The sequence below is a fragment of the Zingiber officinale genome, chromosome 3B (assembly GCF_018446385.1).
Source record: "Zingiber officinale cultivar Zhangliang chromosome 3B, Zo_v1.1, whole genome shotgun sequence".
In the NCBI taxonomy this organism is placed as follows: domain Eukaryota; kingdom Viridiplantae; phylum Streptophyta; class Magnoliopsida; order Zingiberales; family Zingiberaceae; genus Zingiber; species Zingiber officinale.
This window is the reverse complement of record NC_055991.1, coordinates 103,636,203-103,708,291: the sequence shown is the minus strand read 5'-3', so window position 1 is coordinate 103,708,291 and position 72,089 is coordinate 103,636,203. Positions and strand designations below refer to the sequence as shown.

General features: G+C 37.6%; 2 protein-coding genes, 1 long non-coding RNA gene and 1 pseudogene across 3 annotated transcripts; 1 reads left to right on the top strand and 3 right to left on the bottom strand.

The window, feature by feature from the left end:
• Nucleotides 1-15,406: 15,406 nt before the first annotated feature.
• On the bottom strand, nt 15,407-16,486 carry LOC121968482. The gene is made up of 4 exons (XR_006108173.1): nt 16,146-16,486; nt 15,952-16,043; nt 15,762-15,854; nt 15,407-15,468 (listed from the first exon to the last, which is right to left on the bottom strand). It is a non-coding gene; the product is annotated as an uncharacterized LOC121968482 (long non-coding RNA).
• Nucleotides 16,487-31,809: 15,323 nt separating this feature from the next.
• Nucleotides 31,810-32,310, top strand: LOC122055082 (pentatricopeptide repeat-containing protein At5g56310-like). Its single transcript, XM_042616474.1, has one exon. The coding sequence runs from the start codon at nt 31,810-31,812 to the stop codon at nt 32,308-32,310; it is 501 nt and encodes a 166-aa protein (XP_042472408.1).
• A 2,059-nt stretch (nt 32,311-34,369) lies between these two features.
• Nucleotides 34,370-46,325, bottom strand: LOC122055080 (annotated as a pseudogene).
• Nucleotides 46,326-48,403: 2,078 nt separating this feature from the next.
• On the bottom strand, nt 48,404-56,765 carry LOC122055079 (1-acyl-sn-glycerol-3-phosphate acyltransferase-like). Its single transcript, XM_042616473.1, has 5 exons — nt 56,457-56,765; nt 49,230-49,379; nt 49,069-49,167; nt 48,890-48,982; nt 48,404-48,697 (listed from the first exon to the last, which is right to left on the bottom strand). Exons 1-5 carry the CDS (start codon nt 56,763-56,765, stop codon nt 48,461-48,463), a joined length of 888 nt encoding a protein of 295 aa, XP_042472407.1. The 3' UTR covers nt 48,404-48,460.
• Nucleotides 56,766-72,089: the final 15,324 nt, after the last annotated feature.

Genomic DNA, 72,089 nt, shown 5'->3' with positions numbered 1-72,089 from the left:
GAAAAGTCATGGCAAGCCGATCAAGGCTAAGTGAAAAGTCCACACAAGATCTGGAGGATCAATGTTTGGTAGGTAGGTTGAGGTAAACAACTGGAGGAGCGACAGAGAGGTCGAGTTCCTGAAGGGAACAACTTAAGGTCGTTGATCCAATTGAAGAAATCGGGAAGGTTTCCAAGTTAAGATCAAGACAGGTTCTACTGTCTAATATTACTCATGCATTATATATTATTGTGTTAACCTTTGTATTGTAGGGATACTTTGTCTAACACTATTTTGCAGGTTATGGCATGATCGATCCACCGAACATAGGGATCGGTCGATTGAACTAGGGTGACTCAGCACAGTTCAATTCAATTAGCAACGATCAGAAGCAGAAGGAAACTACATTGTTCGGTTAACCGAACCAGAGGATCGATCGACCGAACGATCAATCATTAAAGGCACAATAAATGTGAATCTCGGCAAATCTCGACGAACAGGGAAGGAGCCTATTCGGTTGACCAAATAGAGGGATCGGTTGACCGAACCCTTAATGTTCATTAATTGCAGAAGATCGAATCAGCATCGAATCTCAGCCAGGAAAGAAGGGAGATGGTTCGGTGGACCGAACCCAGGGATTGGTTAACCGAACATCAATGATTCTTATAAAAGAGAGTTCGAGATCTGAGGCTATGGAAGGTTTTGGTTCGAAATTAATCAATGTGCAAGCTTCTGCTGATCGTGCTACTGCTCTACAACTCACAAGTTGCTCCATCCAGAAGTACCGACCAAGCTTCATCTTTTATTATTGTCGGTACATTTATTTATACTTGCATTGTCCTTAAACTCTTACAAGATAGTAGGGTGTTACTGTCTTACATATTGTACGCACTACTTCTTTCCAAGATTTTTGGAAAGAAGAGTATTAGTGGATTGCCCATCGGTGCGGTCAAGGATCGCGAGCCTTGGAGTAGAAGTCAACCTAGGTTTCAAACCAAATAATCGAACTGTTCTTTATTTTTCCACTACACGACTTTATTTTTAAAGAGTAAAAGAAAAGTTTTAAAAGCGCGATATTCACCCGCCCTACCCTATCGCACCCCTTTGATCTAACAGTGTACGCCCGAGATGATTGGGTATAAGTTGAAGTGATCGAAGATATTTGGATACCCCACAAAGGATTCACCGCTCCTTGCGAGGAGACATATATCCTATAACCACTAGTTATAATTATTACTCAAAATCTTTAGCTAAAGCATCACATGTTAAGTGTCACGCCCTGAGGATAAGGTTGTCCGATGAAAATCGGATAGCACCTTCTTGTTGGTCCCCATGGTTATTTTGATGTGATCAACCAAGTTAGGTTAGGTCCTGTTTGATTTTGATCTCTGTGTCTAAGTGTGCAAGAGCTTAGGAGCACAGAAAGTCGAGCGGAAGATGCAACTAGCGAGAAGGACGACACGAGAAGGGAGCCGACGGGCTCGGTGCGTTTGAAGGATGAAAGAGTTGCGGAAGAGTACACCGGTGGATGAGAAGAACGTGCACGACGTTCGAGGGACGAGAAGCCGGGGCGGAAGCTTGCTTGAGGAGAAGACCGGAAATTGGGTTCATGTGAGCTCTATTTCAGTTGGCCGCAATCACCCAAGCTCTCGGGACTTCGGAAGAAGAAAAGAAGTCAAAAGGAGCTAGAAAAGCAAGTTGAAGGAAGTGTTGGAGTCTCCTCGGCTGCCCATTGGCATGAGGGTGCCCTCATTGCCTTGAGGGCGCCCTCCACATTGTCCAGGGCACCCTCGACCCAGTCTACTTGACTGTTTCGTAGTTGGATAAAGTTTTATTCGATGCCTCGGCTGGAGGCACCCTCAAGACTCGAGATAGGATTTACAGGAGCTATATAAAAGCCCCTGGAACTAGGAAATTATGAATTCAACTCAATATTCAATTCCTAGTAACTCTTAGAGCTTTCTTAGTGTGTAAAATGCTTGTCCTCCTAAAGTGAAGGAGACATTTTTAGTGGAGCTTTTCAACTGCCTTGGATTAACAACCACCTAGGTTGTAACTAAGTTAAATTTATTGTCTCTTATTTTCTGTTATTTTATTTTATTATTGTTACTATTTTAGAGTTGAAAAAATGAGGAGGGTAGTTTCTTTTTGTAGGCAATTCACCCCTCCCCTCATGCCAGTCTCGCTGCACCAACAAGTGGTATTAGAGCCAGACCGCCTCAGAAGGACTGACCGCTGACTGAAGCATCAAGATCAAGATGATACCCGGTGCAAGTATTATGTTGGACCGTGATCGCTCGATAGAGGGGGATGAATATCGATTATGAAAATTTGTCGGGTAAACGTAGCAGAAAAGAAAGAATAAGCCAAAGAGAACATAAGGATTTACTTGGTTCGGAGCCTTTGCCGACTCCTACTCCAAGGCTCGCACACAAGGGTGCTTTCGATGGGAAAATACTAATAATTCGAAAAGGGTGTTTACAAATGCAGAACAGGAATTATATATTAAAATAAAAATCGACAATAAACAGAAATGAGATAGTAAAAAAGAACTTGTCGGAGATTGCAGCATCGCAGGAGCACAGGAGAGCAGATCATCAATTTAGAGTCGTTGTATTGAGTTCCGCCTTTGACCCTCCTTATATAGGAGGCTCGGGGCGCCCCGGATCCCTTCCGGGCACCCTGGTGTGACGTGGTAGTCCCAACCAGTGAGCTCCACGTGTCAACGCTGCGTCCTGGATAACATTTGCCTCCAGGCGCCCGGACCACCTTTCTCCAGAAAAAGTCCTCCTGCAAGACAAGGTTAGTCCGAGGCAAATATAATGAATTTCCTACAAAACAAAGTGTTAGCACAGTTTATAAGTTCAACATAAAGAGTATGACTTAGATTCCGTCTTTCCGAGACCGGAATCTAGTCACGATCTCGACTTAGATATTCGAAATGGATCTAAGCCGGATCGACACCTAATGTTCCCTTCCTGGGAACGCGTCCTCACAGTCACTCCCCTCCAGTGACTTACCTTTACTTACCTGCCAGACGTCCGGTCAGCCTTTGAACTGGACTTCTCGCCAGCTATCCGATCAGCCCGTTGACCTAGCTGGACTTCGTGCCAAGCGTCCGGTCAGCCTGTCGACCCACTTGGACTTCGTGCCAAATGTCCGGTCAGCCCGTCGACCCATTTAGACTTCGTGCCAAGCGTCCGGTTAGCCCGTCGACCCGCTTGGACTTCGTGCCAAACATCCGGTCAACCCGTCGACCTGTCTGGACTTCGCCTGCACACTCGGTCAGAGTGTTAGATAACGACAAACCTAACTTAACCCAATTTGTCATTCATCAAAACCTGAGTTAGACTGTTAGTGCTAACCGCACCAATAATCTCCCCCTTTTTGATGGAATGACAACCTGGTTAAGTTAGTGAAAATATATGCAAAAACCAAGCATGATTTTTGAGGTTTAAGTTAGTTTTTAAGTTTGACATTTTGTTTGCTCTAATTTAACTACCTATCCCTCCCCCTTTGGCATTCATCAAATAAGGACATAAGTCAAGTAACCAATACAGAATTCAAACAGAGTAAAAGTTGTAAGAAATGATGTCAAGGTAACTCGGGGGAGTTTAAACTTTTAACACACATTAATTTAGCTTTTCTTAATTTTTGTAAAATAATTAAGTTTTTGAAAAAATAACTAATTTAGCAACATAACTTAGTATTTTAGTATATTTTAAAAGCTAATTTTCAAGTATAAGTTTAGGGAAGTTAAGTTTAGATAGTCTAATTTTCAAACATAAGTGTTTAAGTTCCAAATTTCAAGAAATTAAATTTTCAAAATAAGTTTCAACTTGGAACACTTTACAAACATGAGTTTTCAAAACCAAGGTTTCAAGATCAAGGTGTAAAATTTTTTTAAAATAAGTTTCAACTTTGAGATGCTTTTCAAACCTGAGTTTTCAAAATCAAAATTTCAAAATCAAGGTTTAAATTTTTAAAATAAGTTTCAATTTTGAAACACTTTTCACACATGAGTTTTCAAAATCAGAATTTCAAAACTAAGTTTGAAAAAAATACTTTTCAAAACTAATTAAAACTAAGTAGATTCAATTTTTAAAATCCTAGTTTATAAAATCCAATTTAAAAGCTTAGTTTTATAAAAGCTAGTTTTCAAAAATAGATTTTATTAGATTTCCAAGGATCATATTTAAAAAAGTGTTTAAGAGGAGTCATTACTTTTAAAGCGGAGAAAATAATTTTGGTACTAAGTATGAAAATAGGTTGATTTAATCCTCCCCTAAACCTGACATTTAAATAAATATTTTGAAAATATTTGCTAGGAATATTTAATATAAGATTTTCAGAGTAATTTTTTTAAAAGAAATAAATTGAGGTAGAATTTTCTAAAGATATTTTAAGGAGAAAAAAAATAACACTTGGAGATAAAAAAATAAACTTCCCCCTGAATTTGATACTCCTTTAATTTATTACTCTCCCTTAATTTATTAATCTTCCTTATTTTATTATCCTCTTAATATAATGCTAAGGTTTGAGTGTGTTAAATTTTAAAGCCCTAACACATTTTTTTACCTAAGTGTTCTAGGGGATTTAGTAACACATAATTATCTCTGTATCCTTGGTATAATTGTTTGTTTGAGTTTGATTAATTAATAATTAATTTTAGATTCAGGTGCTTAACTTTAGTTTAAGGTTAAATAAGATAAGATTTTATTAATTCAATAATAGTTAACCATTATCAATAATTTATTGATTAGTTTTTACTTGATTTAATAATTTAATATTTAGTGAAATAATTTAAATTTAGTATTAATTGATTGAGTTGGTCAATGAAAGTGTTAGTTATAATTATTATTATTATTATTTTTTACTTCCTTTTAAGTAGGATTAATTTAGTTTTAAGTTAGCATGAAGTTAAAGTTATTAAACACAGTTAAGTAAGGTTTAATTCAAGTCAATTTTAGTTCTCAACTAAAGTTAGACTTAAACAATTAAGTTATACATAATTAGATTTACAGTTTAAGTTAATGGAATTTAAGTTTTTAAGATAGGTGTTTAAGTTTTAGATGAATTTAAAAGATTTATTATTATTACTATTATTATTATTATTATTTATTATTATTATTATTTATTATTATTTTTTTAAAGAGATTTCTAATGGGATTTCTAAAACAGTATTTAAAAGAAATTTAAATTGATTTTTATAATATGTTTCATGGCAATTAACATATGTTTGATTCAGTTTTGAATTTAGATTTAAATTAATATTAGTGGTTAATTTAAGTGTAAGTTTAATTTTAAGTTTAAGTTAAAATTTTTAATTTTAATTGTAATTTCAATATTAAATTTTAATTTTCAATTAAGTTAAAATAAGTTTAAAAAGAATTTTAAGGTTAAATTATTGTTTAAGATTAAAAATAAGTTTAAAGTCTTAATAATAATTTTTTAAGTGAAAATAATCTAAAATATAATTTATTATTATTATTTTTTTTAAGTTAACAAAATTTTATTAGAGGGAAAAATAATACTAAAAAGAATTTTTCAAAATGATTTAATGTTTTTTTTACATAATTTTTAAAATAGTTTTTAAAACGATTTTTAAAATAGATTTTTTAAAGGATTTTTAAAATAATTTTTGTGAGAATTTAAAATATTTTTTAAAAGGATTTTTTAAAAATAATTTTTAAAATAGTTTTTAAGACGATTTTTAAAATAGTTTTTTTAAAGGATTTTTAAAATAATTTTTAAGAGAATTTAAAATATTTTTTTAAAAGGATTTTTTAAAAGTAATTTTCAAAATGATTTTTAAAAGTTTTTTTACAAATAAATTTTAAAAGAATTTTTAAAATGATTTAAATAATTTTTAAAAGTTAAAAGAATTTTTAAAGAATTTTTAAAATGATTTTTATTTTTTAAAAAAAAAAGAATTTTTAAAAGAATTTTTAAAAGTTTTTTTTAAATAAATTTTAGAAGAACTTTTAAAATGATTTTTTAAAGTTTAAAATAATTTTTAAAAGAATTTTTAAAATGATTTTTAAAAGTTTAAAATAAATTTTTTAAAAAAATTTTTAAATGATTTTTAAAATAAATTTTAAAATAATTTTAAAATAATTTTTAAAACAAATTTTAAAAGAAATTTTAAATATAATTTTTTAAAAGAATTTTTTTAAATGATTTTTAAAACTTTTTAAAATAAATTTTAAAAGAATTTTAAAAATGATTTTTAAAAGTTTAAAAGAATTTTTAAAAGAATATTTAAAATGATTTTTTAAAGTTTTTAAAATAAATTTTAAAAGAATTTTTGAAAGGATTTTTAAAATAATTTTTAAAAGGATTTAAAATATTTTTTTTCAAATTTTTTTTTAAAAAAATTTTAAAAGAATTTTTAAAATTATTTTTATATGTTTTTTTAAAATAAATTTTAAATGAATTTTTAAAATAATTTAAATATTTTAAAATGATTTTTAAAAGTTGAAAGAATTTTTTAAATGATTTTTAATTTTTTTTAAAATAATTTTTAAAAGAACTTTTAAAATGATTAAAAAAAAATTTTAAAAGAATTTTTTTAAAAGTTTTTAAAATAAATTTTAAAAGAATTTTTAAAATGATTTTTTAAAGTTAAAAATAAATTTTAAAAAAAAATTTAAAATGGTTTTTAAAAGTTTTTAAAATATATTTTAAAAGAATTTCTAAAATTATATTGAAAAGTTTTAAATAATTTTTTGAAAGAATTTTTAAAATAATTTTTAAATGTTTTTACAATAAATTTTAAAATAATTTTTAAAATGATTTTTAAAAGGATTTTTAAAATAATTTTTAAAAGGATTTTTAAAATGATTTTTAAAAAAGAATTTTTAAAATAATTTTTTTTAATAATTTTTTAAGTAATTTTTAAAATAATTTTTAAAGAATTTTTAAAATAGTTTTTTGAAGAAATTTTAAAATAATTTTTAAAGAAATTTTTAAAATAATTTTTTAAAGAATTTTTAAAATAATTTTTTAAAGAATATTTAGAATTATTTTTAAGGTAATTTTTGAATGAATTTTTAAAATATTTTTTTTAAAGAATTTTTTAAATAATTTTTAAAGTAATTTTTTAAAGAATTTTTAAAATAGTTTTTGAAGAATTTTTAAAATAGTTTTTAAAGTATTTTTAAAATAGTTTTTAAAGAATTTTTAAAATAGTTTTTTAATGAAGTTTTAGGTTACAAATATTTTTAAGATAATTTTAAGTTAAAATTTTTTTAAAATAATTTTAAGTTAAAAAGATTTGAAAAATAATTTTTAGTTAGAAGGATTTCTAAAATAATTTTGTTAGAAATATTTCTAAAATAATTTTAAGTTATTTTTTTTTAATTTTTATTTAATTTAATTTTTTTTGAAATTAATCAAAAATTTAATTAATTTAATTCAAATTTTAGTTTAATTTAAACGGCAATTTAATTCAATTCATATTTTAATTTAATTTAGTTAATTTAATTTGAAATTTAAATTAATTCTAAATTTAATTTAATTTTTAATTTAATTAATTTTATAAAAAAAATTATTTTATTTCCTTATTCATCTCACCCGATCTAAATTATCAATCAGGGAATCCTATAATTTTGTGAGATGAGATAGATTCAATTATAGGGTTTAGTTTAACTTTGTATTAGATTCAGGTTTAGCTTTAGGTTCAACAAATAGGTATTTTTCGGATAAACTTCTGGGCTATGGTAGGTCACCTTGACATCATTAGAGTAACCAAGCCTTCGAGGTTTTCTGAATAGTTCTATCCACGGAACTTAATACAAAACCTTGGTCTAACTAGTTAGGATCCGTAAGGGGTAGCTTCGGCTAGTTTCACTTTGCCAAATGCACCAGGTCGAAGTCATATCTTCCTTGACATGCATAGACTAGGCTTCCCTAACGTACTATCATCCAAAACTTCACCAGTATCATAGGTCAAATTAAACCTTGTCCTTTTACTCTAGTCCTAATTACCCTGCCGGGTAGATTGGTTTCGGTTACCCTATCGGGTAAATTATTTTTGGAGGTGCTAGCTATTCTGGAGCCTCCCCTAAATTATTGATTTTTCTTTTACGATTTTTTTATACAATTTAGTCTTAATGTTTAATTTATAATTTAGATTTAAGTTTTTAATTTTGAATTAATTAAATTGGTTAAATTATCCTTCTTTAAGAGAGTGTATTTAATATTTGAATTTTCTTTCAATTTTAATTTTATTAAGTTAATTGAATTGTCTTTATTTAATAGATTATCATTAATAATTGAGTTTTTATTGATTTTAGAGTTTGAATTAATCAAATTGTTTAAATTATATTTCTTTAAAGGTTTATCGTTTAACCTTTTATTAACTATTAATTTTGAATTTTCTAAATTATCTTTGTTTAATATGTTATCTTTATCATTTAATTTTAAGTTTGTTAAATTTATTTTTGATTTTATCAGAGTGTTTGATTTTATCCTTATATTTTCTTTACCTTTTAAGTTGATATAATTAGTGGAATTTATTAAATAAGTCTTATATTTAAAATTTAATTTTTTGTTAATTAAATTATCTTGGGTTTGGATAGGATTTTCCAGATTGATATTGTCTAGATTATTAAACAATGTATTAATTATGTCTAGATTAATATTGACTTTATCATCATTATTATTTGAACTTTCAGATTTGTTTAGGTTTAAATTTGAATTTTTAGGGTTATTAATTATTTTCAGATTTTTTGAATTTTCTAAATTAATTAGATTTATTTTATCAGAAAATATCCTAGAGGTATTTTTGCAAGTATTGCCAGCTACATTATTTTCATAGATATTTTCAGAAATATCCAAATTAACATGTATATTCTTTAAACTACTATTAGTAGGGGTATTTAGGTAAATATTACTCACCTTAACCGCATCCCCTAATTCAGTAGGCTTTTTGATTGGATCTAACCCGAGTTCGGATTCGATTTTTACTTGATCCTCGAGCTCCATCAGCTCCTCGTGGAGTTTGATCAACTGGGTCCAAAGCTCATGTGCATCTTTGTACTTTTCTAGTATGTATAAAACATTGTTAGGAAAAACATTACAAATAATTTTACTTACATTTGTATTTAGTTCTTAGTTCTGAGTTCTGAGAAGGTTTTCTCAATATCAGCCAATAATCAAAGTTTAGACTTCCTAAAAACATTTCATTCTTCATCTCCAGTAGTTGAAATCTTGATCGTACAGTCGTGGTTCGTTGGGGTTCCATCCTTCTTGAAGAGGCATTGGTCTTGCACACATGGAAACAGAGAAAAAGTCCCAAGACTTGGTCTTGGATTAGCAGTGTTGGAAAAAAAAATATAATTTTTCACTATTTTTTTTTAAATAATAAAATATTATTAAAATATTAATAAAAAAAATATTATCTCAAATTTTTGAAAATGTAATATTTTGTCGATACTAAATAATGGTGAAAAGATGACGATGTATTTTTCAAAAGTAGTTTTGGAGGGAAAAAACGAAAGGCGTAAACGGAAAAGAAAGAATAAGGGTTGGACCGTGATCGTTCGATAAAGGGGGGGTGAATATCGATTACGAAAATTCGTCGAGTAAACGCAGCGGAAAAGAAAGAATAAGCCAAAGAGAACACAAGGATTTACTTGGTTCGGAGCCTTTGGCGACTCCTACTCCAAGGTCCGCACACAAGGGTGCTTTCAATGGGCAAATACTAATAATTCGAAAAGGGTGTTTACAAATGCAGTACAGGAATTATATAGTAAAATAAAAATCGACAATAAACATAAATGAGACAGTAAAAAAGAACTTGTCGGAGATCGTAGCGTCGTAGGAGCACAGGAGAGCAGATCGTCAATTCAGAGTCGTTGTATTGAGCTCCACCTTTGACCCTCCTTATATAGGAGGCTCTGGGCGCCCCGGATCCCTTCCGGGCGCTCAGGTGTGACGTGGTAGTCCCAACCAGCGAGCTCCACGTGTCGACGCCGCGTCTTGGATAACATTTGCCTCCGGGCGCCCGGACCACCTTTCTCCAGAAAAAGTCCTTCTCCTGCAAGACAAGGTTAGTCTGAGGCAAATATAATGAATTTCCTGCAAAACAAAGTGTTAGTACAGTTTATAAGTTCAACATAAAGAGTATGACTTAGATTCCGTCTTTCCGAGACAGGAATCTAGTCACGATCTCGACTTAGATATTTGAAATGGATCTAAGCCGGATCGACGCCTAATGTTCCCTTCCCGGGAACACGTCCTCACAGTCACTCCCCTCCAGTGACTTACCTTTACTTACCTGCCAGATGTCTGGTGAGCCCTTCGACCCGTCTGGACTTCTCGCTAGCTATCCGGTCAGACCGTCGACCTAACTGGACTTCGTGCCAAGCGTCCGGTCAGCTCGTCGACCCGCTTGGACTTTGTGCCAAATGTCTAGTCAGCCTGTCGACCCATTTGGACTTCGTGCCAAGCGTCCGGTCAGCCCATCGACTTGCTTGGACTTCGTGCCAGACATTCGGTCAGCCCGTCGACCTGTTTGGACTTCGCCTGCACACTCGGTTAGAGTGTTATATAATGACAAAGCTAACTTAACCCAATTTGTCATTCATCAAAACCTGAGTTAAACCGTTAGTGCTAACCGCACTAACATATTTATCCCTCGAAATTCGACAGAGACTTCACTACACGGAAACGTCGAATGGAGGTATTCTTCAAAACAGAATTTGATATTCTTTTAGTTATGAAATATGGTTTTGTAGTCCCTAAAGACAAGGAAGAATACAACTGGACGAAAAAGGAACAAGCTGATTTCGTTTCCAACGGAAAGGTAGAGTTCCATCTGCTCAACATTCTGCTGCCCCAGGAGGTAAGTCGGATCGGAAGCTACGACTTCGCCAAAGACCTCTTGGAAAAATTCCTAGACCTCCACAAAGGCACCTCAGAAGCGAAGTTAGCAAGCCGCGACATCCTCCTGACTCAGCTCCGGATAAACAATGGCGAGAAGGTAGCGCAACTCTAAGCAAGAATAAAGGAGCTAATAACTCAACTGAACAACCTCGGAGAATCGGTAACAAACCGAGACTCGATCCGGTATGCGCTGAACGCCTTCCCAAGAACTCTAGAATGAGCATCCTTAGTAGATGCATACTACAACTCTAAGGACTTTGAGGTAAGTACGTTAGAAAATTTATTCTCTACCTTCAAACTTCACGAATCTCGAATTGCAGAACCTAAACAAATAGAGAAGTCAAATCTCAATGTTGCCCTATAAGACGAGATGGACGATCCCAACTCTGAAGCATCAATCGACGAAACTGAAGCGGTGCTATTGGTAAGAAAGTAAAATAAGTTTATTAAGACTAATAAATTTAGATCGCAGTCGAGAAAGCATCAACGTAACAGAAGGACGGTCCGATGCTACAACTGTAATGAGGAAGGGCACATCAAGGATGACTGCCCAAAATTAAAGAAAAGGGACAAGGAGAAGTCTCAAAGACCAATGCCTTCTAAACGCAAGAGTCTGAAGGTGTAACGACCCGACCCATTTGGCGGCCTATTTGGCGACCCTCGGGTCGTCGACCGTCGGCCGTGCCGTTACTCACTAGGACTTTCCACCCCTAGCAGTGGATTTTTGATCTCACTTGGTTACCAGGATTCATAAACTCTAATACTTAAGCCTGGAGGTTTAGAGTTCGAATCCTGGGGGAGGCAAAAATCCACTACCAAGGGTGGAAAGTCCTAGTGAGTAACGGCACGGCCGACGGTCGACGGTCGACGACCCGAGGGTCGCCAAATGGGCCACCAAATGGGTTGGGTCATTACAATAAAAAGGCTCATCTCACTTGGTTACCAGGATTCATAAACTCTAATACTTAAGCCTGGAGGTTTAGAGTTCGAATCCTAGGGGAGGCAAAAATCCACTGGCCAGGGGTGGGAAGACCTAGTGAGTAACGACACGGCCAAGGGTCGTCGGTCGACGACATGAGAGGTCATCAAATGGGCCGACGATATAAGGGCCGCCACAAGGGTCGCCCAAGAGGCCAAAAGGGACGGGTCATTACAGAAGGCTATATGGGATGAATCATCATCCTCCAAATTAGAAGTCGAAGCCTTCTCAGGAGTAGAATTGATGGTCAACCATCAAATTAAAGAAGAAACCAGCTCAGAGATGAGCATAGATGAAGGGGGAGGATCATCAGAAGAAGAAAGCTGCGATGAAGGAGGAGCATCAGAAATTGAGGTAAGTAAGGTATGTGCTCTAACTCCCAAGCAGTCCTTTCAGTTCATTAAAGTGCTTACTAAAGATTTAGTTAAATTAGAAAAGGAAAATGATAAGTTAAAATTAAACTTAGCAAAGACATGCCCTCTAGAAATGTACGATAATCTAAAATTAGAGAATGAAAAATTAAAAATTAAAATTGAAAAATTGAAAAATGATCATGAATACTTAAATAAATTTCAAAAATCAAAACTTAGAGTTTATGGAAAGTTAAACTGGTACATTAGAAAACATCAGGAACAACTTAGAAAAGTTTCCAAAAGTTATGTACCTCCTAAATACTTGATTAATCCATTAGGAAGGAACCTATACTGGGTTCCAAAATCTTTTCTAGATTAAATTTTTGTAAATTAGCGCTTTCAGCAAGAAAAATTAAACAGTTAATTTCTTTATGAGGCTTTGTCTAAGAAAGTGATTGTTGCTCCAATAACCAAGAAGGTCTAGTGCCTCACCACTGCCTGGAAGTCGCTTTCTTTAACAAGTTTTTTTAAAATATTTTTTTGAAAATTTTCAAAAATATTTTGTTTAAATTACCTAAAGGTTAGAGTTCTTTGTTAACTTAAAATTGATTTTGAAAAATTCCTATCTCATTTTTACTGTGATCAAAGGGGGAGAGATAGGAACAAATATAGGGGGAGTTAATATTTTTTAAAAATTGGTACTTAAAAAAATTTTTGGATAGGAACAAGTTAATATTTTTTTACTTAGAAAATTACAAATTCTATTATTGTAATTTTTATGCTTAAAATGTTAGTTTAGAAATTTTTTAAATTACTTCTTGTCTATTTTTTCCCTAACTTGAACTTGGGTTGATGCACATCAAAAAGGGAGAGATTGTTGGTCCCCGTGGTTGTTTTGATGTGATCAACCAAGTTAGGTTAGGTCCTGTTTGGTTCTGATCCCTGTGTCTAAGTGTGCAAGAGCTTAGGAGCGCAGGAAGTCGAGCGGAAAACACAGCTAGCGAGAAGGACATCATGGGAAGGGAGTCGACGGGCTCGATGCGTCCGAAGGACGAAAGAGCTGCGGAAGAGTACACCGATGGATGAGAAGAACGTGCACGACATTAGAGGGACGAGAAGCCGGGGCGGAAACCTACTCGAGGAGAAAGCCGGAAATTGGGTTCGGGTGAGCCCTATTTTGATTGGCCGCAATCACCCAAGCTAAATGGACTTCGGAAGAAGAAAAGAAGTCACAAGGAGCTGGAAAAACAAGATGAAGACACCCTCAACAAAGTGTTGGAGGCGCCTCGGCTGCCCACAGGCATGAGGGCGCCCTCATTGCCTTGAGGGCACCCTCCACATTGTCCAGGGTACCCTCAAGGCCATTGAGGGCACCCTCGACCCAGTTTACTTGACTGTTTCGTAGTTGGATAAAGTTTTATCCGATGCCTCGGCTGGAGGCGCCCTCAACCTCTTGGGAGGTACCCTCAAGACTCGAGATTAGATTTCCAAGAGCTATATAAAAGCCCCTGGAGCTAGGAAATTATGAATTCAACTCAGTATTCAATTCCTAGCAACTCTTAGAGCTTTCTTAGTGTGTAAAAAGGCTTCTCCACCTACAGTGAAGGAGACATTTCTAGTGGAACTTTTCAACTACCTTTGATTAACCACCTAGGTTGTAACCAAGTTAAATTTCTTGTCTCTTCTTTTCTGTTATTTTATTTTATTATTGTTGCTGTTTTAGAGTTGAAAGAACTAGGAGGGTATTTTCTTTTTGCAGGCAATTCACCCCTCCCCTCTTGCCGACTCCGCTGCACCAACACTTCCCTGTAGCAGGGATAAATGAAACCAGTATACATAGCCAACAACTACTCATATGTAATTCACAGCCAACATGGCTAGATCTACACACATCCACACAGTTTATAATGCATCCCACATGGCTAGAATAAAGCATAATCACGCAGATAATATGCAGCCCACACGGCTGAAATAAAACATAGCAGAAAACCAAATATCAAGCACAACACATCAAAAACTACTCACCGCGGACTGGGCCGGCTTGACTCTACGACAATAAAAACCAAGTATAAGACACCGCAAGCCAAAACATCAAGTTCACAAGGAATTATTACAATACCAAGTTCACAAGTTCAAAATACCACCAAAATGGAAAAAAAAAAAAAAAAACTAGAAACCTATCCTCGTATGCGCCGTGGGACCGGCAGTCAGGATCCACCTCCAAGTGTACTGGTATCAACTATCTGTTACCTGGCGAAAGAAAACTAGTTTATGGGTGGTGGGTGCTAAGACTCAGCAGATAATAGATAGATAGTGCATGAGTATAGTAATGAACCAAGGATACAAAAGTATACAGTCTCAGAGAGATAAATAGCAGATACTACTGTGAAATCATAGTACATGATCATACCTGAAACCATATCCTAAGCTAATAATATAAGGTCAGTGGTAGCACAAATCTACTACAATGCTGCTCATAACTACAAGGATCACATGTAAGGTAACAAGAGCACATCGTAAGTAAACAAACAGCGGCATAAGTAAATATAATGGTAACAGTGTATGCACGGATTGTCACTCCCACCCACCTCTCTACACCATGACCCTTGTATGGTTGAGAGGTCGGGTCAGTGATAGACTGTACATCACTCCGGCTGCCACTACTCTCAAGTGGTCGAGGGGACAGTTGCATAGTAGCTAACTAGCTATGTCTGCGACGGGGGTCCCTGCTACTCGCAACTCCAGCTATCACTACCCATGAGTGAGTGAGTGGAAGCACGACAGGACAAGCGGCACACTCCAGCTACCACTGCCCATGAGTGGCCGAGTGTGCGGCCCTGGCCAACGACCCTCTCAACCACAAGGGAGATATGGTCGAGGGCATGCATGCAATGACATGATGTGTAAAATGCAACAGTATCATATATATATAAACAGAAATCAGGTATGCTACATGAAGTTGCATGCTCAATAAGATACGTGAATAAACAGTAATCAAACAATTAAGCATGGAGTCTAGTATCTGCTAATTATCAGGGATAACAATGTGAGACTGTATAGATATAAATTTGAACATCTCGAAGGTTGAGTGGATAAAGTATCAAGCACAAGAAAATAATACGAGTGGAGTCAAGGTAAACTCTACTTAATATGCAAATAACTCATGCACTAAGGGCAATAGCTAAAGAAACAAAGTAAGATGTACTTGCCTGTAAAGTAGTCTGAATCCGATGTCACCTTCATCAGACACCAGCCTTGATCAAAGTCCTACGTCAACGTATCAATTTTAACCAAATTCCTATGAATTTAAATAGCTAAACCAATATATGAAACATGTAACATATCTGAGCTCATTCATTACCTTCTACTAATCCTCATTACTAATCTAAACAAATCCAAACCCCCTAATTTACACTCTCAATTCCCACAATTCCAACAACACACTACGACAATTAGGATTACCAAATCATGAATTTGTTCCCTAAATACAAATAACACTGATATAAATTTAACAACACTAGGTATTCAAAACCCAACGCTTTACCCTACAATAACCTCACCTCAGTTAACCCACTGCCAGGAGGTGTTATTGCCGGCACAAGCACAGTGGTGATGCATGCTGCCACAGATCCACAATCGGAGCTTCTACAAAGCTACAAACAAATGTAATCACTCTATTCAACACCTGATCCACACTGGAACCCATACCTAGTTCTACATATCTACTTTCCAATGCGGTAGCTTCCTTACCTAGTGGTTCACGACTGGAGAATAGTTGCTCAGACTGCCCACTGGCGAAATTTGCTGCTGGAATTTGTGGTCTAGTCCTTTACGGTGAGCCACTGCCAAAAACAACTCTCAGTTAACCTAACCTTCTCTACTGACCTCAAATCTCAGATATCCATAGCTATCGAACCCAAAACAACTACCATACCTCAACCTACCTCGATGATAGAAATCACCACTAGCGGCGCAGGGAAATCCGATGAACATAGCTCGGCTCTAGGGCTCGGGAAGGTGAGGCAGCCGCTTGGAGCACAAGTCTTCAACCAAGATCGAGCACTGGAACAGGCGATTCAACTCCAGCGTCACCGGAGCTCAGATCTCCTCACCTAACCGAAGATCCCTTGCGCGAAGCGGCATTTCGAAGGAGAACACTATAGATGAGACCTCCGATAAGTAGTGGAGAAGATCAGAGACTCGACTCGCGACATGATGCCGACGATCTGGTGCGAGGGTGCGTCAAAGTTGAGACCGTCGGCATAATCGGGAGAAATGGTGAGGGACCAACGATTTTAGGGGTTTAGGGCACTGTAGCTTCTTTATAAGGGTATAAAGGTAGGGTTTGATTAAGTTGTGTTATTATTAACTCCTCAATTAACACTACTCAAATGATGATTTCCATTACCACCTTATACTTAACGATTTATCCCCTTAAATTCTACCATACGACCCCCAAATAATTCCAAAAAAATATCTAAAAATCCCCATAAATTACGATAAGGTTATTCTCCTATAACTCTTTATTATTTATTTCCCATATCTCACATTAAGAGTATGAGACTCTTGTACATATGTATGAGTAATTTGAATTCACAGAACAAGGAAGTATTACTTGGGCTAGTTGTGACGTAGTCAGCCTAATAAAGGCAGATACATAGACTATGTCTTAAATCAAGTGGGTATAATACAAGTGAAAGGAACAAGATACGACTCACTGAAGCTACTGAAGTGTTCATAATTAGTTCTGAGGTCAATTGTGATTTTCTGGTTAATTGGGGATCATGATGTACTACTATGTGTCACTCATGATCGTTCCATAATTAAGTAGTTAATCATGGACATCCAAGATAAACCAAGAACCTATTGGGTCACACACACTATGAGTCTCTAAAAGACAAAAAATAAATTAGAGAATAGAATTCTTGGATCAAGAGATAAATGTGTGGTTGGAACATACATGAGACATATATGAAAATCTTTGTTTGACTGAAAGCGTGGATGGGCCACATCTCTTATGAAAGAGTTGGACCTTATTTGGTTTAGTCATGAACCAATTTGGTTTAGCCATGTGAACCAAACCAAGGTTAATGGGTTAATTTTTTGTTAAGGCATAATGTGTTGGATTTGGGCTTTCTAATCCAACTCATTAAAGAGGACTATATATTGATATGGTTAAGAGAGAATTAACATATAATTTATTATTGTCTTAATTAGGTTTTGGAAACCTAAACCTAATACCTCTCTCCTTCTCCCTCTCTCTTTCCACCGACCCCAACAAGAGGGTCTCCTCTTATTGCCGTGAACCACCCAAAGAAAGAAGGTCTTCCTTTTGCTTCTTCATCCTCTTTGATACTTCTCTTTCGCTTGTGGTTAGTACCTTATGAAGGTGAAGCTTGTTCTCTTAGAGTTCTTGAAGAGCTCGGCGTGGATATTGATAGACGCGAGGTTTAATAACATCACAAAATGTTGATACCCTTCTCGTCATAGATCATACGTAAGGTATACATAGAATAATCGTTATTCAATTTCATTTTATTTTATGATCTTGTCTACGTGATTATATCTTGCATATGTGTGGTGTGTGTGATGTTATAAATGTTAGCTAGAGCCCTAGAGCCAATCATTTGATGATTGTATTATTGACTTATTGTATCATATTCTTATATAAATAAAGACATTTGGTTTTTGGTTATTATACTTACTTGTATTGGTGCCAAATAAACTAAGTATAATAACGTCCTTGAGTAGACGGTTCTCACCTATATCAATCGGTTAGTTGAACCGATAGTGAGATGATATAGGGAACACTACTCTTAATCATTCCTAGTCAAGTATTAACATTCAGGGACAATGTTAATGCAATAAGACTAGCATGTAGGTCAACTCGATGACTTGATCTCACAAGTCATGGATATAGAGACATCAAGTTGACACATGGGTATGCATTAGAGAATGTATACTGAATGACCCACCATGAGAAAGTATCATGGATCGTTATATGAGTGTCATATACTTTCTCATGTGGCTATTAGTATGACTACTAGTCCTTAGACCTGAAGTCACCATGGTTCCCTACATAAGGAGTTATGTACTTTGGTTTCGTCAAACGTCACCCGTAACTAGGTGGATCATAAAGGCGATTACTGGGTATGTAACAAATTATGTGGAGGGATATGAGTGATGTAGATGGGATCTATCCCTCTTATATGACGGGAGAGACATCGGTATTCTTGATAGAGTGAGACCACGAAGTGCATGGCCATGCCCAAATGAGTCAATATAGGATATTGAGCTCATTTGATTGAGTGAGTCTACTTGGAGTTCAAGATTTAGATTGATTAGAGGATGACACGGTCTATGCCTCACATTGATCAATCTAGATGTCTAGGATAGAAGGACACTTGTCATATATTGTGAGGAGTCACAATTAGTAGTCACAAGGTGATGTTGGATCTCAACATTCTTGTAACTTGGGTAGTAATGATGTATTGCTAGATACCGCTCATTACTTATGTTTCTAAATGAGTTTAGGGGCATTGCCAACGTTACAAGAACCTATTGGGTCACACACAAAGAACAAGTGGATGGAGATTAAGTTCATATGATGAACCAAGAGGATTAGATTCATTTGATGAATCAAATTGGATTAAGAGTAATCCTAATTGGGCTAATTGAGTTGGACTCAAGTTGATTCATGTGTTCAATGAGTCTAATTTAGATTATGACTCATTGAATCAATTTAATTAAATGAATTAGATTCATTATATTAAATTGGCTTGAATTAAATGGTTGGATTAGATCAACCATGAGAGAGATTAAGTCAAGTTTGACTTGACTTGAGAGGAAGATGAAGAGTCAAGTTTGACTTGACTTTATGCCACCTCATCGGTGAGTTGGCATTAAGTGGACCAATGATGATGCTCCACATCATCATGGTTACTTAAGTGAAGTGTCACCTCATGGGAGTTACCAAGAGTTGTGACTCTTGGTATCCCATGGAAGTTACAAACCACTTAATTAGATGAAAAAAGAGTTTCATTTTTGCAAGTGTAACTCTCATTCAAGTGATCTTCCTCCTCCTAAGCTCTCTTCTTGCTCCTTCTCTTGTCTTGGTCGTGGGTTTCAAGCAAGGGAGAAGAAAGGAGAGTGAATCTAATCCAAGAAGAAAGGTTAGTGAAAGTCATATAGAGAATTTAGAGGAGTGTGTTCTCTTCTTTTCTTTTCTTCTTCTTCCAATCCTACCCGAGAGCCCTAGAGAGTGCTAGCACACTTGTGGTGCTCTTTTCTCCATCCTTGAGTGTTAGAGAACACTTCTTGTTCGTGTGGATATCACTAGAGAATTGTCTACGTTGACAACTTCGAGATCCGGCGTACCTTGGACTTGCGGGATTGCGACGGGCACACATCGAAGGTATAAAATGTTTTTCCTTTGTAGATCTACTGTAGATCGAAGTTTAAAAATCGTACTCATATTTTGAAATCTATCCTTCGCACGAGATCCAGTGGCATGGGTGATTCGGGGTTTTCACGACTTGAAAAAGCGGTTTTCGCGGTCCGAAAAACCCAACAGTGGTATCAGAGCCACGTGCGAAGCTTGTATGAGTTTAGTTTTTATTTTTATGACAAAAATTCAGTTCTATGATATTCTGTAATTTTATGGTTTTTAGAGTTTTTATGGGTATTTTTCTCGTAGAAGCGAAGCACAAGTGTTTCGGCACTTGTAGACTTCGACTACCGAGAAGAATTTTTCCAAACGGCAACGTTTCGCCCCAAAAAAAAATTTTGGGGATAGCGGGCTAAGGCGCTCTTGGATCGCTTAGGAGCAACTCGCGATGGTTAGATCGCGGGTAGGGGTACTGCCCCTAACCCCGCAAGGGGATTTGCTCCGCGATTACGCCCGAAATCGCTAATCGGGACTGCCGGGAAAAATTTACTCATAAAATCTGTAAAATTATAAAAAAAATTACAGAAAATTATAGAAATATATAATTTTGAATTATATATTAATTTTGTGATAGTCATAGCCAAAACGACCCAAATTGGATTTGGAAATGTGTTGTAATTCATAATACGACCTGCGTGTCGTTATGTGATGTGCGTGCTGTATTTATTTTATTTTCACGGCCTGCGCGTCGTGCCTTTCTCTTATATTCTGGTTTTAAATTAGATTTAGACTTGAATGTAACTCGAGTTTCAAAATTGTAATGTAATTTTGAAGCGGTGGAAGGTCCACACGAGACGAAGTTACGAGGAGGGCGCGAGCAACACAAGGTGGTCAAAGGAAGAAACTTGAGAAGCTGTTGACCTTAGGTTGACCATCCGATCTTCTCATTGGCTTGAGAAGATCGTAGTAGGGCCATGACACAATCACAAAATAATTTAATTAATTGTTTATATGTATGTGATGCATGTTTAATTAAGTAGTTAATTAGTACCTAGCGATTAGATTAGATCTAAATCGTGCACATGATGCACCCTTCGATTAGATTAGATCTATCGAGTATATGATATGCATCATCGTTTAGATTAGATCTAAATCACGTCAACTCGTAATGCCTACCATGCCGTGATACCTACCACTACCTCGATCGCATGTTGTTGTTGAATCTGCCAAAGCAGAGCAACACATACTATCTTGGTAGGGTACGGAGGGACAATCTTGGTCCCGCCTATCAACGCATGGGTGAGTACAACTCAATTAGATTGAGTATTCCTAGTTAACTCGGTTGGATCGAGTATAACTATAGGCATTCTTCCAATGGTTGGAAAGATAGGTCAAAATCACATATATATTAACTCTCGGGTGTATTAGCCAAAGCTAACTCGAGTTTTAATATAAATGCGGATTTTGATCCTATAAACAAGAGTTGCATAGAGATGTAATTGGTAATCGTTACCTACCGATCATACTAAGTCTTGGGCGTATTAGCCAAAGCTAACTCAAGGGTTAGTACGATGTAGATCTTGTCCCACATGAATTATAGAATTCAGTGGGAGCATCATTTAGTTAAAGGCCTAATTAAATGATTAAGAATATGATACTTATTTCTGCATTTATTTCTGTTGTAGAATTTCCATGACGTCGAACACGAACATCTTCTCTCTGCGTTCTGTCCTTAAGAAGGACAAGCTCAACGGAGCAAATTTCCTGGACTGGTACAGGAATCTGAGAATTGTTCTCACTCAGGAACGTAAACTGTACGTTCTGGAGCACCCATTCTGGAGGCTCCTCCTGCCACTGCCACGCGAGCAGACCGTGATGCTTACAAGAAGCATCAAGATGACGCATTAGATGTGTCCTGTCTTATGCTCACGACCATGAACTCTGAGCTTCAGAAGCAACATAAGTTGATGGGCGCTTACGATATGGTTGAACATCTTTGTCACCTATATCAAGGACAAGCAAGGCACTGGAAGAGGAACTCCAAAGAATACCTGGAAGATCTTAAGAAGAAGAGAAATAAGATTTCTACTTCAGGTATACATGTTATAGAAGTCAACCTCTCTATTTCTTCATCGTGGGTATAAGATACCGGATGTGCTTCGCACATTTGTACTAATGTACAAGCGCTGAGGAATAGCAGGGCATTGACGAAGGGTGAGATAGACCTACGAGTAGGCAATGGAGCACGGGTTGCTGCTATTGCTGTAGGAACTTACCATCTATCTCTTCCCTCTGGGCTTGTACTAGAATTAGATGATTGTTGTTATGTGCCTGGCTTGACTAAGAACATAATTTCAGTTTCTTGTTTGGACAAGAAAGGATTTTCGTTTATAATAAAGAACAAATGTTGTTCCGTCTATTTAAACGATATGTTCTATTGTAGTGCACCTCTGATAAACGGACTCTATATTCTAGATCTTGAGAGCCCTATCTATAACATAAATACCAAGAGGATCAAGTCAAATGACATGAACCAAACCTACCTCTGGCACTGTCGCTTAGGTCATATAAATGACAAGCGCTTATCCCAGCTCCATAAGGATGGTTTACTGGACTCATTTGATTTAGAATCATATGAGATATGCGAGTCATGCCTACGAGGCAAGATGACCAAGACTCCCTTCAGTGGGCGACTGATTTGTTAGGACTCATACATAGTGATGTATGTGGCCCTTTCAATGTCGCTGCTAGAGGCAGTTATAGGTACTTCATCATGTTTACTGATGACTTCAGTAGATATGGTTATGTGTACTTGATGACACATAAGTCAGAATCCTTTGAAAAGTTCAAAGAATTCAAGAATGAAGTACAGAACCAGCTTGGCAAGAGTATTAAGATACTTCGATCCGATCGAGGTGGAGAATACCTTAGCCATGAGTTCCGTGACTATCTAGCTGAGTGTGAGATTCTATCCCAACTCACTCCTCCTGGAACACCACAGTGGAATGGTGTATCCGAAAGGAGGAATCGTACCCTATTAGATATGGTACGATCTATGATGAGTCACACAGATCTTCCGACATACCTTTGGGGCTATGCTCTAGACACGGCAGCTTTTATACTCAACCGAGTTCCATCCAAGGTCGTGATAAAGACACCATATAGGATATGGACTGGGAGAGATGCCCAGGTGTCGTTCATGAGAATTTGGGGTTGTGAGGCTTACGTTCGACGTCAAGTCTCAGACAAGTTAGGACCCAAATCCGACAAGTGCTACTTTATTGGATATCCCAAGGAAACTAAGGGATATTACTTCTATATTCCCAGGTAGTTGTGGCAAAGACTGGGGTCTTTCTAGAAAGGGACTTTGTTTCTAGAAAGACTAGTGGGAGCACGTTCGATCTTGAAGAAGTTCAAGTTGCGAACAATAGCACTGATGCCTCGATGGAAATTGAACTGGAACCACAAAGTGTTGTGGATGATGTTGTTCCACAAGGAGTTGAGGAACAACAACCAGTTCAAGTAGACATACCTCTTCGCAGGTCTGATAGGGTACGTCGTCAGCCTGAGAGATACTCATTTCTCTTGTCTGACCATGATGACATTGTTCTCATAGAGGATGAGCCTACCACTTATCAGGAAGCTGTGATAAGACCAGATTCTGAGAAATGGCTAGAGGCCATGAGATCCGAGATGGAATCCATGTACACCAACCAAGTATGGACTTTGGTTGATCCACCTGAAGGGGTAAAACCCATTGGGTGTAAGTGGGTCTTTAAGAGAAAGACTAACATGGATGAACTTATCTATAAGGGTCGCTTGGTACCTAAAGGTTTCAAGCAGATTCATGGTATTGACTATGATGAAACCTTTTCTCCAGTAGCGATGTTTAAGTCCATTCAGATCATGCTTATTATTGCAGCCTACCATGACTATGAGATATGGCAGATGGATGTCAAAATCACGTTTCTGAATGGAAACCTACTCGAGGATGTGTACATGACACAACCTGAGGGTTTTATAGATCCACAGCATACTAGCAGAGTATGCAAGCTGCATAGGTCCATTTATGGACTAAAGCAAGCTTCTCGGAGCTGGAATCTTTGATTTGATGATGCAATCAAATAGTTTGGTTTCATCAAGAATGAAGATGAACCTTGTGTCTACAAGAAGGTTGTAGGGGATATAGTTGTCTTCCTCATATTGTATGTGGATGACATACTACTCATTGGGAAGGACATCCCTATGCTTCAGTCTGTCAAGACATGGCTAGGGAGTTGCTTCTCAATGAAGGACTTAGGTGAGGCATCCCGCATTTTAGGGATACAGATATATAGAGATAGATCTAAGAGATTGCTTGGCATAAGTCGGAGTACATACATTGACAAGGTACTCCTTCGGTTTTCCATGCAGAACTCCAAGAAGGGATTTCTGCCGATGTCACATGGCGTGAGTCTTTCGAAGACTCAAGGTCCCTCTTCTAGAGAGGAGAGAGACCGCATGGATCAGATCCCTTATGCCTCAGCCATAGGATCAATCATGTATGTCATGCTATGTACTCGACCTGATGTCTCGTATGCTTTGAGCATGACGAGCAGATACCAGTCAGATCCAGGTGAAAGTCACTGGATAGTGGTCAAGAATATTCTTAAGTACTTAAGAAGGACTAAACAATATTTCTTGATATATGGAGGCAATGATGAGCTAGCTGTAAAGGGTTACAGTGATGCTAGCTTTCAGACCGACCAGGATGACTATAGATCGCAGTCGGGGTTCGTATTTTGCATTAATGGTGGTGCTGTGAGCTGGAAGAGTTCGAAACAGGACACAGTAGCTAATTCTACGACAGAGGCCGAGTATATTGTTGCATCAGAGGCAGCAAAGGAGGCAGTTTGGATTCGCAAGTTCATCACTGAACTTGGGGTGGTTCCTAGCATTGCTGACCCTATTGAGCTCTATTGTGACAACAATGGAGCTATAGCACAGGCGAAGGAACCTCGCTCACACCAGCGGACCAAACACATAATACGGCGCTTCCATCTCATTCGAGAGATCATCGAGAGAGGAGATGTGAAGATTTGCAGAGTACCTACAGAGGCTAACATCGCAGATCCCTTGACCAAGGCTTTGGCACAGAGGAAGCATGATGGTCACACTAGGTCATTGGGGCTTAGAGCTTACACTGATTGGCACTAGTGCTAGTGGGAGATTGTTAGCTAGAGCCCTAGAGCCAATCATTTGATGATTGTATTATGGACTTATTGTATCATATTCTTATATAAATAAAGACATTTAGTTTTTGGTTATTATACTTACTTTTATTGGTACCAAATAAACTAAATATAATAACGTCCTTGAGTAGACGGTTCTCACCTATATCAATTGGTTAGTTGAACCGATAGTGAGATGATATAGGGAACACTACTCTTAATCATTCCTAGTCGAGTATTAACATTCAAGGACAATGTTAATGCAATAAGACTAGCATGTAGGTCAACTCGATGACTTGATCTCACAAGTCATGGATATAGAGATATCAAGTTGACACATGGGTATGCATTAGAGAATGTATATTGAATGACCCGCCATGAGAAAGTATCATGGATCGTTATATGAGTGTCATATACTTTCTCATGTGGCTATTAGTATGACTACTAGTCCTTAGACCTGAAGTCACAATGGTTCCATACATAAGGAGTTATGTACTTTGGTTTCGTCAAACGTCACCCGTAACTGGGTGGACCATAAAGGCGATTACTGGGTATGTAACAAATTATGTGGAGGGATGTGAGTGATGTAGATGGGATCTATCCCTCCTATATGACGGGAGAGACATCGGTATTCTTGATAGAGTGAGACCACGAAGTGCATGGTGGCCATGCCCAAATGAGTCAATATAGGATATTGAGCTCATTTGATTGAGTGAGTCTACTTGGAGTTCAAGATTTAGATTGATTAGAGGATGACACGGTCTATGCCTCACATTGATCAATCTAGATGTCTAGGATAGAAGGACACTTGTCATATATTGTGAGAAGTCACAATTAGTAGTCACAAGGTGATGTTGGATCTCAACATTCTTGTAACTTGGGTAGTAATGATGTATTGCTAGATACCGCTCATTACTTATGTTTCTAAATGAGTTTAGGGGCATTACCAACGTTACAAGAACCTATTGGGTCACACACAAAGAACAAGTGGATGGAGATTAAGTTCATATGATGAACCAAGAGGATTAGATTCATTTGATGAATCAAATTGGATTAAGAGTAATCCTAATTGGGCTAATTGAGTTGGACTCAAGTTGATTCATGTGTTCAATGAGTCTAATTTAGATTATGACTCATTGAATCAATTTAATTAAATGAATTAGATTCATTATATTAAATTGGCTTGAATTAAATGGTTGGATTAGATCAACCATGAGAGAGATTAAGTCAAGTTTGACTTGACTTGAGAGGAAGATGAAGAGTCAAGTTTGACTTGACTTTATGCCACCTCATCGGTGAGTTGGCATTAAGTGGACCAATGATGATGCTCCACATCATCATGGTTACTTAAGTGAAGTGCCACCTCATGGGAGTTACCAAGAGTTGTGACTCTTGGTATCCCATGGAGGTTACAAACCACTTAATTAGATGAAAAAAGAGTTTCATTTTTGCAAGTGTAACTCTCATTCAAGTGATCTTCCTCCTCCTAAGCTCTCTTCTTGCTCCTTCTCTTGTCTTGGTCGTGGGTTTCAAGCAAGGGAGAAGAAAGGAGAGTGAATCTAATCCAAGAAGAAAGGTTAGTGAAAGTCACATAGAGAATTTAGAGGAGTGTGTTCTCTTCTTTTCTTTTCTTCTTCTTCCAATCCTACCCGAGAGCCCTAGAGAGTGCTAGCACACTTGTGGTGCTCTCTTCTCCATCCTTGAGTGTTAGAGAACACTTCTTGTTCGTGTGGATATCACTAGAGAATTATCTACGTTGACAACTTCGAGATCCGGCATACCTTGGACTTGCGGGATTGCGACGGGCACGCATCGAAGGTATAAAATGTTTTTCCTTTGTAGATCTACTGTAGATCAAAGTTTAAAACTCATACTCGTATTTTGAAATCTATCCTTCGCACGAGATCCAGTGGCATGGGTGATTCGGGGTTTCCGCGACGCGAAAAATGATTTTCGCGGCCCGAAAAACCCAACAATAAATTAGTTTATTTATCATTAAGTCTTCCACTATGCATGTTTATGAAATATATTTTTAGTACACATTGCATCAACCATATCCCAATAGTAAGTACCTCATGTTAGTTTTGATGTGGTCAACCAAATCAAGTTAGGTCTTGTTATGTTTGATCCTTGTGTTGAAGTGTGCAGGAACTTAGGAACACAAGAAGTTGAGTGAAAGATGCAGTTAGCAAAAAAAATGGCACGGGAAGCGAGTTGACGGGCTCAATGAATCCGTAGGATGAGGTGCTGCAGAAGAGTACACTGATGGACGAGAAGGATGTGCATAGTGCTTCCAAGGGTCAAGAAGCTGGAGCAGAAGATTGCTCGAGGAGAGAAGGCCAAAGTTGGGTTCGGGTGAGCTCAACTCTGGATAAGCTAGAAAACCACCCAAGCGATCAGAGACGAAGCAAGGACAAAGTTAAACTCTGAGTTGACCTTGTCCAGGTGCATGGAATAAGTCTAGGTACCTGAATTCTGGGCACTTGGAGAGGGTCCGGGCACCCAAAATGCCTTGGTGTGGAACAGGTACCTCGTCATAGAGTTGTTGCTGCATATCACTTTCAGGTGCAAGTCAACAGTACTCTGGGTGCCTAGACAAGGATGAGTTGTTATCATCGCACCATTGAGTAACAATTGTGAGCAGATAAGGCGCACAACTAGGGGCGCTCGGAGAGGGTCCACACGCCTGGAGATGTTACGTTAGCAAAACGGCTAGTTCGACTAGTAGATTATAAATAGAGCCTCGGTTCTCTTTATTTGAATACAACCCTTACTCTACTTCAGTTTTAATTTTGTCTTCATATTTGTACTTTCAAACGTTGTAGGGGGCTTCTTCGCCTCTAACCTAGCTTAAAGAGGGAGACTTTGTTAGTCCTTACATTGCCTTAGATTAGCAACCTTCCCGATTAAAAACCTAATAAATCTTGGTAGCCTTGAATTTCTATTACACATTTTTATTTTTACTTATTAAGTGTTTGTCTAATTAAAGTTAAAAGAAAGAGAAGGGTAATTTTGTAACTTCAGAGTAATTCACCCCTCTTGCCAAGCGCACTGGGACCTACACTTACACTTTCATATGCAAGTTTAACAACAACCGAAAGAAAATACTTATTTTATTGACATGGATTGTAGTTGAAGATTGAAGTATGATGTCGGTGTCATTCTGACTGTAGCAGTTGATCATAGCAAAGTCGCAGCAAATAGTTGGGTGTAAGTAGTCCAATAAAATTAACTTGAAAGTTGGTATAGAATTAATGAAGAATGTTGTAGCCAAAGCCTCCTTTTCCTAGCTAGGTCGGAGGCGCCTCCAATGACCCAAGACACCTCCATCAACTGAACTCTGATTTAATTCCAAGTATTTGGTGCTTATCCATTTGGGGCCGCCTCCAAGTGGCTGAGGGAACCTTCAATGCTTTGACATTATCATCTCCGAGGCACCTCCAAGTCAGCCGAGACTCCTCTAAGGCTAAAACTTCATCCTCGAAGTTTATCTGTTTGGGGGTACCTCCACTCATCTGAGGCAGCTCCAACACTTTGTTCCACTTGCTCTCCAACACTTGAGGTGCCTCAAGAACTATTTATCAGAGCTTTATTTTATGTTCCAAGCTCCTATAAAATATGTTAGTCTGAATCACAAAATTACCTACAACACAAAGTTAGCACAAATGCATAGATATATTTGTGAATTAGATCTTCTCATACCAAATTTAGGATCTAGACTTGGTCTCAACATTGATTTCCAAGTTAGATATAAGTTGGACTAGCATCTATAGTCCCACTAGAACTCATCTTCACTGAATCTCTCTTCTTCAGTTGCTTACCTCTACTTACCATTTATATACTTGATGTTTGATCTCCTGACCCACCAGATCTTCCTGCCATATATTCCATCTAGACTTCAGCCAATTGTAAGGTCCTGCTAACCCAACTAGACTTCCTACCATATATTAAGTCCTTTCTAACTTATCTAGGCTTCCTGCCAGTTATATAGTTCTCCTGACTTAATTAAACTTCAGTCTAGTGTTTGATCCTCTAAACCCGTTAATTCTTTCAACCTATATACTTAGTCAATACATTAGATCATAATATGACTTAACTTTAAACTTTTGACAACATCAAAATATACATTTGATTATGGTGCTCCCTGCACCATCAGCTGTCTCTTTCTAATTAGGTCTATCAAAAGAGCCTATAGATTCTGAGTAACTTTTGTGATCAATTTCCAACATGAAGTGATAAAATTCATTTTGAATCAATTTTTCCACTTGATCTCTTTTACTTCGTCTAAACTCAACCTCAACTGGTTCATCATTTTCTTCTTATTCTTGTTCTTCTTATGGTTTAAATGTTCATTTTGAAGAACTTCCTTCTTCTCGGGTCTTTTAAGAAAACACATGTCAAAGAATGAAGCATTTCTTGATTCAATAATAAAGTTCTTGTGTATTTCCAGTATTTGAGACTAATACACAAGGAACCGGTAAGCACCACTGTTATGTGTATATCTAATAAATATGTAATCAATATTTTTTAGTCCTATTTTAATCCTTTCTAATTAGGCACCATAACTTTTTGCAAGACACCCCACACTCACAAGTATTTCTATGATAGTTGTTTTTCATTCCACAACTTATAAGGGTTTTTGTCTATTTTTATTCGAAATACTTTATTTAAAAGGTAATTAATTGTTAATACATCTTGCCTTTATATGTACTTTAGCAATCCATAGCTCAATAGGCATTTCCTTCAGAGTGTGACTCTTTCACTCAACAACACCATTTTACTGAGGAGTATAGGGTGTTGTTGTTTTGTGTTTTATCCAACACACAACTCAGCGAATAGTGATACAAATTCACCGCTTCGGTCATCTCACACCACCTTAATTTTTTTATTAAATTAGTTTTCAACCTCATTGTTATAGAGAATAAATTTTTCTATAGCTTCATCCTTACCCTTGAGAAGATACACATAATAATATCTTGTGTTATCATCAGCAAAAGTGATGAAGTATTATTCCCACCATGTGTAGGTATCCCTTTTAGATCACATACTTTTGGATAAAACAACTCTATCTAACTTCAAAACAATGTGAAAGCCAACTTGCTTAATAGTGATCTGGATATCAAATTCTTTCGAAGCTCTGGAACATATAACACATTGTTCACAGTAAGCTCCTTGCCCACGGTTATTTTTAGCACCACATTTCCTTGGCTCTTGATGTTCGAGGTCGTTGAGTTTGCTATCACTACAACAAAAACCCTCATAGACATCGGTTTTCCACCGGTGTCTATTACATTTTCGACCGATGTCTATGAAGCTGATGTAAAAGGTCTGTCATTTTAGACATCGGGTTAAAACCGGTGTAGTATCACTTATCGACACCGGTGTTCGAATCTGTTATTAACCGGTGTCATATCACTTAACGACACTGTTTCATCAACGGTGTAAAACCGATGTAATATTATATGTTAATAACACTAATTTTGGCAGCGATATACAACCAATGTAATATTAGTTAATAACACCGGTTTTGCAGCGGTGGAAAACCGATGTAATTTCATTATTTTTTAACAGCATAAATTCAATTTCTGAAATAGTGAAAAAATGATAAAATGCACCAATATTATTCTTACAACAGTATCCATAAAATACACAAATATTCACAAATTACACATATTCTTCTTCCATCAGTATCCATAAAATACACAAATATTCATAAATTACATAAATATTCTTCTTACAACAGTATCCATAAAATGCACAAATTCTTTTCACAACATCAAAAGGTAATAAATATTGTACACATCAAGATAATATCCGCAATTTACATTCCATGCAAATGCATGCATCATCCAAAGTTTTCAAAAATCAAATACATTTCCTACTCAAATGTAATCTAGCATGCATTCAGCCCACTCGAACCGCACTTCATCAATTTCAACTTTGGAGTGCTTGAGAATTGTAAACTGTAAAAACACATAAATAATATATTAGTAAACCAAGACCAAAAATCATAATTGAAAAAGTAGTAAGAGCACCATGTAACAAGATGACTAATTGGAATGCTTAAAAAGAAAAACATTCATCAATTATCTCAACCATATCATATAGTGATAGATCTATCATTCCTGGGAACTTAATATAATCCAAACTAAAAATTTTAATCTAACTACATAAACAGCAATTTAATCTTTCAAATTCAATTCATTAGTAGTCGACCCAAATGGCATAACTGTTTACCACTAAGAGTACATGGAAAGTAAATAAATTCACTTTTAGTTTGCAAACAATAAATTCACTTTTATCACTAAGAGTACATGGAAAGTAAATAAATTCCTCAGCAACAATAAAGATGAGTAACATCAATTCATTTATATGATTTCCAATGAGATATATATGCACCTTAGATGATAATTTATGTTTCAGAAGTGAAGCAACAGAGCATAAAGCAACAATAGTCAATAACCACACCTCATCGCCAATGTCATTCATGTAAAGATTCAGCCATAGCAAGGACTTAGTTTTCTTAACATACTCAGTGATGCTAAAGGCGCCTTTGGGACCAATCTCATTGTTGCCAATATCTAGAAGTGTTATTTTTCCTAAACAAGAAGAAATATAGTTTTACATAATTGCTGAGAAGTAGTACAATCAATAAATACTGGAAAGTCAACAAATCTGATGAAGAAATTAAATCTGCAAGAAAGAACTGCATGGATAGAAAATCTAAGTGTGTGTAAGTCTTATTAGCTTGAGATGTATAGATCGAATTACCTTATTCTCAACTAGTGCTCCAACAAGACTTGCAAAACCCTATAAAATTTCACATGGAAATAAGGTGTAAGTAGTAAGGACACCAGAAACAAAGTGTAAAAGATCTAGGAATTTCATAAAAAAACATGAAAGATTGCCCAAGAATAAGGTCATACAGAATACAATTGTGTGTAAGTCTTAAGTCTGTGTGGATTGGCTGTAAATGGATGTGGAATGGCTACTCTTTCACTATTTGTGTAGATGATCAAGTTCAGATTGCGACCAGATAGGAATACCTTCATCGGAATTTTGATGGCTTGCAACCATGTAGGCATGATTGACACTGCTATCATCGACTTCAATTGCATGAAGACGGTTTATGGAGTTGAGCCAAAGGCAGAACATGTTGGATGCTTGGTGGATGCTCTTTCTCGTGGGGGGTATCTCGATAAGGCGAGATCAGTGCTTGAGAGCTTGCTTTTCGAAACAAATGCTTCTGCTTGGCGTGCACTTTTAGGTGGATGCTTTGCTCATGGTGATTACGAGTTGGGCGTAGTGGTGGCGAGGCATCTCATTGAGCTTGAGCCACTGGAGGAAAGTGGATATGTAGCTCTGCAAAAGTTGTATGCGATTACTGGTAGAACAGAGGATGCATTGAAAGTGAGGAAACTGATGTGTGATTTGGACATCAAACAATCCTCAGGAGCAAGCATGATTGAAGTGGAAGGAGCAGCGTGTGAGTTCTTGGCAGGAACACTATGATCATCTAGAGACAGGTAAATACAATCTCATACAATTCCAAACAATCTTTATCTAAACCAGAAGAGAGGAATCAATGGAATGTGCCTGGGTTAGGCATGATAGAGATCCATCCAAGTCACTTTTCGCACTATGCTCAGTTTGGCATGGTTGTAGTACGGCTCGAGAATTGGATTTGCCCTGCAAGCTGCTAGTATGGCGTAACCCTTTGACACTACCCAATTTGCATCTCTAATCGGAACTACTAATGGAAAACTAACATATCATAAAGTAGAAAATTTTAAGTTCAACATTTTAACCTACCATGGAAACAAACACTCCACAAGAGTATATATGAGGACATTGTAAAAGTTTCAAGATTGTTCATGTGGGCATTTAGTTTAGTAAAAGGAAGTTAAAAGATGGGCATACAAGTTCCTGACTTACATCTAACAAGTGTCGTAGCTTAACGGGACTAAATTGATCCACTGAGGAACCACTGGTTCTTTCTTCTCTGCTCTTTTCTTGGAAGCAGAGAAGAACTAGCTAAACATAGTGCGGAAAACCGACCTAAACAAACTAAGATAAATACAGTCAAATGAACTAGCTAAACATAGTAGGGTATTTGCATTTAGCAACTACAATTAGGAGTATGCTAATTACTTTGTGTGAATTCCTACTATATCAACCACAGTAAATTTATCTAATACCATTAAAGGATTTTGTCATTTACCATCAAAGAAATCATCTAATATCAAATTATCAATTAATGATTATAATGAACTTTAATTTTTCTTGTATTCCAATACACTATTGTACTTCTAGCAGAATCAAATTGCTTATTTCCAGATGAATAGGCGCAAACATAAAAATTAGTAAAATTAAAAATAAAAAATGGACTTACCTTAGCTCCTTCATCGCCAATATTATTTCCTGATAGGTTCAGAGTTTTAAGCATGGTATTCGTCTGAAGAACACCATCGAGTGCCTTTAGGCCAACTGCTGTAATCCCATTGCCAGAAAAATCAACTTCCTCTGTTGCCTGAGACTTGGAAAAAAACTAATGAGATGCTAAACGACACTAAAAAAAGTTATGCTTAAATGTCTTGCTTTAGTAATGTCATACCTTTAAGAGTCTGGTTCAGCAATAGTTTACAAGTAGGAACAAGAAAAAAAAGCAAGGTTATGGAAAGGAAGGAAAAGAACTAACCTGATTGTAACCAAGGCTTTCAGCAAGAAAAAACAGACCATCATCACCAAAGTTATGACCTAACAGAATCATGAATTTGTTAAATATCTACAAGTATTCCATTACCTTGGTAAAGTAAATGTAAGTTTAATCCCCTGAAAAGTTATCTCAGCATATTCATTACCAGATATTAGATTTAGAAATAATCAGTTATAGAGTGAACAACTGTAATCACTTGCTGTAGATACATTCTAACAAGTTCAGTGTGCTAACCTGACAAGTCAACACTTCTGAATGTTCTAAGTTCCTTGGAAAACTCATTTAGTTTTTTCCTAAACTCTTTTTCAAGTTTTCCAGCACCACCTGATAGCAGGTTAGTCCCAGGAGAAAAGGACCACTTAAGTCCAGACGACGAAGCTTTTTTAATCTCAGATGTTCAGCCCTTTGGTTTTGGCATGATTAGTTTTCCAGCCACTTTCCATAAAACTGTGTGCTGAAGGAGTAAATTAGTTGTACCATCTGAATAACTAAAGCATGATGAAGCAAAATGGAGTTCAACAAAGCTATGATATCTTTTAGTGTTTCTTGATGCATGTTCTAGTTGACGTTTTCTAGTTGACTACTTCAATGAGATGAATAAATCCAAAATGGAATAATTACTGAAAAATTTAGCTTATTTCTCCTGCCATATATAATATCTTGAGATCCTATCACTTTTTGAGAACTTCACTTCAAACAATGTCAAAATCGCTTTATAGTTGGTTGGGGACAATCAACAAACACATTGTGGGCGGTTAAAGTGGACATCAAAGATCATCCACCTGGATTAATTGAGAGAGACATAAAAATGAAGAGGCATGAAAAGAAGAAGTATCATACAATTCAAGCAAATCAGATGCAACCAAAATATAATATGAAACGCGATACCATCAAGGAAAGAGATCCTTGCAAAAAGCAGCACCTTTGGGATTGGGCATTCACCTGTCTGTCACAAGGCGAAATCTTTGAGGTAACTGGGATCCTTCCGGGCTCACTCTTGGAACTTCTTGAACCACCGGTCAAGGATATCCATGGGCACGATGAGCCGCCTTCCGTCAATCCCGCAGAAGGACTGCATGAAATTGAAGAGGTTCTCGCCAACCCTAAGAGCGAGTCGCTCGGCCTTCTTCTCCGCAAAGGCGTAAGCGACAGGTGGCAAGGAGGCGAGGTCCTCGACCGAGATGCCGATCTTGGCGGAGGTGAGCGCGAGCTGGAGGGGATTAGGGTTAGGGTCAGGAATGGGGGGGTTCTTCGGAAGGGTCAAGCCAAGGGAGGGAGAGGAGAGCGGATGGGCGGGCAGGGTGGACGGTGTTAGGATCCTTCGTACGGCTAGAGAGGGGGGGTGTGAATAGCCGACCCCAATTCGTTCGATTCTTTCTACAATGTCGAGTTAGCGCAGCGGAAATAAAACAATAGAAGCGACAAAGAAAGAAATCAAACCTCAAACTCGATGGATGTAACGAGGTTCGGAGATTAGGGCTCCTACTCCTCGGCGTGTCCGTAAGGTGGACGAGTCCGGTCAATCCGTCGGTGGATGAGTCCCCGGAGAACCGGCTAATATAAACTCCTTATGGGTGGAGAAACCTCGCCACACTCTTTTGCAACAGCAAACAAAGGAGTACAACAATGGAGAAAACAAACAAGAACAATAGAAATTGTAATACACTTGCTTGCCTCTTGTTGTCGACTGGAACCTTGATGAAGCAGCAGCTTCTCGGATCCAGCAGCTAGAACACCAGCAGGAAACTCACGCAGAGCTTCGACGAGTTCAACAGAACTCAGCACAATGAGAGCTCAACCAAAGCTCAGCAGGAAGCAGAAAAGATTCAGCAGAAGGAGTGCAAGAAGAACATTTGGCTCGCAGCCGTAGCCCTCCTTTTATAACCTGCGAAGAAAGCGAAGAAAACACAGAAGAAATCTAGCCGTTGCGACGCAACGGCTAGTGCCTGGATCGGTCAGGGGACCGATCAGGACCTATTCTGATCGGTCCCGGACGATCAGCTTTCTTCACGAGCCCCACCTTCGCGGGTTACGATCGGTGCGTGGACCGATCAAACCTGGATCGGTCCACGACCGATCCCAACCTCAGCGACATCGTCTCGATCGGTCCCGACCGATCAGGGACATAACTGACGATGCAATGGACCGATCGGCTGCCTCTCTTTGCCTGTTGCTGGCGATCGGTCCACCGATCGATGCAACGAGAACTTGTTGATCCGATCGGTCACGGACGATCGAGCAACAAGTATCCCGGATCGGTTTGGTGACCGATCCAGAGGTTTTGGCCCAAACCAAGTCCCAAGACTTCTAAACCAATATCCGGTCAACCTTGACCTATTGGTACTTCATCCCTAACATCCGGTCACTCCCTTGACTGCTAGAACTCTCGCCAAGTGTCCGGTCAATCCTTTGACCTACTTGGACTTTCCAACACCAAGTCCGATCATTCCCGATCCATCTGGATTTTCCCTTCGGCTTCACTCACGGGACTTTCACCGGCTTCACTCACCAGGATTTCCACTACCTAACATCCCGGTTAGGACTTTCTCACTGCCTGGCTTCACTTACGGACTTTCCCACCGCCTGGCTTCACTTACCAGGACTTTCCACACCGCCTAACATCCCGTTAGGACTTTTCCATTCACCTAGCTTCACTCACTAGGATTTTCACCGCTTCACTCACCAGATTTTCCCGAATGCCCGGCTTCACTCACGGACTTTCACCTTCACCTAGCTTCACTCACTAGGATTTTCACCTGGATTCACTCACCAGATTTCCATTGCCTGGCTTCACTCACCGGGACTTTTCCCCGTGCCAAACTCCCTGTTTGGACTTTCCCCGTGCCAAGTCTCCATACTTGGACTTTTCGCGTGCCAAGCTCCTGCTTGGACTTTTCCGTGCCAAGTCCCCATACTTGGACTTTTCGGTGCCAAGCTCCCTGGACTTTTCCGTGCCAAGTCTCCATACTTGGACTTTTCCCGAATCAGGTCAACCAAGTCAACCTTGACCTACGGTTGCACCAATAATCTCCCAAACATCTATTCTTGTCCCACATCAAGAATAGAACTCTCTCACGAGTGTCAAACATCAACATGCAACACAACTAGGTCAACCTTGACCTAAGGTTGCACCGACAATCTTCCCAAGTCAAACATCAAAATACAACTCGAGTCACGTCAACTCGAGTCGGGTCAACCAGGTCAACCTTGACCTAAGGTTGCACCAACAATCTCCCCCTTTTTGATGTTTGACAAAATCATAATCAAGTTAGGTTAACCCGATAACCTAACTTAGGTTTTCCAACCATCTTCCAATGTCCAATGTTCTTTCCTTGAACATTCTCTGGACATTCTCCCCTTAGGTTAACCCGATAACCTAACTTGGGTTCTCTAATAATTCTCCCCCTTTTTGACACACATCAAAAAGTATTCCAATGTTCTTCCTCGAACATTCCTTGACAATCTTCCCCTAGCTTAGGTTAAACCGATAACCTAACTTGGGTTCTCCAATAATTCTCCAATGAACACTCTCCCCTTTTTGACACACATCAAAAAGAAAAAGGAGGGTATCAAGGTCAAGAGTTTCTTCCTAATGAAAGTCCCATACCTTTCATTGAAACTCTTATTTTCCCCTTGATACTAAGCTCAACAATCCACTTAGTGATAATCCCATATCACTAATCCTCAAGGAGTAAAAACTCCCCCTAAAAGTCAACTCCCCTTGACTAATAGTTAAAACTCCCCCTAAAGGCCAACTCCCCCTTGACCATTGCACCAACAATGTCTTGGAGAGTTTCAAACCTTTAGAAATCTAAAAACCAACTTTCAGCCGAAATTTCAGACATGCAGTCGAATTTCAGCACATTGGCACGCTATCAGACCTCACTGGATCGGTCACCAGACCGATCCACAGCACTCTGGATCGGTCCAGTGACCGATCCAGCCCTCCCTGGATCGGTCCAGCGACCGATCCACACACTGATCACAGGGATTTCTGATTTTTCCTCTCCCGAAATTCAGAAACCCCTAATAAATTCCAGAAAATTCAAAAAATTGTGAAATTTTGAGGATACATTCCTCATATCATACACTACCATGGAAAAATAATTTTCTATGAAAATAGTTTCCATTTTCAAATCTTGATACAAAGTTCAAAAACTTTGAAATAGTTCAAGTTTTAACTCAACTTTGTATCACAATGTTCAATGATGAATGCTATCACTAGGAAAGCTTCATCAAGGTTTTTCAAATCAATTTTAAAATGCTTTTAAAACCATTTGAATTTAGGACCATAATCTTAGGGCTAAATGTACATGACTTGTACACAAGCTTTCCCTATGATCCTCCTTTTCTTGAATTAGGCTCATCTAGGTACAAAAACTATGCACCTTGATCCTAACTCATGATCCTAATATCTCACACACATCTAAGGTGTATCAAACCACATTCAAGTCAATTTGATGTGAGATATGGGTTAAGGTCAACTTAGGCTAAGTTCTCATGCATTTTCTAAACTACACTTTGATCTCAATATCAAAATGTGTTTTTCATCCTTAAACCAATTCAATTGATTATTAATGCAAGAGATGATGACATGGCATAAATGATATCATAAGTAAAAACATGTGCCAATGTCATGATGTCATGGCATAAAGCTTGAAAACTTAATTAAAGCATGACATATAGATAACCTAAGCATTATCATGACATTTCAAATGATAATAAAATAAATATGATGTCATGGCATGGCATGTGGCAACCAATCATGGCAAGTTAGCACAAATAAAATACCTAAATCCCTATCTAAGTATCCTTAGCCTTAGCTAACTTAAAATCTAACCCTAGATTGCCCATAAATCCCTAAGAGAAAACCAAAATCCCAATTATGGTATTTCTCTAAGTTTTCCTCAAATTGTGCCACTTAAGATTAAAAATGATATTTCCACCATTAGGCACATTTAGCTCTTCAAAGGAGTAAATGATAATTCCATTTCATTTTCAAAAGTTCTCAAAAACCTTGAGAATGCTCCTTGAGTGTCAATTTCCTCAAAGTTGGGTTAACTACCCTTCTTATTGGAGTTGACACTCTCTAACCCATCTATGGGGTAGAGAAGATGCTCCTAGGAACCCAATATCTATGTGAGCTCATTGGGTTCACTAAATATTCACTAGGGATAACTTCCCTAGCAACCCTCCTAATGACCCTCTTAGGCTTTAAAGCCTTGGTCATTTGGGTCTCATCAAGATCAACTATAGGGGTGACTCCCCTTGTGACCTTGGTGGTGGTCTTCCTAGCCCTAGGTTTTGTTCCATAATCGAATGGAACATTATGATAGGTGGGCTTGACCATTTGGGACTTAGGTTTGTGACCCAAACCTTTCTTGTCCTTGGGCTTTGGTTTTTGACCCTTAAACCCTAGAGATGACTTCTCCAAGTTCTTAAGAGCCTTTTCCAAAGTATCAAGTCTTGACCTCAAGACTTGATTCTCCTTCTCTAATACCTCAATTTTTGATTTGTCATTTTTCTTTGAGGCATTCCTAGGCATGTGTCTAGTTGATTTGGGATTCCTACCTAGGTTCTCCTTAACCTTAGATGAGGTAATTCTAGGGTTGGCTTTCCTAGTGTTATCCTTATCTAGGCTCACATGTTTGGCACCTAAGCACATGTATTGATTCCTAAGGTTATCATGCTTGTTATTATCGACAAGTGCAATAAAATTCCTAGCATGCATTTTATTAGAGTTGCAAAAATGAACCTTAGAGGTTACCTTAGGGTTTGCCTTAGCTCCCCCTATCGATGTGCCCGGTCTCTTGCCCTTGTGAGGTTGCCTCCCCCTCGGACAATGGCTCCTATAGTGTCCCCTTTGCTTGCATTGGAAGCACACGATGTGCTCCTTGCCCTTGCGTTTCGGGACTCCGGCTTCCTTGACCTTTGGCGCCGGTGGAGTCTTTCTTACCCTCTTTGGACACTTACTCTTGTAATGTCCATGTTTCCTACACTCAAAACACATTATGTGCAACTTATTTGAAATTACGATGCTTGAGTTACCTAGGGTTGAGGATGGATGAAGGCTCTTTTCCTCATCCCTTCCGGAGGTGGAAACTTCTTCTTCTTGCTCCGAACTTGAGCAAGAGGAACTCTCCTCCTCTTCTTCCTTGGATGTTGAGTAGCCCTCAACTCCCAATTCGCTCCCTCCATGATGTGAGCTACTTGGCTCACTAGGCTCCTCTTCATGGCTTGAAGTGGAACTCTCCTCATGGTACTTGGCCAAGTTATCCCACAACTCCTTGGCATTGTTGTATTCACCTATCTTACGCAAAATATTAGTAGGTAATGAAAATTCAATTGTTTTAGTTACCTCATTGTTGATCGTTGATTGATGGACTTGTTCCTTTGTCCACTTGTTCTTCTCTAGAGGCTCTCCTTCTTTATCCATTGGAGGAGTAAACCCTTCTTGTACACAAAACCAATTCCACATATTAGTCCTAAGAAAATACATCATCCTTACCTTCCAATATGCGAAGTTGTCGTTGTAGAAGGGTGGAATGGTGATGTCTTCTCCGAATTGATCCATCTCTAGCGCTTGTGCTCCCACGGGTGTGAATCCGATGAAGAGCGACCTCGCTCTGATACCACTTGTTAGGATCCTTCGTACGGCTAGAGAGGGGGGGTGTGAATAGCCGACCCCAATTCGTTCGATTCTTTCTACAATGTCGAGTTAGCGCAGCGGAAATAAAACAATAGAAGCGATAAAGAAAGAAATCAAACCTCAAACTCGATGGATGTAACGAGGTTCGGAGATTAGGGCTCCTACTCCTCGGCGTGTCCGTAAGGTGGACGAGTCCGGTCAATCCGTCGGTGGATGAGTCCCCGGAGAACCGGCTAATATAAACTCCTTATGGGTGGAGAAACCTCGCCACACTCTTTTGCAACAGCAAACAAAGGAGTACAACAATGGAGAAAACAAACAAGAACAATAGAAATTGTAATACACTTGCTTGCCTCTTGTTGTCGACTGGAACCTTGATGAAGCAGCAGCTTCTCGGATCCAGCAGCTAGAACACCAGCAGGAAACTCACGCAGAGCTTCAACGAGTTCAACAGAACTCAGCACAATGAGAGCTCAACCAAAGCTCAGCAGGAAGCAGAAAAGATTCAGCAGAAGGAGTGCAAGAAGAACATTTGGCTCGCAGCCGTAGCCTAACCTGCGAAAGCGAAGAAAACACAGAAGAAATCTGGCCGTTGCGTCGCAACTGCTACTGATCGGTCGGGGACCGATCAGACCTATTCGATCGGTCCCGGACCGATCGCTTTCTTCACGTGCCCACCTACATGCGGGTTCGATCGGTGCGTGGACCGATCGACCTGGATCGGTCCGACCGATCCCAACCTCGCGACATCGTCTCGATCGGTCCCCAGCCGATCAGGACATGATCGATGCAATGGACGATCGGCACCGCCTCTCTTTGCCTCTGTTACTGGCGATCGGTCACCGATCGATCAAGAATCGAACAGAGCTTGTTGATCGATCGGTCACGGACCGATCGAGCAAACAGTATCACTGGATCGGTTTGGTGACCGATCCAGAGCTGGTTTGGCCCAAACCAAGTCCCAAGACTTCTAAACCAATATCCGGTCAACCTTGACCTATTGGTACTTCATCCCTAACATCTGGTCACTCCTTGACCGCTCCCTCTCCAAGTGTCCGGTCAATCCTTTGACCTACTTGGACTTTCCAACACCGGAAGTCCGATCATTCCCGATCCATCTGGATTTTCCCTTCCAGCTTCACTCACGGGACTTTCACCAGCTTCACTCACCAGATTTCCACTACCTAACATCCAGTTAGGACTTTCTCACCGCTGGCTTCACTTACAGGACTTTCCCACCGCCGGCTTCACTTACAGGACTTTCCACACCGCCTAACATCCAGTTAGGACTTTTCCATTCACCTAGCTTCACTCACTAGGATTTTCACCGCCTCACCAGGATTTTCCCGAATGCCCGGCTTCACTCACCAGGGACTTTCACCTTCACCTAGCTTCACTCACTAGGATTTTCACCGGATTCACTCACCAGATTTCCACTGGCTTCACTCACGGGACTTTTCCCGTGCCAAACTCCTGTTTGGACTTTCCCGTCCAAGTCTCCATACTTGGACTTTTCGTGCCAAGCTCCCTGCTTGGACTTTTCCGTGCCAAGTCCCCATACTTGGACTTTTCGCCAAGCTCCCTGCTTGGACTTTTCCGTGCCAAGTCTCCATACTTGGACTTTTCCCGAATCAGGTCAACCAGGTCAACCTTGACCTACGGTTGCACCAATAATCTCCCAAACATCTATTCTTGTCCCACATCAAGAATAGAACTCTCTCACGAGTGTCAAACATCAACATGCAACACAACTAGGTCAACCTTGACCTAAGGTTGCACCGACAATCTTCCCAAGTCAAACATCAAAATACAACTCGAGTCACGTCAACTCGAGTCGGGTCAACCAGGTCAACCTTGACCTAAGGTTACACCAACAGACGGCACCGCAAAAGAGGAAGGGATGACCAAGGGGCTGGAAGTAGATGGTGAGGGCCTTGCCGGGTGGGAAGGAGGAAGCTGCAACCGGGAGGAGAAACACACAGAGTTTTCTAACGTCGCGGTAGGCATCGCTGACGAGGGAGTTCATGTCAAGGATCCATTGGAGCGGGTCGATCTACACGAACGTCGATGCGTCCATGGGGAAGCTCTGCTATAGTTGAGGTTCTTCTCCATTTTCTTTGATGACTATTTAAAGTCGTCTTCATCGGATCGGTGGAACTTAGTATCACCTTTCCCCCTAGTCGTCTTCATCTTGCCTCCCTCCGTCGCTACTACTCTAAAACCCTAGAAAACAAGACAAACTCGTCACCTCTCCTTTCTCGAAATGCGAAGAAGGGTTTCGGCTAAGTATTGGTGTGAAAATTAAATTATTTTATTTTATCATAGACACCGGGTTTTAAACCGCTGTTAAAATCGATGTCTATTAACGAAAAAAAGGCGCTCATAGACATCGGTTTAAAAAACTGATGTCTATGAGCGAAAATCTATGCTTATGGACATCGGCTTTTGGAAGAACTGATGTAAAATACTCAAAGACATCGATTTTTGCTTAAAACCGTTGTTGTTCCACCGATGTCTATGAGGATTTTTCTTGTAGTGTATAAACAACTTATCCTAATATTTAACTTCTTCAAAGTTGTGTAGCAGTTCCTTGTTACAACATATATATCTGGTGAAACCAATATTAATCGACTATTGATGTACATAGATTATATATGCTTTTAAGCTTTGTTTGACGCACATCTTGTATTTCATGAATATAATATGTTGGGGTTGTAAGATTGCAAGCATAGTCCTACATTGAAAATACATGGGAAAAATCATGGGTTTATAAAAATAGATATCTCTATTGGCATGCGGCCTTTTGGGTAGATCCAAGAGCAAAACCATGAGGGCTTAGGCCCAAAGTGGATAATATCATACCATTATGGAGATATCTAAATTCTTTTTGATCCTTCAATTGGTATCAGAGTGAGGTCGCTCTTCACTGGACTAACCACTGGAAGAAGCACGAGTCAGAGCCATGATTTAAGATTGAACCATGTAGGTGAAACCTTGAATAAAGTAGAGGACACCCTGAGCAGGTCAAGGTGACCCGATCCTCGAGGGGAGGCCCTGAGCAGGTCAAGAGTGCCCCAATACTTGAAGGGACCCTGTGGTCCTTTGTTTAAGGGAGGATTGTTGGGGTTGCAAGGTAGCAAACATAGTCCCACATTGAAAATACATGGGAAAGATCATGAATTTATAAGAAAAAGATATCTCTATGGGCATGAGGCCTTTTGGATAGAGCCCAAGAAAAAAACCATAAAGGCTCAGACCCAAAGTGGACAATATCATACAATTATAGAGATGTTTAAATTATTTTCTATCCTTCATAATCTATGTTTATTGCACCATATTTCATTTGTCATACTTCCACTCCTTTTATTCATAGATTTGTTCTTTGCTTGTTTTTATTGATAGGACATAATTTGGAGTGAATATGGAGTGGAAAGGCACATTTAAGCAACTTTGGAAGATTAACTAGAAATGGTCATGTACTACGACGTTGTCATGTTCCTCGGACCAAATTGAGGTCGAAAAGAAGTCAAAATGGACCTAAATTTTACCCACATGGCATGGGAAATTCAGGGCATTTCCATATGGTTACATGGCATGGTCGTGCCTTTTAGGCACGACCATCTCGAAATCTAGACTACTACGGGAACAAAAAGTAAAATAGTTATAACTTTTTGCTTAGTTGGAATTGTGGATCAAATCAAGCCTTGAAATGTAGATATCTTTGAGATCTACAACATTACTTCAAACCCTAATCTGAGATATGGCATGACTGTGCCTCAAGCTATGCCACAAAAACTCGGTTGCGCCTCCACATCCAAGCAGGGGCCGTGCCTCCCAGCACAACAGTTACACGGTCGTGTCATGCCTATACGACATGGCCTATGTGACGGGCCATTCCTCCACATCTAGCAGGGGTCGTGCCTCCCAGTAAAGCAGTTACACAGCCATGCTGTGCCTGTATGACATGACACATGTTACGAGTCGTGCCTAGTGCTATAAAAGGGGATTTTCTCTCCTTTTACTTATCTTTGGCTTGGGGTTTTGCCCCCATTCCTTGGTGAGGGGTTCTCCTCTTTAGGGGTATCCTAGATCTTCCATCTTCGCTTATCCAACCACCTCCAGGGTAAGAAAACTCTCCGAAGGCATCAACAATGTGTAGCTAAGCATCTCTTCTTCTCATAATAACACACTAACACTCAATAACATAGAAATAGAAATAACAATTATGTCCAATTTCCTACTTTCTTGTGGAAGATTGCCTCTCCTTGCAGGATAATGTCGTAGATGTCTGAAAACAAGATACCCTTATCACTAGGATATTCCCTCTATGGGATTAGTAAATCAACACAAATATTCAATCAAATATGAAAATTAAGCTCAAGCACACTACTTGCACATAAGATCAAATAGATACAAGGCATAACAATGTCACATAAATAGAAAATTGGAATATCCATGAGTTTTACATCAATTCATATCACAATTACTCCCTTAATCTTAGAACAAGAGATCTACTTCATAGCTAGGAGGAAAGAATCCAAAGATAATGAAATTGAAAGCATCCAAAACCCTATCTAGAGAAAGAAGAGAGAAGATGCTTATCTGATGTGTCAAGTGATTTTTGGATCCAATCCTTTGCTTCTGGAGAAATGGAGACACTGCATATAGCTTCGGATCATTCGAGAAAGTGCTGAAGAAGTATAGATCTCATCGAAGATGGATCTTCCAAAGGGGAGAACTTTCATCTCTAAGAAGAGGAAGAAATTCCCTTAAATAAAGTTGGGCATGGCCCGTGTCATGGTCGTGTGGCAACCACATGACCAAGGTTTGCTTGAGCCCTGGACCAATGGCATGACCATGTGGATTCCACACAACCACAGTCGGCTCTGACTCTGGAACATCCACATGGCCAAGGTCTGCTTCTTCTTTGTTTTGTTGACAAGGTCGTGTGAAATCCATATGGTCGGGTCTTATTTCTTCTCTGTTTGGTGGCACAAACGTGTGGGTTCACATGGTCGAAGCCTTCTCCTTATCTAATAAGTGGCACGGCCAGGCCCTTTTTCTTCGTCTATTCTCCGAGTCATCTCCAAGCATCATTTTCATTCCAAAAGTTCATCCTATCAATAGAAAAACACACAAAGAGCAGATCTCTGACAAAGAAGAGTAATTATACTGAAAATATGATAAGAGATGTAAAAGTGCATAGATCAAGTGCAAATAAAGTACATGAATGTATGTCAAAATATGCATAAAAATGTATATAATCTATACACATCACTCTCATGTAGCAGGAGGTATCTCTTTAACCAGACTCTCTAGGTTACCTTCTCTACTTCGGGCATTTGATTCTCATAGGGAGAGGCACTCCGGAGCATCCGCTCAAGAGAGTCATGCCGGTACATAGTAGGGAATTCCTATAAGTCATACACGTAGAGGGTAGGAGATTACCAATACCGGACACATCAACTAGCATTGCAATGAAATTGAAGTCCTAGAGTTGTCTTCCCAAACCAACCACAATAACTTACACCTCTAGACTTCTATTTCCCTCTCTCTACTCTCTTTTCTCTTCTCTCTAGATCTCTTTCTCTCAACCTTCTCTCCCTCTCTTCAATTTCTCTCATTAGTTCGCAAGCGCCAAAGTCAACTTTCGACTGTCTAGATAACTTATTTTATGACATCTCTAGTACTTAATCAACAATCCCTATGGATTTGATAATCTTTTATATTACTAACGATATTTCCGTTCACTTGCGGATTCATAACAACTATTATCACGGATTTTAGCCTATCAGGTTCAGTCATGTCTGATCTCTCGTTAAGGTAGATCTCCTTCTTTTTATTCGACTTTCTACACTCTCAAGATTTGTGACTAACTCGGTCACAATTGAAGCACTTCTCAAATAACTTATTTTTTCTTACACCTCCTCTGGGTCCCACTTTGGAAGATTAAGGATTCTTCTATTTCAAGCTTTGACTATACTCAACCATGTTGACTTTCACAATAGTCTGAGAGAATAATTTTCTCTCTGAACTCTTGTTGTCTTCATCAATGTGAAGTCTAACATTGACTTCTTCGACATTCATCTCCTTCTTCTCGTGCTTTAGATAGTTCTTGACGTCTTTCCAGCCAGGAGGCAACTTCTCAATGATAGTTATCATTTGGTAGGTTTTCACTTAGCATCATGTCTTCTGAGTAAATATCATGCAAGATCATTTGAAGCTTCTAGACTTGACTGATCACCATCTTGGAGTTAACCATCTTATAGTCCTGGAATCGACCTCTAATGAACTTCTTAATGCCTACATCCTTCATCTTGTATTTCTTATCCAAGGACTTTCATAGTTTCTTAACCTTTCTCTTCATGCTATACACAACATAGAACGAATCAGCATAGTAGTTAAGGATATAGTTTTGACATAGGGACTCAAAATAGTTCCATGTCTCTACTGTACTGATGATCTGAACAACAATAGCATCCTAATCCTACTTGGGAGGTTCCTTTGTCAAGAATTGAGACATGTTTAGTGCGGTTAGGTAAAATAACATCTTCTAATGTCATAGCTTGAAGTTCAATCCATTGAACTTCTCTAGATAGTTGATTGGAATATTTCCAATCAAGGCATAGTGGGTTCCATGTGTTAAGCATGTTATATCTCAATACTTTCTGTGGTCATCTCAATAGAACAAAATCATTTTTTAAGACTATTGGATAATAATCCACAAAAAAAAAAGGTAGATCCGCTACCTTAGCGGCCCCCCTAGTGCCGGCCCCACGGATATGGAGGGAGGTTCATGCAGGTACACAGGCCATAGGCGCATGGCGGGGTAAACCCCAGGTCGTCAGTTCCTGAGAATCGACCCCTGACCATTACGCCAGAAATACCATGCGCCCACCGTCTGTGCTACGCCCTGGGGCAGATAATAATCCACAATCTATTAGAGATTGTTGTCAGTGTTACAAGTGAAATTTACTGAATAAAAATTAAATTCAGGTTTATCGGTTGAGATAACTTGAGTTGATAACCTCAAACTATCAGATTAGACTGATTAGGTTGAGCTATTGGGTTGTCCAAGCATGTGTGGGATGTGACTAGACAAAGCCGAGTGCTCCCGAGTAGTCTCGTGTGTCGGAGGTCCAGTAAGCTTGATTGCTTCCACTCGCTCCAAAGTCCGAGTGGGAAGCCGAGTGCTTGCCAATAGGTTGTCGAGTTGGGACACCGAATGCCCAAGCTGCTGTTCTGGACATCGAATGCCCGACCATTCAAGTCGCCAAATGTCAAGCTCCTCTCTTGACTACCAAGTTGACCGAGTAGTTGAGTCGCTGAGTGCAAGTCAACTGAGTAACTGAGTTCGAGTTGGCAGAGTTGCCAACTCGCCGATCAGGAGGTTGAGTCGAGTGTTCAATTGCCGAGTCGAGATGTGATGTCAAGTCGCCCAAGCGACCAATTCAAAATGGGTCGCCTAGTCAAAAAAAGAGATGTCGAGGCCTGATTTTAATACAGTTTCCTTAGAATAGATTCATCCCCTTAGGCAGATGTAGTGCTTCAAGATTACAATGGATGTCTATTACAATGACATACCGCAATCACTACCAATCATGGGTCAGTTGTGGCGAACCAAGCATGTACCTAATCAAGGTCATGACTAAGGAGCTCTATATCTCTGCTGTAGTAAACGGCTGAGGGTAAATTTTGCCTCGACCGTTCCTAATGCGTAAAGATAGCACTCACACAAGTCATCTGGCTTAGTATAATTCAGGCATTGGATTTGCACCCTTTTTTGCAAGTATGTACACGTCCACAATTTCCACGGTTGTGACTATATACAAGCCTTAATGTCACTCAACTCTCAATATGTAACTAATGTCTCATTCACAATTGAATTTCTTTCTCTCCACCACTTTTTCATTCATATTTTTCCAACATTCTTTTGATAAATTCTATAAATTTCGTAAATAAATAATAAGTGTCTACTGTCTAATGCATATGTGAATATCTTTCTACTAGCCTCTTGTAGTTCTGAATATCACTACAATCACTTTATCCGAAGTGGGATAAGATTGATTGTTGTTGTATAAAATATATCAAATTGAATCATATCAATATGAAAGACCATATAAACGGCCACTACAAAGTTAAAAGAAGCTTCAGATTTACTTTTGAAACAACTTTACAACGATGCTTCACCATATAACTTTAGATCTCTATATAATGTATGACATACAGAGCTAATTGCTACAATATATTCCGGGACTGCACTTGATTCTTCACTTCATAATTGTTTGGGTTTTTGCTCATGTTAATGGCTTCTGGGAATCCGGCAAGTGTTGGACGTATAATTTGTGTATCAACTCTATATACTCGTTCATCCCTTCTTCTTCCCAATCATCTGTTTTTATTGGTTGAAGGTACTTCACTGTGATTGGTGTGGGTCTCACCCTCAAACTGTTGTTCTTCCAAGCGAGATGTGTACCTGTGAACACCATTGGCACGATGGGCAATCGCGTTTGTAGTGCAATGTGCATGAAGCCCTATATGGAAGAAAGATTGACAAATTAGCAGATGAAATAGACATTGAAGCTCATATTTTGCTCATGGCTCAAGTGGAAGATCAAGATATTACTGTCTAATTTCAATGGAGAGATAAAATTGATGTACTTGGTTCCAAATAGTTGGGACTAAATGCCATGGACCTTTGTTGGTTCCATGGAAGTGTTGTTTACCTTCTTAAATGGAAGAAGCCTCCCTGATCTCGAGCGGGTGCCTTCTGGGAAAATGATCAGCGACAAGTTGTTTTTCTTAATGTCACTAGCAATCTTGGAACAAAATACACATCAGCAAAACAACATTTATTTGTTTCAAGGAAGTACCAAACTATTAGTTAAGTGGACAAACCACCAACCTCGTTCAATGATTGAATAGCTGCAGCTGGGTTTGATCGATCAATTCGGAGATGGTTTGCCAACACATAAAGTTGGCCAAATAGTGGATACCAAATGATCTGAAGAAGGAATATCATATCTATTTTGTACCAATGGCAGTTACAAACAGCTTGTAATGTACCTCTTTTTTGGCTATGCCAACAGTTCCAGTTGGGGTCAGCCACATGACAAGAAAAATGTCTATTGGCGATGCATGATTGCAGATGTAGATAGCCCTTGTGTTCGAGAATTCAGACCCTTCAACGATAATGGGATTCCCTAAAATCCACATCTGCAACAAGTAGAATTACAGTACTTGTCAAGTAGACTAGAAATAAGAGAACATCCCTTATGTTAAGGAAACGAACAATTTCTAAAGATTGCAATTACATAAAATAGTTTAAGATTGATTTCCAGCACATTACTGTATTGGCATGTAAACTTATTACAAAGACAAATGACTTAACTATGCAAGAACAATGGCAAGAACAACTTGACTTCATCAACCATGCAAGAAAGTTGTCAAAATCAATTTGACTTCATGTGACTTTTCATCAACTAAGCAAAGTTTAATTATCTTACTAAGTTTAATAAAACTCTTTATGACAAGAGTCTTTAGTATAGAAAAGAACAAAATCTAATTGTCTTGTGTTTAATAATATAATGTATTAATTGTAGAAGGATGTGGAAGCATGAATCTAAATGTATAAATAGGGACCTTGTATGATGAAGAATAACATATAGTAAAATTCCTCTTCATAGAGTCTCTCTCCTATCCACATACTTTCTTACAAAGTCTCTTTTACATTCTTGTTTCCTCATCTTAGATCCATCAAAATTCTAACAAATCTAGAATCAGAGTCATATACACCAATGGCTTCGACGAGCTCCCTTCAAGTGCCAAAGTTAACCAAAGACAACTACAAATTATGGAGTATATAAATGGAGGCTCTATTAGGTTCCCTTAATGTACGGGACCTTGTGGAGACCGGCTATACTATAGCCAAAACAAGCGATGGGATTGAGCAAACTCTTAAGACAATGAAGAAAAGAATAACCTTATTCACTATCTATCAAGGAGTAGATGAAGCCGCTTTTGAGTTGATTGCTCTAGCAACAATGCCACAAGATACTTGGGAGACATTTAAGATAGCATATGATGGAGTAGATAAAGTAAAGAAGATTCGCCTAGAAACTCTACCATCTCAATTTGAAGCACTACAATAAGAGGCTTCGGAAATAATTTCTGATTATTTATCCCAAGTTATTTCCATTGTTCATCAAATAAAAAGACATGGCAAGGAGCTAAAATATGTTCAAGTCGTTGAAAATATCTTAAGGTGTTTAGACTCAAAGTTTGATTTCGTAGCTATAGCGATCGAGGAATCAAAAGATTTAGAAGTGATGACTGTGGAAGAGCTTATGGGATCCCTTCAAGTATATGAACAAAGAATATTGAAGAAAAGTGAAAGAAGAATTTTGGAGCAAGCACTTCAAGCCAAACTATCATTCAAGCAGAATGAATTGAGGAAGGGCTTCTACATGGAAGGGAAGAGGTGGTCGTACTTCTAACTCAAATTGGTACAATCAAAATAAAAAAATTGAAAATTAAGATAATCAAAAAGGACATGGAAGAGGCTATGGTGGAAGCCAAGGTCAAAAGTGGACAAGATAGAAACACTGAATGGAGGTATGATGAAACTAAATCTCAATGTCGCATTTGCAAGAAGTATGATCATCACTATAATGAATGTTGGTATAACACTAAAATGTAGAAGAAAAATGAACTTTGTTAATAAGAAGGTGGACAATGAAGGATCAGTATTGTTGATGGCATGTGATGGGCCAGAATTTGTCCAATATATTACATGGTTCCTAGACACAGGCGCATCAAACCATATGTATGTGAGAAAGGAGTTGTTCACAAAGCTTGATGAGACGCCAATAGGAAATATCACCTTTGGAGATCTCTCACAAATGTCAATTAAAAGAAAAGGTGACATTCTATTTGAATTGCAAAATGGAAAGAAGGTATGCATCTCAGATGTTTATTATGTTCCCGATATAAAAAAATAACCTTTTGAGTATTGGTCAACTCTTGAAGAAAGGATATAATATACAAATGGACTTGACTCTTAGTATTCGTGATAAGATTAATAATCTTATTACTCATGTCACAATGTCCATGAAAAGAATGTTTCCATAGAAGTTAAGTATCAATGAAGAGAATTGCTTCAAGGCAAGCACTATGGAGAGTTCCACTCTTTGGCATCTTCAATATGGGCATCTAAATTTTGAGGCATTAAAGCCACTTTCAAAAAATGACATGGTATTTGGATTGCAAAAGATTAAACCATCTATATGAAATATGTGTTGTATGAAAGCAACAAAGGAAGTCATTCAAAAAGTACAATTTGAGGTGAGCATCTTCACAACTTGAACTTGTGCACTTTGATATCCGTGGAACCATCAAACCTATCTCTTCTAGTGGAAACATTATTTCTTGGCTTTCACTGATGATTATAGTGGAAAAACCTGAAGGATCAAAAACATGACAGAGGAGAGGGGTGGACATCGCTCATTGAAAATCTTTTCTTTTATCATAAAAGCGAATGAGAATAAACAACGGAATATAATAGCAAAAGCAATACAAGTGACTCGGGTGGTTACCATTTGATTAGGAGTCTATGTCGACTCCTACTCCAAGATCCGCAATCTTTAATCGCATTGTTGGGCAATTCATTAAAACTCTTCTTTCTCAAATCTTCGTAAAAGAGGCAATTCGTACAATGGAGTTTACAAAATAATATGCAAGCTAAAGTAAATATACCGACAATGAAACACAAGATGAAGAGCGTTGGAGTTTTTTGGCATCATAGCTTGCGCAGGGTTGAAGCGTAAAGCAGTAACACAAACTACACAAAGATGATCAGAAGATTGCACAAAAGTTGATCTTGTCGACGTTGATCTCGAGGTCCTTTTATATGCTTTATTTTGTCTACTGAAAAAGGGTTCGATCAACTGATCCTTTTAGCCGATCGATCACCCTATCGGTCGCCTGATCGACGAGCCTTCCTTCTTCGCCGAGATCCGATCTTCGTGTAATTAAGAGTATTACTTGAACAGTCGACTGATCACCTTGATCGGTCGACAAATCTTGAAAGTTCCTTCTTTGTTGAGATTCAGATCTACCACTGTGCTTACTAAACTTGGTTCAGTCGATCGATCCCTGAGTTCAGTGGACCAATCCACCTTGAATATCAAATGTGCTCTGCTCAAACTGAACTCTATGCCATGTCAGTTTGGTTCGGTCGACCGATCCCTCCTGTTCGGTAGACTGATCCTTTCAGTTTCTGCAAGATAGAGTTAGTTCAATATAAAAATAATATTCCTGTAAAATAAAGTTAGTACAGTAATATAATGTTGCATGAGTAAGAAAAAGATAGTAAGACCTATCTTGATTTCAACTTGAAAATCTCCTAGTTTCTTTAGTTGGATCAGCGACCTAGTATTCATTCCTTTATGGTACATGAACTCCCCATCACTCCACTCCAATTGATTATCTTAACCTACCTGTCAAACATTTGGTCCTCCAGACTTGTTTGGACTTTCTCTACTTAGCATTTGATATCTTGATCCAGTAAGACTTTTCCTACAATACTAAATTAGCTAACAGCAATAATAGCAATGCAAAATACTATGGTAAAATTAAACTTAGATTTACCAAGATCCACTGGTCCAGTTGATCGTGCGCGATCGACCGGAAACCTTTTGATCAACCTTGCTTAGAGTTCAATCCTCCAAGACTTCTCGTTACCTAAGCTTACCTCCCCCTAGGGTTTTCATCATCTGGCTTCACTCACCAAGACCTAGGGTTACCTCCCCCTAGGGTTTCACTACCTGGCTTCGCTCACTAGAATCTAGGGTTACCTCCCCCTAGGGTTTTCACTACCGGGCTTCACTCACTAGGACTCAACATCATATCGGTCCACTAGGGATTCGATATCGGGTCCTCAGAACAACCGAATCCTACCTGGTTTCCACGATCTGTCAAGATTACTCTTGCTTAGCCGCGACTAGGACTTCCCTTGCCTAACCGCAGTTAGGACTAGTCACTCAATACACTTCTCACCCTACCCTTGCTAGTCATCCGGTCAACCTTGACTTGACTAGACTCCATTAAACATATTGTCAACCAAACATCAAAACTCTAGAGTCGATTGCACTAACAAAAACTAGGTATATATACTAAAAGAGAAGAAATAAGTTTTCACCAAATTTAATCAATTTAAATATTTGGTTGAAACAAAAAGTGGATATCAGATAACATGTCTACGAGCTGATCGAAGAGGTGAGTACATCTCATTTGAGTTTAAAAATTTTAGTAAGGAAAATGATATATTCTTCATCAACTCAATGCCCCATACACCACCACAAAATGGTGTTTTAAAAAGAAAAAAAAATTGAACTATTCTAAATATGGTTCGATATATGTTGAAAGAGAAAAATGTCCCCAAAAATTTTGGGAAGATGTTGTTGCTTGTGATGTATATTTATTGAGCATGCTCCCACTAATAGAATTAGAGATATCACCCTAGAGGAAGCTTGGAATTTACACAAACCAAGGGTGGATCATCTTCGTATTTTTGGAAGTGTAGCATATGCAAAAGTATATATAAGAAGAGAAGCGGACAAAACTTGAAGATAAAAGTCAAAAGTGTATTCTCATGCGCTATTGTGAGAATGCTAGCAGGTACAAACTGTACAAAAGCTCATGGTATTAAGAGATGTGGAATTTAATAAAGAACACGCATGAAATTGGAACAACAACAATAATGATAACATGAAGCAAATCTCATTTGAAGAAGGTTATAGAGAGAAGAAAGACAAGCAAGGAGAGAGTGAAGAAGAATCATCACCCCAACAAGTTGATACTCAGTCAAAAAGTAATGATCTAATCAGTCCAATTGTGAAAAAGATGAAGAGCATCCAAGACGTATATGACTTCAGCCGAGTGATTGATGCTGACTTTGCTCGTAATAATTTGTGTCTATTTGTAGGATATGATTGTATAACTTATGAAGAAGTCTCCAAGGATGCAAAGTGGAGAAAAGTAATGGAAGAAGAGATTTGTACTATAAAATAATAATACATGGGAGCTCATTTCACTTCCACAAAGACATAAAGCTATTGGAGTCAAATAGGTGTTTAAAACAAAGACAAACGCAAAAAGGAGAAGTTGAAAGGCACAAAACAAGGTTGTTGCTAAAAGATACAAGCAAAAGTACAGGATTGACTATGAAAAAGTCTTCGCACTAGTAGTCTAGCTTGAAACAGTAAGACTACTCATCTATCTTACAACTCAAAAAAGATGGAAGATATATCAAATAAACGTAAAATCTGTTTTCTTAAATGTAAATCTTGAAGAAGAGGTCTATATCGAGCAACCAACAGGTTTTATCGTCCAAGGGAAAGAAGAAAGGATATACAAATTAAAGAAAACTATTTATAGACTCAATTAAGCCCTTAAGAGTCTGGAACTCAAGAATTGATGAGCATTTTATAAAAGAAGGCTTCACAAAGTGTCCCTTTGAGCATTCTTATACTTGAAGAAGAATTCATATGGAGATATATGTCTTTATGTGGATGATTTAATTTTTATAGGAAATAATATCTACATGATTAGAGAATTCAAGCAATTAATGGAGGAGTTTGAGATGACAAATCTAGGATTGATGAGATACTTACTTGCCATTGAAATACAACAAAGAGAAGAGGGAATTTTTATATCACGAGAAAAATATGTCAAAGAGATTTTGAAGAAATTCTCAATGGAAGATTGCTATACTATAGATATGTCCATTGAAAATGACATTAGAATGACTAAAAAAGGAGAAGACAAACTTGTGAATCTAACTTATTACAAGAGTCTTATGGGTTGCCTCAAGTATCTGACATGTACAAGACTTGATATATTATTTGGAGTTTGTTTGGTAAGCAGGTATATGGAAATTTTAAAAACTTCTCACTTTATTGCAACTAAGAGAATTCCTAGATATATCAAGGGGGACAATTGATTATGGGATTCTCTATTCATCAACGAAAGATATGGAGTTTTTTTTATTTCAGTGATAGTGATTGGGCTGGAAGTTATGATGATTACAAGAACACTATTGGATACATGTTTTATCTTGGTAATGTTGCATTCACTTGGTCTTCAAAAAATCAATCAATTGTTATTCTATCAACTTGTGAAGTTGAGTATATTGTTGCAACCTCGTGTTTCTCATGCTATTTGGCTAAAGAGATTACTTCAGGATCTTTGATTGCAACAAGAAGCTACAACCACGATCTATGCGGATAATAAATTAGCAATTGCTTTAGGCAAAAATCCAATTCATCATGAAAGATCCAAGCATATCGATACTTGCTTTCATTTCATAAGGAAGTATATTAAATCAAAAGAAATGGAATTGCTCAAGTCAACTGATCAAGTAGCTGATACATTTATAAAGCCTCTAGAAGCGGAAGCTTTCTAATACCTAAGGAATTTGTTGGAGTTCAAGGAAGAAAAAGTTTAAGGGGACAAATGTTGTCATGTAAACTTATTCCAAAGATAAATTGACTTCTTCAACTATGCAAGAACAATACCAAGAATAATTTGACATCATCAACCATGCAAGAAAGTTGTCAAAATCAATTTGACTTCATGTGACTTTTCATTAACTAAGCAAAGTTCAATTATCTTACTAAGTTCAATAAAACTTTTAGGACGAGAGTCATTAGTATAGAAAAGAATAAAATCTAATTATCTTGTGTTTAATGATGTGATGTATTAATTGTAGAAGGATGTGGAAGCATAAATATAAATGTATAAATAGGAACCTTATATATATGATAAAGAATAATATGTAATAAACATTCCTCTTCATAAAGTCTCTCTCCTATTCTCATACTTTCTTACAAAGTCTCTCTACTTGTCCCCGGGGCGTAGCACAGATGGGGAGTGCATGGTTCTGTGGCTGAAAGGTCCAGGGGTCGATCCCCGGGGTGTCACTGCCTGGGGTTAACGTCTCCGCTATGCACTTTCCACTTGTGTACCTGCATTTACCTCCCTCCATATCCGTGGGACCGGCTCTAGGGGGGCCGCTGATGTGGCGGTTCCACATTTTTTTTTACAAAGTCTCTCTACTTTCTTTTTTCTCATCCTAGATACATCAAAATTCCAACACTTTATCTCTCCGTTGCCAGACTTTTTACTTCTACCGTATGTTAGCAGAAAGCCTTAAGAAACTGTTCTTGAATTCTAAAGGTAAAGATTCTCGAACCAGAAGACAAGGCGTAAATTGTAAATTCCTTGAATGGTTACCATGAGGCGGCCGGTGAGGTGGCCCCAGAGGTTGCCCTGCCGGATCCTCTCGTATGGCCACGGAAACAACAGGAACATTATCACCGCCCACACGATCGTCGTCGCCATCATCGTCACGAAGCAGGCCACGATGCGGACCACCGACAAGCCCACGGTGGCCCACCCCGAGTCGTCGTCGTCCCATCCGCCGCCTCCCTCTCCCACCTCCGGGTGCCCTGACGCCTCTGCCTCCAGCGGGAGCTCTTTCTTCTTGCGCTCCTGCGACGGCAGCACCGCCCTCACCAGCGAGCTCAGCAGTGAGTAGTCCATCAACGCCGACAAACGAACAAGACGCGAGAACAAAGCGAAGAAAGCAAAAAACACTCAGGGGGCGTTTGGTTTAGGGTAATAGGAGTGGGGAATGGGAATGAGAATCATTGATTCCCATTGTTAATGTTTGGATTATAGGAATAGGAATACAAATAAGGGAATGAATCCTTGAAATTGGGTAATGACTCATTCCCATGTACCTCCCCTTCAATGAGCCATTACCCTATTTTCATCAATCAAAATATTCCCTTATTCCAAAAATACCCTTGACTTAAAACTAAAATTTTCTCCATTAATATCAAATATCAAAATATATTTATTTATTTATTCTTTCATATCACTTATCTCTCCTTATTCTCTCTCATTATATTTTCTCTCTCATCATAGTTTCTCTCTCATCATTTTATCACACACTTTCTCTCTCCTTAATCTCTCTTATCACACTCTCTTTCCTCTTTTTTTCTCATTATATTTTCTCTCTCATTATATTTTCTCTCTTCTCAATCTCTTCCATCGCACTTTCTTCCTTCTTTTGTTCCTCATCACACTTTCTCTCTCCTCAATCTCTCCCATCACACTCTCTTTTTTCTCATCACACTTTCTCTCTCATCATACTTTCTCTCTCCTCAATCTCTCTTATCACACTTCCTCCTTTTTTCCTCAACACACTTTCTCTCTCATCATACTTTCTCTCTCCTCAATCTCTCCCATCATATTCACTGTTCTTTTTTCTCTCACCATACTTTCTCTCTCCTCAATCTCTCTCATCACACTCTCTCTCCTCATTTTTCCTCACTATATTTTCTCTCTCTTCATCCTCTCCTATCATACTTTCTCTCACATCATATTGTCTCTCATCATGCTCTCTTCAACACACTCTCTTTTTTCATTTTCTCTCATCACACTTTCTCTCCACTTTCTCTCTCTTCATTCTTTCTTATCACACTTTCTCTCTCATAATTCTCTTTCATCATATTTTTCTCTCACATTCATCTTTCTCTCACATCTAATTCTTTCTCTTATTTTCCTTTAAGGGTAAAAAAGGAAACTTTGATTTATTCCGATAGAAGATATACAACTAACCAAACATTGCTTTTAAGAGTGATATCCATGCTCATACCCATTCCCATTCCACAATACAATGATTCCCATTCCGATTCCTATTCCTAGGAAAAAACCAAACGCCCCCTCAGTGTCGAGCCAATAATATTCAGATCCACAAATTACACATTACCCATACTTCTTTCATGCATTTGCATAAAACTCTCAAACTTTCAAGTAATTTGTCCCAAAGCTTTGACTCTCCAAATCGAGAATGTATGACAAATCTCACGAATTAATTTATTTATTACTATATACCATATTTTTCTCTTTCTCAACACAATCAGACTTCTTGTCCATTAATTAACATACTGTTACATGTATTAAAAATTTATTTAATTAATGGAGAAGCATACTAGATATCAATTTTTAATATGATAAAAGATGATTTATTTATCTCAATGTTTTGTTAATTCATCTTTAGACATATACGGAATAGATAAATCATAACCATAAAATATAAGGGAAGTATATTCAGATGTATCGAATTTCGTCCCTTAAGTTTGAGGTGTAAGTGGTATTTGAAAAACAATGAATGGGTACTTGAAAAAGTCGATTAAATTTGAGTCAATTAAGTTTTGAATTGGGAAGGTTCTGGAGGAGTGGGAGCATTTGGTTGGACACGTGGAATGCAGTGTAATAAACTGGATAACGAAAGTGGATGAGGTTGGCTGGCAATCAGCAAAATAGTAGTGGACTGATTGGCAGATAGCGCTTGTTTGTTATATGATTTCTGATCTCTTTTTTAATATTTGGATTGACTTAATATTGAATTTTATTTTAAATTTAAAATATTTTTATAATTCTAATTTTATAATGAAATTATCGTATTATTATTTATTATATTACAATTTTATAAATTATTTTATATTAGTATTTGTCATGTTTTAATATATTAATCTATTAAGAAATAAGTGTATTATACAATATGTTAAGTTGTTAAAGATCTAAATTTGTTATAAATTAAAACTAAAGTTTGCAATAGATTTAATTATCGTAATTAAACATTTATATCTATTCAGATGTATTTCTAAAATTTTACAAATATCATTTAATATAGTCATATACTACGGTCATGGTCGTGTATATCTATGTATCATAATTTCATATATTCATATACTTTAAATATATGCTTTAGAAACAATATATAGAATCACGCTGTATGATTATGAACGTCTAGAACTTTAGTTTATGATTCTTAATATTCAAAACTACATGATATTAATATATTCAAAACTACACTGCAAGAAAAAAAAAAATTGAAACACAATATTTTTTTATGCATTATCTATATGATTGAAAAAATATTGATAAAAATACTATTGTTAAAGTTTATTAAAGACAATACTTAAAAAGTATTATTTCTTTTTTTTTTTTTGGAAAGACAACGTTTTTATTATGTTTAAAAAATATTGTCATTTTTTACCAAGACAACACTTTTATCATATTTAAAAAGTGTTGTTGTTTTTTGTAAATATTTTTATAACGCTTAAAAAATATTATCTTTTTTAAAATACAACTTTTTAGTAAAAGATCAATTTATTTACAAAACCATTATCTATTATATTTACACAATGAATTACTTAATTTAACACACCAATTAAAATATCATGAAACTAGAACTGATCAATCTTCTTACTATTAAATCAGAAATGTATCATACAATTCAAACAGAAAATATATAGACATATTCCACAAATTTTGAATTCATGTTAAATTTATATAAAAGTAAAAACCCTACATACTAGATATGATTAATAGTTCCAAAATATCTTGCTTCTTAAATTGAATCTTTCTAATAATATTACATCTTCTTATAAATATATGAGTATCCTTCTTGACAAAATAAAAATCTCACTTTTAGTTTCTTTCCACATTCATCTACGAGAAAAAAAAAATTAAATTATAATTAAGAGCAAGGAGTAACTAGAATTCTTCAATTTGCAACCATTAGATAAAATACCCACTACTGGTAGACTCTGCACTGCAAAACTTTCCAGTATAGAGGAGCTCTCAATGGAAGAGTAAAATGATGACCCAGTAAGCAAGTAATTTAACAGTCCATTTGTGTCCATTTGTGTCTAGATGAGGTAACAAATGAATTTGCAATTATTGACAATGCATATCATAAAGAACAAATAAATGTATAACAACAGTAATAATAATTAAGTCTTTTCTCATCAGATAGTGTCGACTGTATGAATTCTTTTACGTCATTGAACTCTATCTCCTACTATATTATCATTTATATTTAAATAAATTTTATCTTATTTTATTGTTACTAATCAATTTTTTTTTATCTCCGTCTTCCTCGTTTGATGTGCATGTTTATCATAGTTTCACATCGCCTAACTGGAACATTTATTGGTCATCTAAGTACATATCCGTATCATCTTAAACGTATCTTTTGAAATTTTTCCTCAATAGATGTAACTCTGACTTTCTCTCTAATGCTCTCATTTCTTATTTTGTCCATCCTCATATTTTCACACATCCACCTTAATATTTTTATCTTTGTAACTCTCATTTTTTACTCATGTGCTTGAGTCATAGCCCAACATTCAACTCAATATAACATAGCAGGTATAACTGCGGTTTTATAAAACTTACCTTTAAGTTTAAGAGATACTTTACAGTCAAATAAAACAATCGATGCTCCCCTCCATTTCAACCATCCTGCTTGTATTCAATGTAAGACATCTCTCTCAACCTCTTTATCGTTTTTCAAAAATGTGTTGGTGCAGCGACGGGGCCGGCCAGAGGGCGCAACGTCTGTTAAAAAAAAATAAAACCTTTCCTTATTCCAACTAAGATTAGTAGTACTATCACAATAATTATAAACTAAAAAATGAACAACTAATAAAATTAAAAAAGGCTAATAAATTTAACTTGCTTACAACCTAGGTGGTTGTTAATCCAAGGCGGTTACAAAGTTTCACTAGAAATTTCTCTTTCGTGTAGGCGGAGAAGCCTCTTACAATCTATGAAAAACTCAAAAAAGACTAGAAAATTGATTACAACAGTTGTTGTGTTATTTCCTAGCTCCAAGGGTCTTTTTATAGCTCCTGAAAATTCTATCCGTATCTTGAGAGCGCCTCCAAGGTGGATGGAGGGCACCTCCAGTAAGATAGTAGTGGATAAAGCTTTATCCGCTACTAACGACTACTTTGACCAGGTCGAGGGTACCCTCCATAGGCATAGAGGGTGCCTCCCTTGCTTATGGAAGGCGCCCTCCATGCTTATGGAGGGTGCCCTCCGCCTGAAGATGGCGGAGGCGCATGGGGCACCTCGGAGGCGCCTTTAACCTCTATTGAGGGCCCCTCTAGCAGGCTTGCTCAGCTCCTTTCGCTCTCCTATTGCTCCGATCGCCTAGGTGATTGCAACAAACCGAAATAGGCTCACCCGAACTGAATTTCTGACCTTCTCCTCGATCAGGCTTCTGCTCCGGCTTCTCATCTCTCGAACGTCACGTACGTTCTTCTCGTCCATCGGTGTACTCTTCCGCGGCCCTTTCGTCCCTTGAATGCACCAAGCCCCCCGTGCTATCATTCTTGCTAGCTGCGTCTTCTGCTCGACTTCTTGTGCTCCTAAGCTCCTGCACACTTAGACACGGGGATCAAAACCAAGCAGGACCTAACCTAACTTGATTGATCACATCAAAATAATCACGGGGTCCAACAATCTCCCCCTTTTTGATGTGCATCAGACCAAGTTCATGTTAGGGTAAAAACAAACAAGCAAAAATAAAAAAAAATTAAAAATAAAAAATTTTAAGTATAAAGTTTACAACAAAAGAAATTGCAGTAGTAAGTATGAAATAAACTGATTTATTAAAACTTAGACTTATAAAATAGAGTTAGCAAAAATTCTGAATCTTGAGAAAATCCTAACTCCCCCTACTCTCTCTAAACTTGTACATATTCCTCCCGCTTTGATCATATTAAAAAGAGAGTAAAAAAATTAGAAATTTTTTTAATTAATTTTTAGGGAAAAAAACTTGAGTTAATAGAACAAGTAAATGAAATTTCAAACAATTACTAAGTTTGTGAAGATTTTCAAATAATTAAAAAAAAATTAAAGTATTATCTTAATTAATTTCATAAGCTTATAATTTGTCAATTAAATATTTAATTCAATAATCGAATTTCAGACTGTGAAGAGACACTAGGCTTTCTTAGTTATTGGATCATCAACTATTTTTAGAAAAAAACTTTTTAAAAAATTTAAACATTTAACTTTTTTGAAAGTCTTACATCCCCTAAAAAAAGGTTTAATCTAAATAAGATTATGGAACCCAGTATAGGTTCCTTCCTACTATGTTAATTAAGAATTTGGGAGGGGGGTATATATCTTCTGAGAATTCTTCTAAGTTACCTTTGGTGATGTCTAATATACCAATTTAATCTACTAAACTTTCCATACTTTGATTTTGGACAACTGTTCAATTTCAAGCATGCATGGTCATTCAAGCTTTTGATTTAAATTTTTAAATTATCATTTTTTTTTATTTTAAATTATCTAACTATCTTTTTAAATCACCGTTCTCTTTTTCTAATTTTACTAAATCTTTAGAAAGTACTTTAATAAACTGAAAAGAATGCTCAGGTGAAAGAGCACGTACCTCACTTACCTTAAGTTCTGATATTCCCCCCTCATCGCTGCTTTCTTCCGACAATCCTCCCCCTTCATCTATGCTCATCTTTGAGCTGGTCTCATCTTCTTCTTGATGGATTGTCGTTAGGGCTAGTCCAGCGTATGCTTCAATTTCATATTCGGAGGATGACGACTCATTCCATGTGGCTTTGAGATTATGATTGATCCGAGCTAACTTCTTATTCTTTTCCTTATCTTTGTTCTTCAGTTTCGGGCATTCAACTTTGATATACCCTTCTTCATTGTAATTGTAACATCGGACGGTCCTTCTATTTTGAAGATGTTTTTGTTAGAGTGTATACTAAAAGTCAAGTTTTTTGTATAAACATTTAAGAATTACATTGGTCAAATGTCTACATTTATGTGAAGTGTAGTTGTCCATTTAATTTATATTGTAGATAACATGGTGTGAGAAGACACACAAAAGATCATGTTATCATATCCTTATAAATTATAAATAGTAGCTCACAACCTTTGGTGATGTCTAATATACCAATTTAATCTACTAAACTTTCCATACTTTGATTTTGGACAACTGTTCAATTTCAAGCATGCATGGTCATTCAAGCTTTTGATTTAAAATTTTAAATTATCATTCTTTTTATTTTAAATTATCTAACTATCTTTTTAAATCAACGTTCTCTTTTTCTAATTTTACTAAATCTTTATAAAGTACTTTAATAAACTGAAAAGAATGCTCAGGTGAAAGAGCACGTACCTCATTTACCTTAAGTTCTGATGTTCCCCCCTCATCGCTGCTTTCTTCCGATGATCCTCCCCCTTCATCTATGCTCATCTTTGAGCTGGTCTCATCTTCTTCTTAATGGATTGTCGTTAGGGCTAGTCCAGCGTATGCTTCAATTTCATATTCGGAGGATGACGACTCATTCCATGTGGCTTTGAGATTATGATTGATCCGAGCTGACTTCTTATTCTTTTCCTTATCTTTGTTCTTCAGTTTCGGGCATTCAACTTTGATATACCCTTCTTCATTGTAATTGTAACATCGGACGGTCCTTCTATTTTGAAGATGTTTTTGTTAGAGTGTATACTAAAAGTCAAGTTTTTTGTATAAACATTTAAGAATTACATTAGTCAAATGTCTATATTTATGTGAAGTGTATTTGTCCATTTAATTTATATTGTAGATAACATGGTGTGAGAAGACACAAAAGATCATGTTATCAGATCCTTATAAATTATAAATAGTAACTCACAACCAAGATGGAATGGACAAACCATTGGAGTGGTTGTAGTACAATTTGGTATTAGTTTATCTAGACTATAAAATTATACTAGTACACTATGAGTGTATTGAGCAGGATCATTTGAGGTAGTTTCTTTTTATACTGACTATATAAGAGAACAAAACCTCTGTTATTATGGAAATGCATGCTCTTAATCTTGATATAATAACAAATACGTATATTTAATATTTATTTCTTTGATTTATCAAAGGATGCGATTTAGCTCGTTAAATCAATAGGTCCGATAAGTTGGGAAATGATATTATTTATATGGTTGTGTTGTTGATTATAAAATGAAACTGTGTCCTAGTAATTTAGGTTGATGATGTCCCCTTGAGGAGCTCATAAGGATTGTCATGTAAACTCTGCAGGTGGACTTAGTCCGGCAAGACAATAAAGTTGAGTGACACTACTCTTGGAGCTAGATATTAATTAAGTGAGTTATCAGTAACTCAATTAATTAGTGGACATTCTATATCTTAAACACAGGGAGATTAATGCACTTACAATAATAAAGAGCTCATAATGTAATTTGGGATTGGTGCGGTAGTTCAATAATAACTCTTTAGTGGTATGAGTTATTATTGATGAACTTGAGTTGGGTGTTCGGGGCGAACACAGGAAGCTCAAGCTCATCAGGAGACCAAAATCAATTTCTCCTCTCGGTCCCTGTTGTAACCTCTATAAAACCTTGTATCCACTAAGTCCACTTCTTATCCAAGTAATAGGTCGGACACAACCTTGCTTGGAGCAAGGGGCGGGCCAAATATAGGCTTGGAGCCCAAGTAGTGGCCGGCCAAACCATGCTTGGTGTCCAAGCATGGGGTCGGCCACATAGGATTAAAGGAGATTTTAATTTTTGTTAAAACTTTTTCTTTTATAATCATTCATGAAAGGGATTTAAAAGAGAAATTTTATTTTTAAAATTTCCTTTTATAATTATCCTCATGGTTTTAAAAGAGAGTTTTGTAGGTGCAGCGGAGGCCGGCAAGAGGGGGGTGAATTGCTCCTAAAAAAATTAAAACTATACCCTCCTCGTCTTTCAACTCAAACAGATAACAATAATAATAAAAGTAAAGACAAAAATGAAATGGACACAGAAATTTAACCTGGTTACAACCAAGGGGGTTGTTAATCCAAGGCAATGGCAAGCGCACTAACAAAAATCTCCTTTACTGAAGGCAGAGAAGCATTTACACTCTAACGGCTCAGAACTATCGCTAGGAATTGCTTACAGAGTTGAATGTAGAAGTTGTTCTTAATTCCTAGCTCCAGGGGTGTCCTTTTATAGCCCCTGGAAATTCTATCTCGGAGGTCCAGGGCGCCTCCAAGGGGTGAGCGGATAAAACTTTATCCGCAGCGCAAACGGTCAGTTTTGACCTGTTGAAGGCGCCTTCAACAAGGCTGAAAGCGCCTTCAAGCTGGAGGCGCCTCCAAGCCTGATGGAGGCGCCTCCAAGCTGGCAGCTTGAATTCCAGCTTGCTTCTTTGCTTCACTTTGACTTCCGACGCTCCGATCTTTTGGGTGATTGCGGCCAACCGGAATAGGGCTCACCCGAACCCAATTCCCGGCCTTCTCCTCGAGCAGACTTCCGTCCGGCTTCTCGTCCCTCGAATGTCGCGCACGTTCTTCTCGCTCCACCGGAGTACTCTTCCGCAGCTCTCTCATCCTTCGGACAAACCGAGCCCGTCGGCTCAATTCCCGTGCCGTCCTTCTCGCTAGCTGCGTCTTCCGCTCGACTTCCTGCGCTCCTAAGCTCCTGCACACTCAGACACAAGGATCAAACACAAAGCAGGACCTAACTAACTTGGTTGATCACATCATAACTACCACAGGGTCCAACAAGTTTTAGTTTTTAAAATATTTCCTTTTATAGTTATCTACAAAAGAATAAAGAGAGATTTTAATTTTATTAAAATCTTTCCTTATTTGTAGTTGTCTATAATATTTAAAAGAAATATTTTAATTTTTGATAAAACTTTCCTTTTATGTAACCATGATTTTAAAAGAGAAGTTTTAATTAATCTTTCTTTTTTTGTAGTTGTGTACATGATTTAAAAAAGAGATTAATTTTAAAAATTTTCTTTATTGCCATGTACAATAGGAAATTTAAAAAGAGGGATTTTAATTGTTATTAAAATTTCCTCTTTTAAAGGGAGGCCACAAATAAAGAAGTTTTAATTATATTTAAAACTTTCATTTTTGTAAACATCATGGTTTAAAAGGAAGCTTTAATTTTTGTTGTCAAAATTTTCCTTTTTAGTATACCATGATGTGGCCGGCCATAAGAAGATTAAAAGGAAGTTTTAATTAAACTTTCCTTTTTTACCAATACCAAGGATTATATAAAAGGGAGAGAGGATGCCTCATGGGAGGACAACCTATTCTTATTCCCTCTCTATTTCCTTGGTGGCCAGCAATGCTCCTTTCCTTTCTTGTGGCCGACGACACCACCTTCATCATGTCACCTCTTTTGCTTCCTTAAGGCCGGCGGCATCAAGGGTTGCTATATCCTTGTGGTCGGTTGCTTAGAGAGGAAGAAGAAGAAAAGGAGAAACACTTGGTAGCCGGTTGCTTGAAGGAGAAGAAGAAAAAGAAAATTTCCTATTTTGGCATCCCTTGATGGCTCAAGAGTCTTGGAGAAGAAGAAGTGATCCCGGTGGAATTCATCTTGGTAGATCATCGCCCACACGACATCCAAGAGTAGGAGAGGAATACAACAGAAGATCAAGAGGTCTTTAGCTACAAAGAAAGGTATAACTAGTAGTCTTATTCCGCATCATACTAGTTCATGATTCTTTGTATAGATCTTGAAAAACCAAATACAAGAGGTTATCGATTTTAATTATCGTTTTGTTATCGATAATGTGTTTCTATTGAGCTCTCTGTAGTTAAATCTAGTTTACTGTGATAAGTTTAAATATCTGATTTCTTTGAAAGGCTTTGTCTAGGCAGTGGTGGATGATCTCATACCCAAGAAGGCCTAGTGCATCGCCACGTTTGACCTAGAAGACAATCTTTGAAATAGATATTTGATCAACTTCTGTAATATAATTTAACTTAGGGAGATCACATCGGTTGAACTTGAAGTAAGAATGTTAAGTTTCGTTCCCAATTCAAGTTTAACGTCTAAAGGAAAATTTTGGATTAATAATGCTAAGCATCGTGTGCAATCCAAATTTAACTTTAGTAGAATACATGGGTAGCTAGGATAGTTCTATGCTTGTACAAATTTTTGTACAGAAAAACTAGGACAGTATTCCGAGTAGCAACCAACATCTTTCTCGTCTACGATTTAAATTTATTAGATTTAATAAATTTATTGAACTTTCTTACCAAAAGAGTCACTTTGACTTCATCGATGGATGCTTTGGAGTCTTGATCTTCCGTCTTTGCTTTTAGGGCGACATTGAGATTTATCTTTTCTATTTCTTTAAGATCTACAATTCGAGATTCATGAAGTTCAAAAGTGGAAAACAAATTCTCAAGTGCACTTACCTCAAGATCCTTAGAGATATAGTATGCATATCCGGTTGGATGGAGGGTGCCTCCAGCAAGATAGCAGCGGATAAAGCTTTATTCGCTACCAACAGCTACTTTATCCAGGTCGAGAGCACCCTCCATAGGCATGGAGGGTGCCCTCCGCCTAAAGATAGAGGAGGCGCATGGGGCGCTTCGGAGGTGCCTTCAACCTCTATTGAGGGCACCTCCAGCAGGCTTGCTCAGCTCCTTTCGCTCTCCTGCTGCTCCGATCACCTAGATGATTGCGGCCAACTGAAATAGGGTTCACCCGAACCCAATTTCTAGCCTTCTCCTCAAGCAGGCTTCCGCTCTGGCTTCTCGTCCCTCGAACGTCGTATATGTTCTTCTCATCCACCGGTGTACTCTTCCGTAGCCCTTTCATCCCTCGGATGCACTGAGCCCGTCGGCTCCCTTCCCGTGTCATCCTTCTGAAGGCGCTAGAATTTCGTTCTGTTTTAATTTCCTTGTACAAAAATTGTACAAGTACAGAACTTTTCCTAGCAACCCACATGTTCGATCAGACATGTGTTTGATCAATCAAACAAGTTCTTGACGGATCAAAGCACACCTTGATCAAAGTACAAGATTGTTGACCTCTTGTGTTGGTATTCAAAATCGATACGAAGAAAACTAAACTAATTACGGAGCGGAATTAAAGAACTAGTTGTACCTTTTCTTTGTAGCTAAAGACCTCTTGATCTGCTGTTGTATTCCTCTCCTCTTCTTAGACATCGTGTGGGCGACGATCTACCAAGACAACATCACACTCCTTCTCTTCTCGATTTCCAAACCGCTGGCTACAAAAGGAAGCTCTAGGATTGGGCACCTTCTAATATTCTTCCTTCTCTTCTTCTTCCTCTTCTTCAAGCTGCCGCCCACCAAGGAGTAGAGGGGGCGCCGACCCTTAGCAAGGTGGGGGAGACCGCCAACCCTAGGTAAGGAGGAAGGGGCGCCGACCCTTAGTGGAGGTGGTGTCGGCCCTAGGTGGAGGTGGCGCCGGCCCTAGGTGAAGAGGAGGTGGCGCCGGCCACAAGCAAGGGAGACGGGAATTGTGAAAAATTAGGTTTTAGGAGGTATCACCTACTCCTTTTATAACCTTTACCGTCGGTTACAAAGAAAGAAAAATAACAGAATTCTATTTAAAAAAATCTCCCTATCTATAACCAAGTTAAACCAAACCAAGTTAAACCAAACCAAGTTGGATGGGTGGATGTGAGGCTTTATATAGAGGCTACAACAGGGACCTAAAGGAGGAATTGATTTAGACCTTCTGATGGGCTTAGGCTTCCTGTGTTCGGCTCGAACACCCAACCCAAGTTTATCAATAATAACTCATACCACTAAAGGATTATTATTGAACTACTGCACCAATCTCATATTATAATATAGGCTCCTTCTTATTATGAGTGTGTTAATCTCCCCGTGTTTAAGATATTGTATGTCCGTTAATTAATTGAGTTACTGACAACTCAATTAATAAACATCTAATTCCAAGAGTAGTATCACTCAACTTTATTATCATGCCGAACTAAGTCCACATACAGAGTTTACATGATAATCCTTATGAGCTCATCAAGGGGACATCATCAACCTAAATAATTAGGACACAAATTTCTTCTATAATCAACAACACACCATATAAACAGTACTACTTTCCAACTCATCGGACCTATTGATTTAACGAATAAATCTCACTCATTGATAAGTTAAAGAAATAAATACTAAGTATACGTGCTTGTTATTATATATGGATTAAGAGGACACACATCCATGATAACAGAGGTTCTGTTCTTTTATGTAGTCAGTATAAATCGAACAATCTCAAATGGTCATACTCAATATACACATAGTGTACTAGTGTAATTTTATAGTCAAGATAAACTAATACCAAATTACACTACAACCGTTCCAATGGATTGTCCCTATCCATCTTAGTTATGAGCTACTATTTATAATTTAAAAGGAACTGATAACATAATCTTCTGTGTGGAACCACACACCATGTTATCTATAATATAAATTAAAAGGACAACTGCATCGACATATATAAATATAAAATGCAAACATTTGACCAAAGTGATTCTCCTTTTAAAATATTTCAAAACAGATGTTCATACAAAACATAGGCTTATAGTATACATCCCAACACCTTCTCGCTAGCTGCATCTTTTGCTCGACTTCCTATGCTCCTAAGCTCTTGTACACTTAGACACAGGAATCAAAACCAAACTGGACCTAACCTAATTAGGTTGATCACATCAAAACAATCACGGGGTCCAACAAAATGATCTTAAATATTTAAATCTCTCAATTCCAGACAACTCGTCCTCTCCTATCTTAATAGTTGTCTCATTACTTCTAATATTACTAAACTTAAATTTTATATATTCTGTCTTTAATCTACTAAACTTAAAACCTTTCCCTTCTAGTGTTTTCCGCCAAGATTCTAGTTTAGTATTTACTCCTTCACCTATTTCATCTACCAAAATAATATCATTTGCGAACAACATACACCACTGTACTGTATCTTGAATACGTGTAGTCAGTGTTGGAACCCCAAGGAGTTTTGATGTGATCAAACAAGTTAAGTTAGGTCCTGCGTTTGTCTAACCCTTGTGTCTAAGTGTGCAGGAGTTTAGGTGTAACACCCATAGGATCCCTAATTATTTCATATGAATTGTTGCATGAATTAGAATAGGCCTTATGTGGATTTTTCCAAAATAAAAGAAAAATAGAACCAAAAAAAGGCATGACCAAGGTTTGAACCTTGGACCTCTTGTTAGATGCATGTATGTGATAACCAGTAGCTCCAGCAGGGATGTGCTGTTAGGAAGGGAAGGAACATTGTAGTTAAAGGTAAGGAAAGACTCCCTTCACTTAGAAGGAAAAGTTTGAGTTACCTTCTTCCTCCCTAATGAAAAGATGAATTTGCCTTCTTCTTTCATTTAGCATAAATAAGAGAAAGGGAAAGAGAACTTCATTTTTGCTTCCCTCTTCCTCCTTCCTCCTCTCCACATAAATCAAGCCCTCCTTCCTCACCATTGCCGAACCAACCTAAGGTCTCCTTCCTAGGAAAGCTTCACAAGACAAGGGTATTCTCTTAGTAAATCAAGCGAGATGATGTAAGTATTCCCCTCACCTGCAGTACAAGTAGCTTCTACATGTTTCTACGCTTAAAGAATTCTTGAAAACCTAGGATCTTACCTTATAGATTTCGACCAAGATGAGAAAAGTAAGGTTAAGAGGTCATCTATGATTTCTAGAGGTCTTCATGATTTATGTTAGTTAAAAACTTGGAACCATGTACCTAAAAGGTTTCGGCCAAGAAGAGATAAAGGGCTTAAAGAAAATTTAAAACCTAAATCATGCTTGCTTATGATTCCTCATGATATGACATCCATTATATGATATTAGTTTAAAGTTTTTCATGCTATATATTGCTTAGAAATTTAGATTCATGCTTTTAGGGTTTTCGGTCAAGAAGAGATAAAAAGGAATTAGAGGAAATTAGAAACCTAACTATGCTTGCTTATGATTCCTTATTATGTATAACCACTATAGGATGTTAGTGTGAAGTTTTCATGTTTTATATTGCTTAAAAATCTAGATCATGCTCCCTTAAAGTTTCGGCCATGAAAGAATAAAAAGGATTAAGGGAAATTTAGAAACCTAACTATGCTAGCTATGATTCCTTGTGATGTGTAACCCATTATATGTTGTTAGTTTAAAGTTTTTCATGCTTTATATTGCTTAGAAACTAGCACCATACTCTTAGGATTTCGGCCAAGAAGAGATAAAAAGGAATTAGAGGAAATTAGAAACCTAACTATGCTTGCTTATGATTCCTTATGATGTATAACCACTATAGGATGTTAGTGTGAAGTTTTCATGTTTTATGTTGCTTAAAAATCTAGATCATGCTCCCTTAAAGTTTCGGCCATGAAAGAATAAAAATAATTAAGGGAAATTTAGAAACTTAACTATGCTTGCTATGATTCCTTGTAATGTGTAACTCATTATATGTTGTTAGTTTAAAGTTTTTCATGCTTTATATTGCTTAGAAACTAGCACCATACTCTTAGGGTTTCGGCCAAGAAGAGATAAAGGGATTAAGGGAAATTTAAGACCTAAACTATGCTAGCTTGTGATTCCTCATGATGTGCAATCCATTATATGATGTTAGTTTAAGGTCTTCATGCTTAAATGTTGCTTGAATAACCTATAATCATGTTTGTATGTTTCGGCTAAGGTTTGGAAATTAGGGTTAGAAGCTCATTTATGCTTGCTAAGAGTCTCACTTGCTATGTTATATATGGTGTGATCTTAGTTAAAGTTTCAATGTTGCTTGAAAACCCTAGAACCATGGCTTGTAAGTTTCGGTCAAACTAAGAAAGCTAGGGTTTATGTTATGTGCACTTCATGCCATCATGCTATGACTTTCTATGATATACTATGTGTTAGGTGCACTTATGTCATCATGTTATGATACCTATGATATGCTATATGTTGTGTGCACTTCATGTCATCATGTTATGATTCCTATGATATGTTATATGTCATGTGCACTTCATGTCATCATGTTATGACTCTACATGCTATGCTATATGCTATGTACACCTTATGACATCATGTTATGTTTATGCAAGGCTTATGTAAGATGAAAGGCCTAAAAGATGCTTCTCTTAAGTTGGGATTAAGAGCACTTTTCATGATAGCCTAAGAGATGTTTCCCTTAAGTTGGGACTAAGAGCACTATTCATGATATGACAAGAAACATGATATGCTATGCTATGACAAGAAA

Coding starts and splice junctions, on each gene's coding strand:
- LOC122055082 (XM_042616474.1), top strand. CDS start 31,810: ATGATCAAGTTCAGATTGCGACCAGATAGGAATACCTTCATCGGAATT.
- LOC122055079 (XM_042616473.1), bottom strand. CDS start 56,765: ATGGACTACTCACTGCTGAGCTCGCTGGTGAGGGCGGTGCTGCCGTCG. Junction 49,168..49,229: donor TTGGCATAGCCAAAAAAGAG/GTACATTACAAG, acceptor TTCCTTCTTCAG/ATCATTTGGTATCCACTATT. Junction 48,698..48,889: donor GGCTTCTTCCATTTAAGAAG/GTAAACAACACT, acceptor TCTTCCATATAG/GGCTTCATGCACATTGCACT.